Here is a 72,089-nt window from a genome sequence, read left to right as displayed (position 1 = left end):
CCGTTTTTACATTTGGGTCAAAAAAAAAAATTCACCTCCTGGGCACAAAAATCCCTGACCCCGGCATCAGGAATTTTCTTCCCCAGACACTAAAAATATCTTCATTTACAAAAAGTATAAAAAACACCATTTTTAAGGATGCAATTAAACCTCGAATCTAATTCTGGTGTCTGTTTTTACATTTGGGTCAAAAAACAATTTACCTGCTGGGCATAAAAATCCCTGGCATCACGAATTTTCTTCCCTGGACACAAAAAAATCTTGATTTTTAAAATCTATAAAAAACACCATTTCTAAGGATGAAATTCAACCCCGAATCTCATACTGGCCTCGGTTTTTACATTTGTGTCAAAAAACCTTTTTCACCTCCTGGGCACAAAAATCCCTGACCCCGGCATCAGGAATTTTCTTGCCCGGACACCAAAAAATTCTTGATTTTTAAAAACTATAAAAAGCACCATTTTTAAGGACGAAATTCAACCCCGAAACAAATTCTAGTGTCCATTTTTACATTTGGGTCAAAAAAAAAATTTCACCCCCTGGGCACAAAAATCCCTGACCCCGGCATCAGAAATTTACTTGCCCGGACACCAAAAAATGCTTGATTTTTAAAAACTATAAAAAACACCATTTGTGAGCGTGAAATTCAACCCCGAATGTAATTCTGGCATCCGTTTTTATATTTGGGTCAACAACAAAAAATTCACCTCCTGGGCACAAAAATCCCTGACCCCGGTATCAGGAATTTTCTTCCCCGGACACTAAAAAATTCTTGGTTTTTAAAAAGTATGAAAAAAAACATTTTTAAGGATGAAATTCAACCCCGAATCTCATACTGGCCTCGGTTTTTACATTTGGGTCAAAAAAAAAATTTCACCCCCTGGGCACAAAAATCCCTGACCCCAGCATCAGAAATTTACTTGCCCGGACACCAAAAAATGCTTGATTTTTAAAAACTATAAAAAACACCATTTGTAAGCGTGAAATTCAATCCCGAATGTAATTCTGGCATCCGTTTTTACATTTGGGTCAAAAAAAAAAAATTCACCTCCTGGGCACAAAAATCCCTGGCCCCGGCATCAGGAATTTTCTTGCCCGGACACCAAAAAATTCTTGATTTTTAAAAACTATAAAAAGCACCATTTTTAAGGACGAAATTCAACCCCGAATCTAATTCTAGTGTCCATTTTTACATTTGGGTCAAAAAAAATTTTCACCCCCTGGGCACAAAAATCCCTGAACCCGGCAACAGGAAGTTTCTTCCCCGGACACAAAAAAAATCTTGATTTTTAAAATCTATGAAAAACACCATTTATAAGGATGAAATTCAACCCCGAATCTAATTCTGGTGTCCGTTTTTACATTTGGGTCAAAAAAAAAAAATCACCTCCTGGGCACAAAAATCCCTGAACCCGGCAACAGGAATTTTCTTCCCCAGACACCAGAAAATGCTTGATTTTTAAAAAGTATAAAAAACATCATTTTTAAGGATGAAATTCAACCCCGAATCTAATTCTGGCGTCCGTTTTTACATTTGGGTCAAAAAAAAATTACCTCCTGGGCACAAAAATCCCTGACCCCGGCATCACGAATTTTCTTCCCTGGACACAAAAAAATCTTGATTTTTAAAATCTATGAAAAACACCATTTTCAAGGATGAAATTCAACCCTGAATCTAATTCTGGCGTCAGTTTTTACATTTGGGTCAAAAAAAAAATTTTCACCCGCTGGGCACAAAAATCCCTGAACCCGGCAACAGGAATTTTGTTCCCCAGACACCAAAAATGCTTGATTTTTAAAAACTATAAAAAAACCATTTTTAAGTGTGAAATTCAACCCCGAATGTAATTCTGGCGTCCGTTTTTACATTTGGGTCAAAAAAAAAATTCACTTCCTGGGCAGAAATATCCCTGACCCCGGCATCAGGAATTTCCTTCCCCGGACACCAAAAATATCTTCATTTACAAAAAGTATAAAAAACACCATTTTTAAGGATGCAATTAAACCTCGAATCTAATTCTGGTGTCTGTTTTTACATTTGGGTAAAAAAAAATATTACCTGCTGGGCACAAAAATCCCTGACCCTAGCATCACGAATTTTCTTCCCCGGACACCAAAAAATGCTTGATTTTTAAAATCTATAAAAAACACCATTTCTAAGGATGAAATTCAACCCAGAATCTCATACTGGCCTGGGTTTTTACATTTGTGTCAAAAAATCTTTTTCACCTCCTGGGCACAAAAATCCCTGACCCCGGCATCAGGAATTTTCTTGCCCGGACACCAAAAAAAATTCTTGATTTATTAAAACTATAAAAAGCACCATTTTTAAGGACGAAATTCAACCCTGAAACTAATTCTGGTGTCCGTTTTTACATTTGGGTCAAAAAAAAAAAAAATTCACCTCCTGGGCACAAAAATCCCTGACTCCGGCATCAGGAATTTTCTTCCCCGGACACAAAAAAATCTTGATTTTTAAAATCTATGAAAAACACCATTTTCAAGGATGAAATTCAACCCTGAATCTAATTCTGGTGTCAGTTTTTACATTTGGGTCAAAAAAAAAAATTTCACCCGCTGGGCACAAAAATCCCTGACCCCGGCATCAGGAATTTTCTTGCCCGGACACCAAAAAATTCTTGATTTTTAAAAACTATAAAAAGCACCATTTTTAAGGACGAAATTCAACCCCGAAACTAATTCTAGTGTCCATTTTTTCATTTGGGTCAAAAAAAAAATTTCACCCCCTGGGCACAAAAATCCCTGACCCCGGCATCACGAATTTTCTTCCCCGGACACTAAAAAATTCTTGGTTTTTAAAAACTATGAAAAAAACAATTTTTAAGGATGAAATTCAACCCCGAATCTCATACTGGCCTCGGTTTTTACATTTGTGTCAAAAAAAATTTACCTCCTGGGCACAAAAATCCCTGACCCCGGCATCACGAATTTTCTTCCCCGGTCACCAAAAAATGCTTGATTTTTAAAAACTATAAAAAACACCATTTGTAAGTGTGAAATTCAACCCCGAATGTAATTCTGGTGTCCGTTTTTACATTTGGGTCAAAAAAAAAAATTCACCTCCTGGGCACAAAAATCCCTGACCCCGGCATCAGGAATTTTCTTCCCCAGACACTAAAAATATCTTCATTTACAAAAAGTATAAAAAACACCATTTTTAAGGATGCAATTAAACCTCGAATCTAATTCTGGTGTCTGTTTTTACATTTGGGTCAAAAAACAATTTACCTGCTGGGCATAAAAATCCCTGGCATCACGAATTTTCTTCCCTGGACACAAAAAAATCTTGATTTTTAAAATCTATAAAAAACACCATTTCTAAGGATGAAATTCAACCCCGAATCTCATACTGGCCTCGGTTTTTACATTTGTGTCAAAAAACCTTTTTCACCTCCTGGGCACAAAAATCCCTGACCCCGGCATCAGGAATTTTCTTGTCCGGACACCAAAAAATTCTTGATTTTTAAAAACTATAAAAAGCACCATTTTTAAGGACGAAATTCAACCCCGAAACAAATTCTAGTGTCCATTTTTACATTTGGGTCAAAAAAAAAATTTCACCCCCTGGGCACAAAAATCCCTGACCCCGGCATCAGAAATTTACTTGCCCGGACACCAAAAAATGCTTGATTTTTAAAAACTATAAAAAACACCATTTGTGAGCGTGAAATTCAACCCCGAATGTAATTCTGGCATCCGTTTTTATATTTGGGTCAACAACAAAAAATTCACCTCCTGGGCACAAAAATCCCTGACCCCGGTATCAGGAATTTTCTTCCCCGGACACTAAAAAATTCTTGGTTTTTAAAAAGTATGAAAAAAAACATTTTTAAGGATGAAATTCAACCCCGAATCTCATACTGGCCTCGGTTTTTACATTTGGGTCAAAAAAAAAATTTCACCCCCTGGGCACAAAAATCCCTGACCCCAGCATCAGAAATTTACTTGTCCGGACACCAAAAAATGCTTGATTTTTAAAAACTATAAAAAACACCATTTGTAAGCGTGAAATTCAATCCCGAATGTAATTCTGGCATCCGTTTTTACATTTGGGTCAAAAAAAAAAATTCACCTCCTGGGCACAAAAATCCCTGGCCCCGGCATCAGGAATTTTCTTGCCCGGACACCAAAAAATTCTTGATTTTTAAAAACTATAAAAAGCACCATTTTTAAGGACGAAATTCAACCCCGAATCTAATTCTAGTGTCCATTTTTACATTTGGGTCAAAAAAAATTTTCACCCCCTGGGCACAAAAATCCCTGAACCCGGCAACAGGAAGTTTCTTCCCCGGACACAAAAAAAATCTTGATTTTTAAAATCTATGAAAAACACCATTTATAAGGATGAAATTCAACCCCGAATCTAATTCTGGTGTCCGTTTTTACATTTGGGTCAAAAAAAAAAATCACCTCCTGGGCACAAAAATCCCTGAACCCGGCAACAGGAATTTTCTTCCCCAGACACCAGAAAATGCTTGATTTTTAAAAAGTATAAAAAACATCATTTTTAAGGATGAAATTCAACCCCGAATCTAATTCTGGCATCCGTTTTTACATTTGGGTCAAAAAAAAAAATTCACCTCCTGGGCACAAAAATCCCTGAACCCGGCAACAGGAATTTTCTTCCCCAGACACCAAAAAATGATTGATTTTTAAAAAGTATAAAAAACATCATTTTTAAGGATGAAATTCAACCCCGAATCTAATTCTGGCATCCGTTTTTACATTTGGGTCAAAAAAAAAATCACCTCCTGGGCACAAAAATCCCTGACATCAGGAATTTCCTTCCCCGGACACCAAAAATATCTTCATTTACAAAAACTATTAAAAACACCATTTTTAAGGATGAAATTAAAACTCGAATGTAATTCTTGTGTCTGTTTTTACATTTGGGTCAAAAAAATTTTTACCTGCTGGGCATAAAAATCCCTGGCATCACAAATTTTCTTCCCCGGACACAAAAAAATCTTGATTTTTAAAATCTATAAAAAACACCGTTTCTAAGGATGAAATTCAACCCCGAATCTCATACTGGCCTCAGTTTTTACATTTGTGTCAAAAAAAAAATTTCACCTCCTGGGCATAAAAATCCCTGACCCCAGCATCACGAATTTTCTTCCCCGGACACCAAAAAATGCTTGATTTTTAAAAACTATAAAAAACACCATTTCTAAGGATGAAATTCAACCCCGAATCTAATTCTGGTGTCTGTTTTTACATTTGGGTGAAAAAAAAATTTACCTCCTGGGCACAAAAATCCCTGACCCCGGCATCACGAATTTTCTTCCCCGGACACCAAAAAAATCTTGATTTTTAAAATCTATAAAAAACACCATTTCTAAGGATGAAATTCAACCCAGAATCTCATACTGGCCTGGGTTTTTACATTTGTGTCAAAAAATCTTTTTCACCTCCTGGGCACAAAAATCCCTGACCCCGGCATCAGGAATTTTCTTGCCCGGACACCAAAAAATGCTTGATTTATTAAAACTATAAAAAGCACCATTTTTAAGGACGAAATTCAACCCTGAAACTAATTCTGGTGTCCGTTTTTACATTTGGGTCAAAAAAAAAAAAATTCACCTCCTGGGCACAAAAATCCCTGACTCCGGCATCAGGAATTTTCTTCCCCGGACACAAAAAAATCTTGATTTTTAAAATCTATGAAAAACACCATTTTCAAGGATGAAATTCAACCCTGAATCTAATTCTGGTGTCAGTTTTTACATTTGGGTCAAAAAAAAAATTTTCACCCGCTGGGCACAAAAATCCCTGACCCCGGCATCAGGAATTTTCTTCCCCGGACACCAAAAAATGCTTGATTTTTAAAATCTATAAAAAACACCATTTCTTAGGATGAAATTCAACCCAGAATCTCATACTGGCCTGGGTTTTTACATTTGTGTCAAAAAATCTTTTTCACCTCCTGGGCACAAAAATCCCTGACCCCGGCATCAGGAATTTTCTTGCCCGGACACCAAAAAATTCTTGATTTATTAAAACTATAAAAAGCACCATTTTTAAGGACGAAATTCAACCCTGAAACTAATTCTGGTGTCCGTTTTTACATTTGGGTCAAAAAAAAAAAATTCACCTCCTGGGCACAAAAATCCCTGACTCCGGCATCAGGAATTTCATTCCCCGGACACAAAAAAATCTTGATTTTTAAAATCTATGAAAAACACCATTTTCAAGGATGAAATTCAACCCTGAATCTAATTCTGGTGTCAGTTTTTACATTTGGGTCAAAAAAAAAATTTTCACCCGCTGGGCACAAAAATCCCTGACCCCGGCATCAGGAATTTTCTTGCCCGGACACCAAAAAATTCTTGATTTTTAAAAACTATAAAAAGCACCATTTTTAAGGACGAAATTCAACCCCGAAACTAATTCTAGTGTCCATTTTTTCATTTGGGTCAAAAAAAAAAATTTCACCCCCTGGGCACAAAAATCCCTGACCCCGGCATCACGAATTTTCTTCCCCGGACACTAAAAAATTCTTGGTTTTTAAAAACTATGAAAAAAACTATTTTTAAGGATGAAATTCAACCCCGAATCTCATACTGGCCTCGGTTTTTACATTTGTGTCAAAAAAAATTTACCTCCTGGGCACAAAAATCCCTGACCCCGGCATCACGAATTTTCTTCCCCGGTCACCAAAAAATGCTTGATTTTTAAAAACTATAAAAAACACCATTTGTAAGCGTGAAATTCAACCCCGAATGTAATTCTGGTGTCCGTTTTTACATTTGGGTCAAAAAAAAAAAATTCACCTCCTGGGCACAAAAATCCCTGACCCCGGCATCAGGAATTTCCTTCCCCAGACACTAAAAATATCTTCATTTACAAAAAGTATAAAAAACACCATTTTTAAGGATGCAATTAAACCTCGAATCTAATTCTGGTGTCTGTTTTTACATTTGGGTCAAAAAACAATTTACCTGCTGGGCATAAAAATCCCCGGCATCACGAATTTTCTTCCCCGGACACAAAAAAATCTTGATTTTTAAAATCTATGAAAAACACCATTTGCAAGGATGAAATTCAACCCCGAATCTCATACTGGCCTCGTTTTTTACATTTGTGTAAAAAAAAAAATTTACCTCCTGGGCAAAAAAATCCCTGACCCCGGCATCACGAATTTTCTTCCCCGGACACCAAAAAATCTTGATTTTTAAAATCTATGAAAAAAAACATTTTTAAGGATGAAATTAAAACTCGAATCTAATTCTGGTGTCTGTTTTTACATTTGGGTCAAAAAAAATTTACCTCCTGGGCACAAAAATCCCTGACCCCGGCATCACGAATTTTCTTCCCCGGACACAAAAAAATCTTGATTTTTAAAATCTATAAAATACACCATTTCTAAGGATGAAATTCAACCCCGAATCTCATACTGGCCTCGGTTTTTACATTTGTGTCAAAAAACCTTTTTCACCTCCTGGGCACAAAAATCCCTGACCCCGGCATCAGGAATTTTCTTGCCCGGACAACAAAAAATTCTTGATTTTTAAAAACTATAAAAAGCACCATTTTTAAGGACGAAATTCAACCCCGAAACTAATTCTAGTGTCCATTTTTACATTTGGGTCAAAAAAAAAATTTCACCCCCTGGGCACAAAAATCCCTGACCCCGGCATCAGAAATTTACTTGCCCGGACACCAAAAAATGCTTGATTTTTAAAAACTATAAAAAACACCATTTGTGAGCGTGAAATTCAACCCCGAATGTAATTCTGGCATCCGTTTTTATATTTGGGTCAACAACAAAAAATTCACCTCCTGGGCACAAAAATCCCTGACCCCGGTATCAGGAATTTTCTTCCCCGGACACTAAAAAATTCTTGGTTTTTAAAAAGTATGAAAAAAAACATTTTTAAGGATGAAATTCAACCCCGAATCTCATACTGGCCTCGGTTTTTACATTTGGGTCAAAAAAAAAATTTCACCCCCTGGGCACAAAAATCCCTGACCCCAGCATCAGAAATTTACTTGCCCGGACACCAAAAAATGCTTGATTTTTAAAAACTATAAAAAACACCATTTGTAAGCGTGAAATTCAATCCCGAATGTAATTCTGGCATCCGTTTTTACATTTGGGTCAAAAAAAAAAATTCACCTCCTGGGCACAAAAATCCCTGGCCCCGGCATCAGGAATTTTCTTGCCCGGACACCAAAAAATTCTTGATTTTTAAAAACTATAAAAAGCACCATTTTTAAGGACGAAATTCAACCCCGAATCTAATTCTAGTGTCCATTTTTACATTTGGGTCAAAAAAAATTTTCACCCCCTGGGCACAAAAATCCCTGAACCCGGCAACAGGAAGTTTCTTCCCCGGACACAAAAAAAATCTTGATTTTTAAAATCTATGAAAAACACCATTTATAAGGATGAAATTCAACCCCGAATCTAATTCTGGTGTCCGTTTTTACATTTGGGTCAAAAAAAAAAATCACCTCCTGGGCACAAAAATCCCTGAACCCGGCAACAGGAATTTTCTTCCCCAGACACCAGAAAATGCTTGATTTTTAAAAAGTATAAAAAACATCATTTTTAAGGATGAAATTCAACCCCGAATCTAATTCTGGCATCCGTTTTTACATTTGGGTCAAAAAAAAAAATTCACCTCCTGGGCACAAAAATCCCTGAACCCGGCAACAGGAATTTTCTTCCCCAGACACCAAAAAATGATTGATTTTTAAAAAGTATAAAAAACATCATTTTTAAGGATGAAATTCAACCCCGAATCTAATTCTGGCATCCGTTTTTACATTTGGGTCAAAAAAAAATTCACCTCCTGGGCACAAAAATCCCTGACATCAGGAATTTCCTTCCCCGGACACCAAAAATATCTTCATTTACAAAAACTATTAAAAACACCATTTTTAAGGATGAAATTAAAACTCGAATGTAATTCTTGTGTCTGTTTTTACATTTGGGTCAAAAAAATTTTTACCTGCTGGGCATAAACATCCCTGGCATCACGAATTTTCTTCCCCAGACACCAAAAAATGCTTGATTTTTAAAAACTATAAAAAACACCATTTCTAAGGATGAAATTCAACCCCGAATCTAATTCTGGTGTCTGTTTTTACATTTGGGTGAAAAAAAAATTTACCTCCTGGGCACAAAAATCCCTGACCCCGGCATCACGAATTTTCTTCCCCGGACACCAAAAAAATCTTGATTTTTAAAATCTATAAAAAACACCATTTCTAAGGATGAAATTCAACCCAGAATCTCATACTGGCCTGGGTTTTTACATTTGTGTCAAAAAATCTTTTTCACCTCCTGGGCACAAAAATCCCTGACCCCGGCATCAGGAATTTTCTTGCCCGGACACCAAAAAATGCTTGATTTATTAAAACTATAAAAAGCACCATTTTTAAGGACGAAATTCAACCCTGAAACTAATTCTGGTGTCCGTTTTTACATTTGGGTCAAAAAAAAAAAATTCACCTCCTGGGCACAAAAATCCCTGACTCCGGCATCAGGAATTTTCTTCCCCGGACACAAAAAAATCTTGATTTTTAAAATCTATGAAAAACACCATTTTCAAGGATGAAATTCAACCCTGAATCTAATTCTGGTGTCAGTTTTTACATTTGGGTCAAAAAAAAAATTTTCACCCGCTGGGCACAAAAATCCCTGACCCCGGCATCAGGAATTTTCTTCCCCGGACACCAAAAAATGCTTGATTTTTAAAATCTATAAAAAACACCATTTCTAAGGATGAAATTCAACCCAGAATCTCATACTGGCCTGGGTTTTTACATTTGTGTCAAAAAATCTTTTTCACCTCCTGGGCACAAAAATCCCTGACCCCGGCATCAGGAATTTTCTTGCCCGGACACCAAAAAATTCTTGATTTATTAAAACTATAAAAAGCACCATTTTTAAGGACGAAATTCAACCCTGAAACTAATTCTGGTGTCCGTTTTTACATTTGGGTCAAAAAAAAAAAATTCACCTCCTGGGCACAAAAATCCCTGACTCCGGCATCAGGAATTTTCTTCCCCGGACACAAAAAAATCTTGATTTTTAAAATCTATGAAAAACACCATTTTCAAGGATGAAATTCAACCCTGAATCTAATTCTGGTGTCAGTTTTTACATTTGGGTCAAAAAAAAATTTTTCACCCGCTGGGCACAAAAATCCCTGACCCCGGCATCAGGAATTTTCTTGCCCGGACACCAAAAAATTCTTGATTTTTAAAAACTATAAAAAGCACCATTTTTAAGGACGAAATTCAACCCCGAAACTAATTCTAGTGTCCATTTTTTCATTTGGTTCAAAAAAAAAAATTTCACCCCCTGGGCACAAAAATCCCTGACCCCGGCATCACGAATTTTCTTCCCCGGACACTAAAAAATTCTTGGTTTTTAAAAACTATGAAAAAAACAATTTTTAAGGATGAAATTCAACCCCGAATCTCATACTGGCCTCGGTTTTTACATTTGTGTCAAAAAAAATTTACCTCCTGGGCACAAAAATCCCTGACCCCGGCATCACGAATTTTCTTCCCCGGTCACCAAAAAATGCTTGATTTTTAAAAACTATAAAAAACACCATTTATAAGCGTGAAATTCAACCCCGAATGTAATTCTGGTGTCCGTTTTTACATTTGGGTCAAAAAAAAAAATTCACCTCCTGGGCACAAAAATCCCTGACCCCGGCATCAGGAATTTCCTTCCCCAGACACTAAAAATATCTTCATTTACAAAAAGTATAAAAAACACCATTTTTAAGGATGCAATTAAACCTCGAATCTAATTCTGGTGTCTGTTTTTACATTTGGGTCAAAAAACAATTTACCTGCTGGGCATAAAAATCCCTGGCATCACGAATTTTCTTCCCCGGACACAAAAAAATCTTGATTTTTAAAATCTATGAAAAACACCATTTGCAAGGATGAAATTCAACCCCGAATCTCATACTGGCCTCGGTTTTTACATTTGTGTAAAAAAAAAAATTTACCTCCTGGGCAAAAAAATCCCTGACCCCGGCATCACGAATTTTCTTCCCCGGACACCAAAAAATCTTGATTTTTAAAATCTATGAAAAAAAACATTTTTAAGGATGAAATTAAAACTCGAATCTAATTCTGGTGTCTGTTTTTACATTTGGGTCAAAAAAAATTTACCTCCTGGGCACAAAAATCCCTGACCCCGGCATCACGAATTTTCTTCCCTGGACACAAAAAAATCTTGATTTTTAAAATCTATAAAAAACACCATTTCTAAGGATGAAATTCAACCCCGAATCTCATACTGGCCTCGGTTTTTACATTTGTGTCAAAAAACCTTTTTCACCTCCTGGGCACAAAAATCCCTGACCCCGGCATCAGGAATTTTCTTGCCCGGACACCAAAAAATTCTTGATTTTTAAAAACTATAAAAAGCACCATTTTTAAGGACGAAATTCAACCCCGAAACAAATTCTAGTGTCCATTTTTACATTTGGGTCAAAAAAAAAATTTCACCCCCTGGGCACAAAAATCCCTGACCCCGGCATCAGAAATTTACTTGCCCGGACACCAAAAAATGCTTGATTTTTAAAAACTATAAAAAACACCATTTGTGAGCGTGAAATTCAACCCCGAATGTAATTCTGGCATCCGTTTTTATATTTGGGTCAACAACAAAAAATTCACCTCCTGGGCACAAAAATCCCTGACCCCGGTATCAGGAATTTTCTTCCCCGGACACTAAAAAATTCTTGGTTTTTAAAAAGTATGAAAAAAAAACATTTTTAAGGATGAAATTCAACCCCGAATCTCATACTGGCCTCGGTTTTTACATTTGGGTCAAAAAAAAAATTTCACCCCCTGGGCACAAAAATCCCTGACCCCAGCATCAGAAATTTACTTGCCCGGACACCAAAAAATGCTTGATTTTTAAAAACTATAAAAAACACCATTTGTAAGCGTGAAATTCAATCCCGAATGTAATTCTGGCATCCGTTTTTATATTTGGGTCAACAACAAAAAATTCACCTCCTGGGCACAAAAATCCCTGACCCCGGTATCAGGAATTTTCTTCCCCGGACACTAAAAAATTCTTGGTTTTTAAAAAGTATGAAAAAAAACATTTTTAAGGATGAAATTCAACCCCGAATCTCATACTGGCCTCGGTTTTTACATTTGGGTCAAAAAAAAAATTTCACCCCCTGGGCACAAAAATCCCTGACCCCAGCATCAGAAATTTACTTGCCCGGACACCAAAAAATGCTTGATTTTTAAAAACTATAAAAAACACCATTTGTAAGCGTGAAATTCAATCCCGAATGTAATTCTGGCATCCGTTTTTACATTTGGGTCAAAAAAAAAAATTCACCTCCTGGGCACAAAAATCCCTGGCCCCGGCATCAGGAATTTTCTTGCCCGGACACCAAAAAATTCTTGATTTTTAAAAACTATAAAAAGCACCATTTTTAAGGACGAAATTCAACCCCGAATCTAATTCTAGTGTCCATTTTTACATTTGGGTCAAAAAAAATTTTCACCCCCTGGGCACAAAAATCCCTGAACCCGGCAACAGGAAGTTTCTTCCCCGGACACAAAAAAAATCTTGATTTTTAAAATCTATGAAAAACACCATTTATAAGGATGAAATTCAACCCCGAATCTAATTCTGGTGTCCGTTTTTACATTTGGGTCAAAAAAAAAAATCACCTCCTGGGCACAAAAATCCCTGAACCCGGCAACAGGAATTTTCTTCCCCAGACACCAGAAAATGCTTGATTTTTAAAAAGTATAAAAAACATCATTTTTAAGGATGAAATTCAACCCCGAATCTAATTCTGGCATCCGTTTTTACATTTGGGTCAAAAAAAAAAATTCACCTCCTGGGCACAAAAATCCCTGAACCCGGCAACAGGAATTTTCTTCCCCAGACACCAAAAAATGATTGATTTTTAAAAAGTATAAAAAACATCATTTTTAAGGATGAAATTCAACCCCGAATCTAATTCTGGCATCCGTTTTTACATTTGGGTCAAAAAAAAATTCACCTCCTGGGCACAAAAATCCCTGACATCAGGAATTTCCTTCCCCGGACACCAAAAATATCTTCATTTACAAAAACTATTAAAAACACCATTTTTAAGGATGAAATTAAAACTCGAATGTAATTCTTGTGTCTGTTTTTACATTTGGGTCAAAAAAATTTTTACCTGCTGGGCATAAAAATCCCTGGCATCACGAATTTTCTTCCCCAGACACCAAAAAATGCTTGATTTTTAAAAACTATAAAAAACACCATTTCTAAGGATGAAATTCAACCCCGAATCTAATTCTGGTGTCTGTTTTTACATTTGGGTGAAAAAAAAATTTACCTCCTGGGCACAAAAATCCCTGACCCCGGCATCACGAATTTTCTTCCCCGGACACCAAAAAAATCTTGATTTTTAAAATCTATAAAAAACACCATTTCTAAGGATGAAATTCAACCCAGAATCTCATACTGGCCTGGGTTTTTACATTTGTGTCAAAAAATCTTTTTCACCTCCTGGGCACAAAAATCCCTGACCCCGGCATCAGGAATTTTCTTGCCCGGACACCAAAAAATGCTTGATTTATTAAAACTATAAAAAGCACCATTTTTAAGGACGAAATTCAACCCTGAAACTAATTCTGGTGTCCGTTTTTACATTTGGGTCAAAAAAAAAAAATTCACCTCCTGGGCACAAAAATCCCTGACTCCGGCATCAGGAATTTTCTTCCCCGGACACAAAAAAATCTTGATTTTTAAAATCTATGAAAAACACCATTTTAAAGGATGAAATTCAACCCTGAATCTAATTCTGGTGTCAGTTTTTACATTTGGGTCAAAAAAAAAATTTTCACCCGCTGGGCACAAAAATCCCTGACCCCTGCATCAGGAATTTTCTTCCCCGGACACCAAAAAATGCTTGATTTTTAAAATCTATAAAAAACACCATTTCTTAGGATGAAATTCAACCCAGAATCTCATACTGGCCTGGGTTTTTACATTTGTGTCAAAAAATCTTTTTCACCTCCTGGGCACAAAAATCCCTGACCCCGGCATCAGGAATTTTCTTGCCCGGACACCAAAAAATTCTTGATTTATTAAAACTATAAAAAGCACCATTTTTAAGGACGAAATTCAACCCTGAAACTAATTCTGGTGTCCGTTTTTACATTTGGGTCAAAAAAAAAAAATTCACCTCCTGGGCACAAAAATCCCTGACTCCGGCATCAGGAATTTCATTCCCCGGACACAAAAAAATCTTGATTTTTAAAATCTATGAAAAACACCATTTTCAAGGATGAAATTCAACCCTGAATCTAATTCTGGTGTCAGTTTTTACATTTGGGTCAAAAAAAAAATTTTCACCCGCTGGGCACAAAAATCCCTGACCCCGGCATCAGGAATTTTCTTGCCCGGACACCAAAAAATTCTTGATTTTTAAAAACTATAAAAAGCACCATTTTTAAGGACGAAATTCAACCCCGAAACTAATTCTAGTGTCCATTTTTTCATTTGGGTCAAAAAAAAAAATTTCACCCCCTGGGCACAAAAATCCCTGACCCCGGCATCACGAATTTTCTTCCCCGGACACTAAAAAATTCTTGGTTTTTAAAAACTATGAAAAAAACAATTTTTAAGGATGAAATTCAACCCCGAATCTCATACTGGCCTCGGTTTTTACATTTGTGTCAAAAAAAATTTACCTCCTGGGCACAAAAATCCCTGACCCCGGCATCACGAATTTTCTTCCCCGGTCACCAAAAAATGCTTGATTTTTAAAAACTATAAAAAACACCATTTGTAAGCGTGAAATTCAACCCCGAATGTAATTCTGGTGTCCGTTTTTACATTTGGGTCAAAAAAAAAAAATTCACCTCCTGGGCACAAAAATCCCTGACCCCGGCATCAGGAATTTCCTTCCCCAGACACTAAAAATATCTTCATTTACAAAAAGTATAAAAAACACCATTTTTAAGGATGCAATTAAACCTCGAATCTAATTCTGGTGTCTGTTTTTACATTTGGGTCAAAAAACAATTTACCTGCTGGGCATAAAAATCCCTGGCATCACGAATTTTCTTCCCCGGACACAAAAAAATCTTGATTTTTAAAATCTATGAAAAACACCATTTGCAAGGATGAAATTCAACCCCGAATCTCATACTGGCCTCGGTTTTTACATTTGTGTAAAAAAAAAAATTTACCTCCTGGGCAAAAAAATCCCTGACCCCGGCATCACGAATTTTCTTCCCCGGACACCAAAAAATCTTGATTTTTAAAATCTATGAAAAAAAACATTTTTAAGGATGAAATTAAAACTCGAATCTAATTCTGGTGTCTGTTTTTACATTTGGGTCAAAAAAAATTTACCTCCTGGGCACAAAAATCCCTGACCCCGGCATCACGAATTTTCTTCCCCGGACACAAAAAAATCTTGATTTTTAAAATCTATAAAATACACCATTTCTAAGGATGAAATTCAACCCCGAATCTCATACTGGCCTCGGTTTTTACATTTGTGTCAAAAAACCTTTTTCACCTCCTGGGCACAAAAATCCCTGACCCCGGCATCAGGAATTTTCTTGCCCGGACAACAAAAAATTCTTGATTTTTAAAAACTATAAAAAGCACCATTTTTAAGGACGAAATTCAACCCCGAAACTAATTCTAGTGTCCATTTTTACATTTGGGTCAAAAAAAAAATTTCACCCCCTGGGCACAAAAATCCCTGACCCCGGCATCAGAAATTTACTTGCCCGGACACCAAAAAATGCTTGATTTTTAAAAACTATAAAAAACACCATTTGTGAGCGTGAAATTCAACCCCGAATGTAATTCTGGCATCCGTTTTTATATTTGGGTCAACAACAAAAAATTCACCTCCTGGGCACAAAAATCCCTGACCCCGGTATCAGGAATTTTCTTCCCCGGACACTAAAATATTCTTGGTTTTTAAAAAGTATGAAAAAAAACATTTTTAAGGATGAAATTCAACCCCGAATCTCATACTGGCCTCGGTTTTTACATTTGGGTCAAAAAAAAAATTTCACCCCCTGGGCACAAAAATCCCTGACCCCAGCATCAGAAATTTACTTGCCCGGACACCAAAAAATGCTTGATTTTTAAAAACTATAAAAAACACCATTTGTAAGCGTGAAATTCAATCCCGAATGTAATTCTGGCATCCGTTTTTACATTTGGGTCAAAAAAAAAAATTCACCTCCTGGGCACAAAAATCCCTGGCCCCGGCATCAGGAATTTTCTTGCCCGGACACCAAAAAATTCTTGATTTTTAAAAACTATAAAAAGCACCATTTTTAAGGACGAAATTCAACCCCGAATCTAATTCTAGTGTCCATTTTTACATTTGGGTCAAAAAAAATTTTCACCCCCTGGGCACAAAAATCCCTGAACCCGGCAACAGGAAGTTTCTTCCCCGGACACAAAAAAAATCTTGATTTTTAAAATCTATGAAAAACACCATTTATAAGGATGAAATTCAACCCCGAATCTAATTCTGGTGTCCGTTTTTACATTTGGGTCAAAAAAAAAAATCACCTCCTGGGCACAAAAATCCCTGAACCCGGCAACAGGAATTTTCTTCCCCAGACACCAGAAAATGCTTGATTTTTAAAAAGTATAAAAAACATCATTTTTAAGGATGAAATTCAACCCCGAATCTAATTCTGGCATCCGTTTTTACATTTGGGTCAAAAAAAAAAATTCACCTCCTGGGCACAAAAATCCCTGAACCCGGCAACAGGAATTTTCTTCCCCAGACACCAAAAAATGATTGATTTTTAAAAAGTATAAAAAACATCATTTTTAAGGATGAAATTCAACCCCGAATCTAATTCTGGCATCCGTTTTTACATTTGGGTCAAAAAAAAATTCACCTCCTGGGCACAAAAATCCCTGACATCAGGAATTTCCTTCCCCGGACACCAAAAATATCTTCATTTACAAAAACTATTAAAAACACCATTTTTAAGGATGAAATTAAAACTCGAATGTAATTCTTGTGTCTGTTTTTACATTTGGGTCAAAAAAATTTTTACCTGCTGGGCATAAAAATCCCTGGCATCACGAATTTTCTTCCCCAGACACCAAAAAATGCTTGATTTTTAAAAACTATAAAAAACACCATTTCTAAGGATGAAATTCAACCCCGAATCTAATTCTGGTGTCTGTTTTTACATTTGGGTGAAAAAAAAATTTACCTCCTGGGCACAAAAATCCCTGACCCCGGCATCACGAATTTTCTTCCCCGGACACCAAAAAAATCTTGATTTTTAAAATCTATAAAAAACACCATTTCTAAGGATGAAATTCAACCCAGAATCTCATACTGGCCTGGGTTTTTACATTTGTGTCAAAAAATCTTTTTCACCTCCTGGGCACAAAAATCCCTGACCCCGGCATCAGGAATTTTCTTGCCCGGACACCAAAAAATGCTTGATTTATTAAAACTATAAAAAGCACCATTTTTAAGGACGAAATTCAACCCTGAAACTAATTCTGGTGTCCGTTTTTACATTTGGGTCAAAAAAAAAAAATTCACCTCCTGGGCACAAAAATCCCTGACTCCGGCATCAGGAATTTTCTTCCCCGGACACAAAAAAATCTTGATTTTTAAAATCTATGAAAAACACCATTTTCAAGGATGAAATTCAACCCTGAATCTAATTCTGGTGTCAGTTTTTACATTTGGGTCAAAAAAAAAATTTTCACCCGCTGGGCACAAAAATCCCTGACCCCGGCATCAGGAATTTTCTTCCCCGGACACCAAAAAATGCTTGATTTTTAAAATCTATAAAAAACACCATTTCTAAGGATGAAATTCAACCCAGAATCTCATACTGGCCTGGGTTTTTACATTTGTGTCAAAAAATCTTTTTCACCTCCTGGGCACAAAAATCCCTGACCCCGGCATCAGGAATTTTCTTGCCCGGACACCAAAAAATTCTTGATTTATTAAAACTATAAAAAGCACCATTTTTAAGGACGAAATTCAACCCTGAAACTAATTCTGGTGTCCGTTTTTACATTTGGGTCAAAAAAAAAAAATTCACCTCCTGGGCACAAAAATCCCTGACTCCGGCATCAGGAATTTTCTTCCCCGGACACAAAAAAATCTTGATTTTTAAAATCTATGAAAAACACCATTTTCAAGGATGAAATTCAACCCTGAATCTAATTCTGGTGTCAGTTTTTACATTTGGGTCAAAAAAAAAATTTTCACCCGCTGGGCACAAAAATCCCTGACCCCGGCATCACGAATTTTCTTCCCCGGTCACCAAAAAATGCTTGATTTTTAAAAACTATAAAAAGCACCATTTTTAAGGACGAAATTCAACCCCGAAACTAATTCTAGTGTCCATTTTTTCATTTGGTTCAAAAAAAAAAATTTCACCCCCTGGGCACAAAAATCCCTGACCCCGGCATCACGAATTTTCTTCCCCCATAGTTTTTAAAAACTATGAAAAAAACAATTTTTAAGGATGAAATTCAACCCCGAATCTCATACTGGCCTCGGTTTTTACATTTGTGTCAAAAAAAATTTACCTCCTGGGCACAAAAATCCCTGACCCCGGCATCACGAATTTTCTTCCCCGGTCACCAAAAAATGCTTGATTTTTAAAAACTATAAAAAACACCATTTATAAGCGTGAAATTCAACCCCGAATGTAATTCTGGTGTCCGTTTTTACATTTGGGTCAAAAAAAAAAAATTCACCTCCTGGGCACAAAAATCCCTGACCCCGGCATCAGGAATTTCCTTCCCCAGACACTAAAAATATCTTCATTTACAAAAAGTATAAAAAACACCATTTTTAAGGATGCAATTAAACCTCGAATCTAATTCTGGTGTCTGTTTTTACATTTGGGTCAAAATACAATTTACCTGCTGGGCATAAAAATCCCTGGCATCACGAATTTTCTTCCCCGGACACAAAAAAATCTTGATTTTTAAAATCTATGAAAAACACCATTTGCAAGGATGAAATTCAACCCCGAATCTCATACTGGCCTCGGTTTTTACATTTGTGTAAAAAAAAAAATTTACCTCCTGGGCAAAAAAATCCCTGACCCCGGCATCACGAATTTTCTTCCCCGGACACCAAAAAATCTTGATTTTTAAAATCTATGAAAAAAAACATTTTTAAGGATGAAATTAAAACTCGAATCTAATTCTGGTGTCTGTTTTTACATTTGGGTCAAAAAAAATTTACCTCCTGGGCACAAAAATCCCTGACCCCGGCATCACGAATTTTCTTCCCCGGACACAAAAAAATCTTGATTTTTAAAATCTATAAAAAACACCATTTCTAAGGATGAAATTCAACCCCGAATCTCATACTGGCCTCGGTTTTTACATTTGTGTCAAAAAACCTTTTTCACCTCCTGGGCACAAAAATCCCTGACCCCGGCATCAGGAATTTTCTTGCCCGGACACCAAAAAATTCTTGATTTTTAAAAACTATAAAAAGCACCATTTTTAAGGACGAAATTCAACCCCGAAACTAATTCTAGTGTCCATTTTTACATTTGGGTCAAAAAAAAAATTTCACCCCCTGGGCACAAAAATCCCTGACCCCGGCATCAGAAATTTACTTGCCCGGACACCAAAAAATGCTTGATTTTTAAAAACTATAAAAAACACCATTTGTGAGCGTGAAATTCAACCCCGAATGTAATTCTGGCATCCGTTTTTATATTTGGGTCAACAACAAAAAATTCACCTCCTGGGCACAAAAATCCCTGACCCCGGTATCAGGAATTTTCTTCCCCGGACACTAAAAAATTCTTGGTTTTTAAAAAGTATGAAAAAAAACATTTTTAAGGATGAAATTCAACCCCGAATCTCATACTGGCCTCGGTTTTTACATTTGGGTCAAAAAAAAAATTTCACCCCCTGGGCACAAAAATCCCTGACCCCAGCATCAGAAATTTACTTGCCCGGACACCAAAAAATGCTTGATTTTTAAAAACTATAAAAAACACCATTTGTAAGCGTGAAATTCAATCCCGAATGTAATTCTGGCATCCGTTTTTACATTTGGGTCAAAAAAAAAAATTCACCTCCTGGGCACAAAAATCCCTGGCCCCGGCATCAGGAATTTTCTTGCCCGGACACCAAAAAATTCTTGATTTTTAAAAACTATAAAAAGCACCATTTTTAAGGACGAAATTCAACCCCGAATCTAATTCTAGTGTCCATTTTTACATTTGGGTCAAAAAAAATTTTCACCCCCTGGGCACAAAAATCCCTGAACCCGGCAACAGGAAGTTTCTTCCCCGGACACAAAAAAAATCTTGATTTTTAAAATCTATGAAAAACACCATTTATAAGGATGAAATTCAACCCCGAATCTAATTCTGGTGTCCATTTTTACATTTGGGTCAAAAAAAAAATCACCTCCTGGGCACAAAAATCCCTGAACCCGGCAACAGGAATTTTCTTCCCCAGACACCAGAAAATGCTTGATTTTTAAAAAGTATAAAAAACATCATTTTTAAGGATGAAATTCAACCCCGAATCTAATTCTGGCGTCCGTTTTTACATTTGGGTCAAAAAAAAAAATTCACCTCCTGGGCACAAAAATCCCTGAACCCGGCAACAGGAATTTTCTTCCCCAGACACCAAAAAATGATTGATTTTTAAAAAGTATAAAAAACATCATTTTTAAGGATGAAATTCAACCCCGAATCTAATTCTGGCATCCGTTTTTACATTTGGGTCAAAAAAAAATTCACCTCCTGGGCACAAAAATCCCTGACATCAGGAATTTCCTTCCCCGGACACCAAAAATATCTTCATTTACAAAAACTATTAAAAACACTATTTTTAAGGATGAAATTAAAACTCGAATGTAATTCTTGTGTCTGTTTTTACATTTGGGTCAAAAAATTTTTTACCTGCTGGGCATAAAAATCCCTGGCATCACAAATTTTCTTCCCCGGACACAAAAAAATCTTGATTTTTAAAATCTATAAAAAACACCGTTTCTAAGGATGAAATTCAACCCCGAATCTCATACTGGCCTCAGTTTTTACATTTGTGTCAAAAAAAAAATTTCACCTCCTGGGCACAAAAATCCCTGACCCCAGCATCACGAATTTTCTTCCCCGGACACCAAAAAATGCTTGATTTTTAAAAACTATAAAAAACACCATTTCTAAGGATGAAATTCAACCCCGAATCTAATTCTGGTGTCTGTTTTTACATTTGGGTGAAAAAAAAATTTACCTCCTGGGCACAAAAATCCCTGACCCCGGCATCACGAATTTTCTTCCCCGGACACCAAAAAAATCTTGATTTTTAAAATCTATAAAATACACCATTTCTAAGGATGAAATTCAACCCCGAATCTCATACTGGCCTCGGTTTTTACATTTGTGTCAAAAAACCTTTTTCACCTCCTGGGCACAAAAATCCCTGACCCCGGCATCAGGAATTTTCTTGCCCGGACACCAAAAAATTCTTGATTTTTAAAAACTATAAAAAGCACCATTTTTAAGGACGAAATTCAACCCCGAAACTAATTCTAGTGTCCATTTTTACATTTGGGTCAAAAAAAAAATTTCACCCCCTGGGCACAAAAATCCCTGACCCCGGCATCAGAAATTTACTTGCCCGGACACCAAAAAATGCTTGATTTTTAAAAACTATAAAAAACACCATTTGTGAGCGTGAAATTCAACCCCGAATGTAATTCTGGCATCTGTTTTTATATTTGGGTCAACAACAAAAAATTCACCTCCTGGGCACAAAAATCCCTGACCCCGGTATCAGGAATTTTCTTCCCCGGACACTAAAAAATTCTTGGTTTTTAAAAAGTATGAAAAAAAACATTTTTAAGGATGAAATTCAACCCCGAATCTCATACTGGCCTCGGTTTTTACATTTGGGTCAAAAAAAAAATTTCACCCCCTGGGCACAAAAATCCCTGACCCCAGCATCAGAAATTTACTTGCCCGGACACCAAAAAATGCTTGATTTTTAAAAACTATAAAAAACACCATTTGTAAGCGTGAAATTCAATCCTGAATGTAATTCTGGCATCCGTTTTTACATTTGGGTCAAAAAAAAAAATTCACCTCCTGGGCACAAAAATCCCTGGCCCCGGCATCAGGAATTTTCTTGCCCGGACACCAAAAAATTCTTGATTTTTAAAAACTATAAAAAGCACCATTTTTAAGGACGAAATTCAACCCCGAATCTAATTCTAGTGTCCATTTTTACATTTGGGTCAAAAAAAATTTTCACCCCCTGGGCACAAAAATCCCTGAACCCGGCAACAGGAAGTTTCTTCCCCGGACACAAAAAAAATCTTGATTTTTAAAATCTATGAAAAACACCATTTATAAGGATGAAATTCAACCCCGAATCTAATTCTGGTGTCCGTTTTTACATTTGGGTCAAAAAAAAAATCACCTCCTGGGCACAAAAATCCCTGAACCCGGCAACAGGAATTTTCTTCCCCAGACACCAGAAAATGCTTGATTTTTAAAAAGTATAAAAAACATCATTTTTAAGGATGAAATTCAACCCCGAATCTAATTCTGGCGTCCGTTTTTACATTTGGGTCAAAAAAAAAAATTCACCTCCTGGGCACAAAAGTCCCTGACCCCGGCATCACGAATTTTCTTCCCTGGACACAAAAAAATCTTGATTTTTAAAATCTATGAAAAACACCATTTTCAAGGATGAAATTCAACCCTGAATCTAATTCTGGCGTCAGTTTTTACATTTGGGTCAAAAAAAAAATTTTCACCCGCTGGGCACAAAAATCCCTGAACCCGGCAACAGGAATTTTGTTCCCCAGACACCAAAAATGCTTGATTTTTAAAAACTATAAAAAAACCATTTTAAAGTGTGAAATTCAACCCCGAATGTAATTCTGGCGTCCGTTTTTACATTTGGGTCAAAAAAAAAATTCACTTCCTGGGCAGAAATATCCCTGACCCCGGCATCAGGACTTTCCTTACCCGGACACCAAAAATATCTTCATTTACAAAAAGTATAAAAAACACCATTTTTAAGGATGCAATTAAACCTCGAATCTAATTCTGGTGTCTGTTTTTACATTTGGGTAAAAAAAAAATTACCTGCTGGGCACAAAAATCCCTGGCATCACGAATTTTCTTCCCCGGACACCAAAAAATCTTGATTTTTAAAATCTATAAAAAACACCATTTCTAAGGATGAAATTCAACCCCGAATCTCATACTGGCCTCGGTTTTTACATTTGTGTCAAAAAAAAATTTCACCTCCTGGGCACAAAAATCCCTGACCCTAGCATCACGAATTTTCTTCCCCGGACACCAAAAAATGCTTGATTTTTAAAATCTATAAAAAACACCATTTCTAAGGATGAAATTCAACCCAGAATCTCATACTGGCCTGGGTTTTTACATTTGTGTCAAAAAATCTTTTTCACCTCCTGGGCACAAAAATCCCTGACATCAGGAATTTCCTTCCCCGGACACCAAAAATATCTTCATTTACAAAAACTATTAAAAACACCATTTTTAAGGATGAAATTAAAACTCGAATGTAATTCTTGTGTCTGTTTTTACATTTGGGTCAAAAAAATTTTTACCTGCTGGGCATAAAAATCCCTGGCATCACAAATTTTCTTCCCCGGACACAAAAAAATCTTGATTTTTAAAATCTATAAAAAACACCGTTTCTAAGGATGAAATTCAACCCCGAATCTCATACTGGCCTCAGTTTTTACATTTGTGTCAAAAAAAAAATTTCACCTCCTGGGCACAAAAATCCCTGACCCCAGCATCACGAATTTTCTTCCCCGGACACCAAAAAATGCTTGATTTTTAAAAACTATAAAAAACACCATTTCTAAGGATGAAATTCAACCCCGAATCTAATTCTGGTGTCTGTTTTTACATTTGGGTGAAAAACTATGAAAAAAACAATTTCACCCCCTGGGCACAAAAATCCCTGACCCCGGCATCACGAATTTTCTTCCCCGGACACTAAAAAATTCTTGGTTTTTAAAAACTATGAAAAAAACAATTTTTAAGGATGAAATTCAACCCCGAATCTCATACTGGCCTCGGTTTTTACATTTGTGTCAAAAAAAAATTACCTCCTGGGCACAAAAATCCCTGACCCCGGCATCACGAATTTTCTTCCCCGGTCACCAAAAAATGCTTGATTTTTAAAAACTATAAAAAACACCATTTGTAAGCGTGAAATTCAACCCCGAATGTAATTCTGGTGTCCGTTTTTACATTTGGGTCAAAAAAAAAAAATTCACCTCCTGGGCACAAAAATCCCTGACCAGGAATTTCCTTCCCCAGACACTAAAAATATCTTCATTTACAAAAAGTATAAAAAACACCATTTTTAAGGATGCAATTAAACCTCGAATCTAATTCTGGTGTCTGTTTTTACATTTGGTCAAAAAACAATTTACCTGCTGGGCATAAAAATCCCTGGCATCACGAATTTTCTTCCCCGGACACAAAAAAATCTTGATTTTTAAAATCTATGAAAAACACCATTTGCAAGGATGAAATTCAACCCCGAATCTCATACTGGCCTCGGTTTTTACATTTGTGTAAAAAAAAAAATTTACCTCCTGGGCAAAAAAATCCCTGACCCCGGCATCAGGAATTTTCTTGCCCGGACACCAAAAAATTCTTGATTTTTAAAAACTATAAAAAGCACCATTTTTAAGGACGAAATTCAACCCCGAAACTAATTCTAGTGTCCATTTTTACATTTGGGTCAAAAAAAAAATTTCACCCCCTGGGCACAAAAATCCCTGACCCCGGCATCAGAAATTTACTTGCCCGGACACCAAAAAATGCTTGATTTTTAAAAACTATAAAAAACACCATTTGTGAGCGTGAAATTCAACCCCGAATGTAATTCTGGCATCCGTTTTTACATTTGGGTCAACAAAAAAAAATTCACCTCCTGGGCACAAAAATCCCTGACCCCGGTATCAGGAATTTTCTTCCCCGGACACTAAAAAATTCTTGGTTTTTAAAAAGTATGAAAAAAAACATTTTTAAGGATGAAATTCAACCCCGAATCTCATACTGGCCTCGGTTTTTACATTTGGGTCAAAAAAAAAATTTCACCCCCTGGGCACAAAAATCCCTGACCCCAGCATCAGAAATTTACTTGCCCGGACACCAAAAAATGCTTGATTTTTAAAAACTATAAAAAACACCATTTGTAAGCGTGAAATTCAATCCCGAATGTAATTCTGGCATCCGTTTTTACATTTGGGTCAAAAAAAAAAAATTCACCTCCTGGGCACAAAAATCCCTGGCCCCGGCATCAGGAATTTTCTTGCCCGGACACCAAAAAATTCTTGATTTTTAAAAACTATAAAAAGCACCATTTTTAAGGACGAAATTCAACCCCGAATCTAATTCTAGTGTCCATTTTTACATTTGGGTCAAAAAAAATTTTCACCCCCTGGGCACAAAAATCCCTGAACCCGGCAACAGGAAGTTTCTTCCCCGGACACAAAAAAAATCTTGATTTTTAAAATCTATGAAAAACACCATTTATAAGGATGAAATTCAACCCCGAATCTAATTCTGGTGTCCGTTTTTACATTTGGGTCAAAAAAAAAAATCACCTCCTGGGCACAAAAATCCCTGAACCCGGCAACAGGAATTTTCTTCCCCAGACACCAGAAAATGCTTGATTTTTAAAAAGTATAAAAAACATCATTTTTAAGGATGAAATTCAACCCCGAATCTAATTCTGGCGTCCGTTTTTACATTTGGGTCAAAAAAAAAATTCACCTCCTGGGCACAAAAATCCCTGAACCCGGCAACAGGAATTTTCTTCCCCAGACACCAAAAAATGATTGATTTTTAAAAAGTATAAAAAACATCATTTTTAAGGATGAAATTCAACCCCGAATCTAATTCTGGCATCCGTTTTTACATTTGGGTCAAAAAAAAAATTCACCTCCTGGGCACAAAAATCCCTGACATCAGGAATTTCCTTCCCCGGACACCAAAAATATCTTCATTTACAAAAACTATTAAAAACACCATTTTTAAGGATGAAATTAAAACTCGAATGTAATTCTTGTGTCTGTTTTTACATTTGGGTCAAAAAATTTTTTACCTGCTGGGCATAAAAATCCCTGGCATCACAAATTTTCTTCCCCGGACACAAAAAAATCTTGATTTTTAAAATCTATAAAAAACACCGTTTCAAAGGATGAAATTCAACCCCGAATCTCATACTGGCCTCAGTTTTTACATTTGTGTCAAAAAAAAAATTTCACCTCCTGGGCACAAAAATCCCTGACCCCAGCATCACGAATTTTCTTCCCCGGACACCAAAAAATGCTTGATTTTTAAAAACTATAAAAAACACCATTTCTAAGGATGAAATTCAACCCCGAATCTCATACTGGCCTGGGTTTTTACATTTGTGTCAAAAAATCTTTTTCACCTCCTGGGCACAAAAATCCCTGACCCCGGTATCAGGAATTTTCTTCCCCGGACACTAAAAAATTCTTGGTTTTTAAAAAGTATGAAAAAAAACATTTTTAAGGATGAAATTCAACCCCGAATCTCATACTGGCCTCGGTTTTTACATTTGGGTCAAAAAAAAAATTTCACCCCCTGGGCACAAAAATCCCTGACCCCAGCATCAGAAATTTACTTGCCCGGACACCAAAAAATGCTTGATTTTTAAAAACTATAAAAAACACCATTTGTAAGCGTGAAATTCAATCCCGAATGTAATTCTGGCATCCGTTTTTACATTTGGGTCAAAAAAAAAAATTCACCTCCTGGGCACAAAAATCCCTGGCCCCGGCATCAGGAATTTTCTTGCCCGGACACCAAAAAATTCTTGATTTTTAAAAACTATAAAAAGCACCATTTTTAAGGACGAAATTCAACCCCGAATCTAATTCTAGTGTCCATTTTTACATTTGGGTCAAAAAAAATTTTCACCCCCTGGGCACAAAAATCCCTGAACCCGGCAACAGGAAGTTTCTTCCCCGGACACAAAAAAAATCTTGATTTTTAAAATCTATGAAAAACACCATTTATAAGGATGAAATTCAACCCCGAATCTAATTCTGGTGTCCGTTTTTACATTTGGGTCAAAAAAAAAAATCACCTCCTGGGCACAAAAATCCCTGAACCCGGCAACAGGAATTTTCTTCCCCAGACACCAGAAAATGCTTGATTTTTAAAAAGTATAAAAAACATCATTTTTAAGGATGAAATTCAACCCCGAATCTAATTCTGGCGTCCGTTTTTACATTTGGGTCAAAAAAAATATTCACCTCCTGGGCACAAAAATCCCTGAACCCGGCAACAGGAATTTTCTTCCCCAGACACCAAAAAATGATTGATTTTTAAAAAGTATAAAAAACATCATTTTTAAGGATGAAATTCAACCCCGAATCTAATTCTGGCATCCGTTTTTACATTTGGGTCAAAAAAAAAATTCACCTCCTGGGCACAAAAATCCCTGACCCCGGCATCAGAAATTTACTTGCCCGGACACCAAAAAATGCTTGATTTTTAAAAACTATAAAAAACACCATTTGTGAGCGTGAAATTCAACCCCGAATGTAATTCTGGCATCCGTTTTTACATTTGGGTCAACAAAAAAAAATTCACCTCCTGGGCACAAAAATCCCTGACCCCGGTATCAGGAATTTTCTTCCCCGGACACTAAAAAATTCTTGGTTTTTAAAAAGTATGAAAAAAACAATTTTTAAGGATGAAATTCAACCCCGAATCTCATACTGGCCTCGGTTTTTACATTTGTGTCAAAAAAAAATTACCTCCTGGGCACAAAAATCCCTGACCCCGGCATCACGAATTTTCTTCCCCGGACACCAAAAAATCTTGATTTTTAAAATCTATGAAAAAAACCATTTTTAAGGATGAAATTAAAACTCGAATCTAATTCTGGTGTCTGTTTTTACATTTGGGTCAAAAAAAAATTACCTCCTGGGCACAAAAGTCCCTGACCCCGGCATCACGAATTTTCTTCCCTGGACACAAAAAAATCTTGATTTTTAAAATCTATGAAAAACACCATTTTCAAGGATGAAATTCAACCCTGAATCTAATTCTGGCGTCAGTTTTTACATTTGGGTCAAAAAAAAAATTTTTACCCGCTGGGCACAAAAATCCCTGAACCCGGCAACAGGAATTTTGTTCCCCAGACACCAAAAATGCTTGATTTTTAAAAACTATAAAAAAACCATTTTAAAGTGTGAAATTCAACCCCGAATGTAATTCTGGCGTCCGTTTTTACATTTGGGTCAAAAAAAAAATTCACTTCCTGGGCAGAAATATCCCTGACCCCGGCATCAGGAATTTCCTTCCCCGGACACCAAAAATATCTTCATTTACAAAAAGTATAAAAAACACCATTTTTAAGGATGCAATTAAACCTCGAATCTAATTCTGGTGTCTGTTTTTACATTTGGGTAAAAAAAAAATTACCTGCTGGGCACAAAAATCCCTGGCATCACGAATTTTCTTCCCCGGACACCAAAAAATCTTGATTTTTAAAATCTATAAAAAACACCATTTCTAAGGATGAAATTCAACCCCGAATCTCATACTGGCCTCGGTTTTTACATTTGTGTCAAAAAAAAATTTCACCTCCTGGGCACAAAAATCCCTGACCCTAGCATCACGAATTTTCTTCCCCGGACACCAAAAAATGCTTGATTTTTAAAATCTATAAAAAACACCATTTCTAAGGATGAAATTCAACCCAGAATCTCATACTGGCCTGGGTTTTTACATTTGTGTCAAAAAATCTTTTTCACCTCCTGGGCACAAAAATCCCTGACATCAGGAATTTCCTTCCCCGGACACCAAAAATATCTTCATTTACAAAAACTATTAAAAACACCATTTTTAAGGATGAAATTAAAACTCGAATGTAATTCTTGTGTCTGTTTTTACATTTGGGTCAAAAAATTTTTTACCTGCTGGGCATAAAAATCCCTGGCATCACAAATTTTCTTCCCCGGACACAAAAAAATCTTGATTTTTAAAATCTATAAAAAACACCGTTTCTAAGGATGAAATTCAACCCCGAATCTCATACTGGCCTCAGTTTTTACATTTGTGTCAAAAAAAAAATTTCACCTCCTGGGCACAAAAATCCCTGACCCCAGCATCACGAATTTTCTTCCCCGGACACCAAAAAATGCTTGATTTTTAAAAACTATAAAAAACACCATTTCTAAGGATGAAATTCAACCCCGAATCTAATTCTGGTGTCTGTTTTTACATTTGGGTGAAAAACTATGAAAAAAACAATTTCACCCCCTGGGCACAAAAATCCCTGACCCCGGCATCACGAATTTTCTTCCCCGGACACTAAAAAATTCTTGGTTTTTAAAAACTATGAAAAAAACAATTTTTAAGGATGAAATTCAACCCCGAATCTCATACTGGCCTCGGTTTTTACATTTGTGTCAAAAAAAAATTACCTCCTGGGCACAAAAATCCCTGACCCCGGCATCACGAATTTTCTTCCCCGGTCACCAAAAAATGCTTGATTTTTAAAAACTATAAAAAACACCATTTGTAAGCGTGAAATTCAACCCCGAATGTAATTCTGGTGTCCGTTTTTACATTTGGGTCAAAAAAAAAAAATTCACCTCCTGGGCACAAAAATCCCTGACCAGGAATTTCCTTCCCCAGACACTAAAAATATCTTCATTTACAAAAAGTATAAAAAACACCATTTTTAAGGATGCAATTAAACCTCGAATCTAATTCTGGTGTCTGTTTTTACATTTGGGTCAAAAAACAATTTACCTGCTGGGCATAAAAATCCCTGGCATCACGAATTTTCTTCCCCGGACACAAAAAAATCTTGATTTTTAAAATCTATGAAAAACACCATTTGCAAGGATGAAATTCAACCCCGAATCTCATACTGGCCTCGGTTTTTACATTTGTGTAAAAAAAAAAATTTACCTCCTGGGCAAAAAAATCCCTGACCCCGGCATCACGAATTTTCTTCCCCGGACACCAAAAAATCTTGATTTTTAAAATCTATGAAAAAAAACATTTTTAAGGATGAAATTAAAACTCGAATCTAATTCTGGTGTCTGTTTTTACATTTGGGTCAAAAAAAATTTACCTCCTGGGCACAAAAACCCCTGACCCCGGCATCACGAATTTTCTTCCCTGGACACAAAAAAATCTTGATTTTTAAAATCTATAAAAAACACCGTTTCAAAGGATGAAATTCAACCCCGAATCTCATACTGGCCTCAGTTTTTACATTTGTGTCAAAAAAAAAATTTCACCTCCTGGGCACAAAAATCCCTGACCCCAGCATCACGAATTTTCTTCCCCGGACACCAAAAAATGCTTGATTTTTAAAAACTATAAAAAACACCATTTCTAAGGATGAAATTCAACCCCGAATCTAATTCTGGTGTCTGTTTTTACATTTGGGTGAAAAAAAAATTTACCTCCTGGGCACAAAAATCCCTGACCCCGGCATCACGAATTTTCTTCCCCGGACACCAAAAAAATCTTGATTTTTAAAATCTATAAAAAACACCATTTCTAAGGATGAAATTCAACCCCGAATCTCATACTGGCCTGGGTTTTTACATTTGTGTCAAAAAATCTTTTTCACCTCCTGGGCACAAAAATCCCTGACCCCGGTATCAGGAATTTTCTTCCCCGGACACTAAAAAATTCTTGGTTTTTAAAAAGTATGAAAAAAAACATTTTTAAGGATGAAATTCAACCCCGAATCTCATACTGGCCTCGGTTTTTACATTTGGGTCAAAAAAAAAATTTCACCCCCTGGGCACAAAAATCCCTGACCCCAGCATCAGAAATTTACTTGCCCGGACACCAAAAAATGCTTGATTTTTAAAAACTATAAAAAACACCATTTGTAAGCGTGAAATTCAATCCCGAATGTAATTCTGGCATCCGTTTTTACATTTGGGTCAAAAAAAAAAATTCACCTCCTGGGCACAAAAATCCCTGGCCCCGGCATCAGGAATTTTCTTGCCCGGACACCAAAAAATTCTTGATTTTTAAAAACTATAAAAAGCACCATTTTTAAGGACGAAATTCAACCCCGAATCTAATTCTAGTGTCCATTTTTACATTTGGGTCAAAAAAAATTTTCACCCCCTGGGCACAAAAATCCCTGAACCCGGCAACAGGAAGTTTCTTCCCCGGACACAAAAAAAATCTTGATTTTTAAAATCTATGAAAAACACCATTTATAAGGATGAAATTCAACCCCGAATCTAATTCTGGTGTCCGTTTTTACATTTGGGTCAAAAAAAAAAATCACCTCCTGGGCACAAAAATCCCTGAACCCGGCAACAGGAATTTTCTTCCCCAGACACCAGAAAATGCTTGATTTTTAAAAAGTATAAAAAACATCATTTTTAAGGATGAAATTCAACCCCGAATCTAATTCTGGCGTCCGTTTTTACATTTGGGTCAAAAAAAATATTCACCTCCTGGGCACAAAAATCCCTGAACCCGGCAACAGGAATTTTCTTCCCCAGACACCAAAAAATGATTGATTTTTAAAAAGTATAAAAAACATCATTTTTAAGGATGAAATTCAACCCCGAATCTAATTCTGGCATCCGTTTTTACATTTGGGTCAAAAAAAAAATTCACCTCCTGGGCACAAAAATCCCTGACCCCGGCATCAGAAATTTACTTGCCCGGACACCAAAAAATGCTTGATTTTTAAAAACTATAAAAAACACCATTTGTGAGCGTGAAATTCAACCCCGAATGTAATTCTGGCATCCGTTTTTACATTTGGGTCAACAAAAAAAAATTCACCTCCTGGGCACAAAAATCCCTGACCCCGGTATCAGGAATTTTCTTCCCCGGACACTAAAAAATTCTTGGTTTTTAAAAAGTATGAAAAAAACAATTTTTAAGGATGAAATTCAACCCCGAATCTCATACTGGCCTCGGTTTTTACATTTGTGTCAAAAAAAAATTACCTCCTGGGCACAAAAATCCCTGACCCCGGCATCACGAATTTTCTTCCCCGGACACCAAAAAATCTTGATTTTTAAAATCTATGAAAAAAACCATTTTTAAGGATGAAATTAAAACTCGAATCTAATTCTGGTGTCTGTTTTTACATTTGGGTCAAAAAAAAATTACCTCCTGGGCACAAAAGTCCCTGACCCCGGCATCACGAATTTTCTTCCCTGGACACAAAAAAATCTTGATTTTTAAAATCTATGAAAAACACCATTTTCAAGGATGAAATTCAACCCTGAATCTAATTCTGGCGTCAGTTTTTACATTTGGGTCAAAAAAAAAATTTTTACCCGCTGGGCACAAAAATCCCTGAACCCGGCAACAGGAATTTTGTTCCCCAGACACCAAAAATGCTTGATTTTTAAAAACTATAAAAAAACCATTTTAAAGTGTGAAATTCAACCCCGAATGTAATTCTGGCGTCCGTTTTTACATTTGGGTCAAAAAAAAAATTCACTTCCTGGGCAGAAATATCCCTGACCCCGGCATCAGGAATTTCCTTCCCCGGACACCAAAAATATCTTCATTTACAAAAAGTATAAAAAACACCATTTTTAAGGATGCAATTAAACCTCGAATCTAATTCTGGTGTCTGTTTTTACATTTGGGTAAAAAAAAAATTACCTGCTGGGCACAAAAATCCCTGGCATCACGAATTTTCTTCCCCGGACACCAAAAAATCTTGATTTTTAAAATCTATAAAAAACACCATTTCTAAGGATGAAATTCAACCCCGAATCTCATACTGGCCTCGGTTTTTACATTTGTGTCAAAAAAAAATTTCACCTCCTGGGCACAAAAATCCCTGACCCTAGCATCACGAATTTTCTTCCCCGGACACCAAAAAATGCTTGATTTTTAAAATCTATAAAAAACACCATTTCTAAGGATGAAATTCAACCCAGAATCTCATACTGGCCTGGGTTTTTACATTTGTGTCAAAAAATCTTTTTCACCTCCTGGGCACAAAAATCCCTGACATCAGGAATTTCCTTCCCCGGACACCAAAAATATCTTCATTTACAAAAACTATTAAAAACACCATTTTTAAGGATGAAATTAAAACTCGAATGTAATTCTTGTGTCTGTTTTTACATTTGGGTCAAAAAATTTTTTACCTGCTGGGCATAAAAATCCCTGGCATCACAAATTTTCTTCCCCGGACACAAAAAAATCTTGATTTTTAAAATCTATAAAAAACACCGTTTCTAAGGATGAAATTCAACCCCGAATCTCATACTGGCCTCAGTTTTTACATTTGTGTCAAAAAAAAAATTTCACCTCCTGGGCACAAAAATCCCTGACCCCAGCATCACGAATTTTCTTCCCCGGACACCAAAAAATGCTTGATTTTTAAAAACTATAAAAAACACCATTTCTAAGGATGAAATTCAACCCCGAATCTAATTCTGGTGTCTGTTTTTACATTTGGGTGAAAAACTATGAAAAAAACAATTTCACCCCCTGGGCACAAAAATCCCTGACCCCGGCATCACGAATTTTCTTCCCCGGACACTAAAAAATTCTTGGTTTTTAAAAACTATGAAAAAAACAATTTTTAAGGATGAAATTCAACCCCGAATCTCATACTGGCCTCGGTTTTTACATTTGTGTCAAAAAAAAATTACCTCCTGGGCACAAAAATCCCTGACCCCGGCATCACGAATTTTCTTCCCCGGTCACCAAAAAATGCTTGATTTTTAAAAACTATAAAAAACACCATTTGTAAGCGTGAAATTCAACCCCGAATGTAATTCTGGTGTCCGTTTTTACATTTGGGTCAAAAAAAAAAAATTCACCTCCTGGGCACAAAAATCCCTGACCAGGAATTTCCTTCCCCAGACACTAAAAATATCTTCATTTACAAAAAGTATAAAAAACACCATTTTTAAGGATGCAATTAAACCTCGAATCTAATTCTGGTGTCTGTTTTTACATTTGGGTCAAAAAACAATTTACCTGCTGGGCATAAAAATCCCTGGCATCACGAATTTTCTTCCCCGGACACAAAAAAATCTTGATTTTTAAAATCTATGAAAAACACCATTTGCAAGGATGAAATTCAACCCCGAATCTCATACTGGCCTCGGTTTTTACATTTGTGTAAAAAAAAAAATTTACCTCCTGGGCAAAAAAATCCCTGACCCCGGCATCACGAATTTTCTTCCCCGGACACCAAAAAATCTTGATTTTTAAAATCTATGAAAAAAAACATTTTTAAGGATGAAATTAAAACTCGAATCTAATTCTGGTGTCTGTTTTTACATTTGGGTCAAAAAAAATTTACCTCCTGGGCACAAAAACCCCTGACCCCGGCATCACGAATTTTCTTCCCTGGACACAAAAAAATCTTGATTTTTAAAATCTATAAAAAACACCATTTCTAAGGATGAAATTCAACCCCGAATCTCATACTGGCCTCGGTTTTTACATTTGTGTCAAAAAACCTTTTTCACCTCCTGGGCACAAAAATCCCTGACCCCGGCATCAGGAATTTTCTTGCCCGGACACCAAAAAATTCTTGATTTTTAAAAACTATAAAAAGCACCATTTTTAAGGACGAAATTCAACCCCGAAACTAATTCTAGTGTCCATTTTTACATTTGGGTCAAAAAAAAAATTTCACCCCCTGGGCACAAAAATCCCTGACCCCGGCATCAGAAATTTACTTGCCCGGACACCAAAAAATGCTTGATTTTTAAAAACTATAAAAAACACCATTTGTGAGCGTGAAATTCAACCCCGAATGTAATTCTGGCATCCGTTTTTACATTTGGGTCAACAAAAAAAAATTCACCTCCTGGGCACAAAAATCCCTGACCCCGGTATCAGGAATTTTCTTCCCCGGACACTAAAAAATTCTTGGTTTTTAAAAAGTATGAAAAAAAACATTTTTAAGGATGAAATTCAACCCCGAATCTCATACTGGCCTCGGTTTTTACATTTGGGTCAAAAAAAAAAATTCACCCCCTGGGCACAAAAATCCCTGACCCCAGCATCAGAAATTTACTTGCCCGGACACCAAAAAATGCTTGATTTTTAAAAACTATAAAAAACACCATTTGTAAGCGTGAAATTCAATCCCGAATGTAATTCTGGCATCCGTTTTTACATTTGGGTCAAAAAAAAAAAATTCACCTCCTGGGCACAAAAATCCCTGGCCCCGGCATCAGGAATTTTCTTGCCCGGACACCAAAAAATTCTTGATTTTTAAAAACTATAAAAAGCACCATTTTTAAGGACGAAATTCAACCCCGAATCTAATTCTAGTGTCCATTTTTACATTTGGGTCAAAAAAAATTTTCACCCCCTGGGCACAAAAATCCCTGAACCCGGCAACAGGAAGTTTCTTCCCCGGACACAAAAAAAATCTTGATTTTTAAAATCTATGAAAAACACCATTTATAAGGATGAAATTCAACCCCGAATCTAATTCTGGTGTCCGTTTTTACATTTGGGTCAAAAAAAAAAATCACCTCCTGGGCACAAAAATCCCTGAACCCGGCAACAGGAATTTTCTTCCCCAGACACCAGAAAATGCTTGATTTTTAAAAAGTATAAAAAACATCATTTTTAAGGATGAAATTCAACCCCGAATCTAATTCTGGCGTCCGTTTTTACATTTGGGTCAAAAAAAAAATTCACCTCCTGGGCACAAAAATCCCTGAACCCGGCAACAGGAATTTTCTTCCCCAGACACCAAAAAATGATTGATTTTTAAAAAGTATAAAAAACATCATTTTTAAGGATGAAATTCAACCCCGAATCTAATTCTGGCATCCGTTTTTACATTTGGGTCAAAAAAAAAATTCACCTCCTGGGCACAAAAATCCCTGACATCAGGAATTTCCTTCCCCGGACACCAAAAATATCTTCATTTACAAAAACTATTAAAAACACCATTTTTAAGGATGAAATTAAAACTCGAATGTAATTCTTGTGTCTGTTTTTACATTTGGGTCAAAAAATTTTTTACCTGCTGGGCATAAAAATCCCTGGCATCACAAATTTTCTTCCCCGGACACAAAAAAATCTTGATTTTTAAAATCTATAAAAAACACCGTTTCAAAGGATGAAATTCAACCCCGAATCTCATACTGGCCTCAGTTTTTACATTTGTGTCAAAAAAAAAAATTCACCTCCTGGGCACAAAAATCCCTGACCCCAGCATCACGAATTTTCTTCCCCGGACACCAAAAAATGCTTGATTTTTAAAAACTATAAAAAACACCATTTCTAAGGATGAAATTCAACCCCGAATCTAATTCTGGTGTCTGTTTTTACATTTGGGTGAAAAAAAAATTTACCTCCTGGGCACAAAAATCCCTGACCCCGGCATCACGAATTTTCTTCCCCGGACACCAAAAAAATCTTGATTTTTAAAATCTATAAAAAACACCATTTCTAAGGATGAAATTCAACCCCGAATCTCATACTGGCCTGGGTTTTTACATTTGTGTCAAAAAATCTTTTTCACCTCCTGGGCACAAAAATCCCTGACCCCGGTATCAGGAATTTTCTTCCCCGGACACTAAAAAATTCTTGGTTTTTAAAAAGTATGAAAAAAAACATTTTTAAGGATGAAATTCAACCCCGAATCTCATACTGGCCTCGGTTTTTACATTTGGGTCAAAAAAAAAATTTCACCCCCTGGGCACAAAAATCCCTGACCCCAGCATCAGAAATTTACTTGCCCGGACACCAAAAAATGCTTGATTTTTAAAAACTATAAAAAACACCATTTGTAAGCGTGAAATTCAATCCCGAATGTAATTCTGGCATCCGTTTTTACATTTGGGTCAAAAAAAAAAAATTCACCTCCTGGGCACAAAAATCCCTGGCCCCGGCATCAGGAATTTTCTTGCCCGGACACCAAAAAATTCTTGATTTTTAAAAACTATAAAAAGCACCATTTTTAAGGACGAAATTCAACCCCGAATCTAATTCTAGTGTCCATTTTTACATTTGGGTCAAAAAAAAATTTCACCCCCTGGGCACAAAAATCCCTGAACCCGGCAACAGGAAGTTTCTTCCCCGGACACAAAAAAAATCTTGATTTTTAAAATCTATGAAAAACACCATTTATAAGGATGAAATTCAACCCCGAATCTAATTCTGGTGTCCGTTTTTACATTTGGGTCAAAAAAAAAAATCACCTCCTGGGCACAAAAATCCCTGAACCCGGCAACAGGAATTTTCTTCCCCAGACACCAGAAAATGCTTGATTTTTAAAAAGTATAAAAAACATCATTTTTAAGGATGAAATTCAACCCCGAATCTAATTCTGGCGTCCGTTTTTACATTTGGGTCAAAAAAAAAAATTCACCTCCTGGGCACAAAAATCCCTGAACCCGGCAACAGGAATTTTCTTCCCCAGACACCAAAAAATGATTGATTTTTAAAAAGTATAAAAAACATCATTTTTAAGGATGAAATTCAACCCCGAATCTAATTCTGGCATCCGTTTTTACATTTGGGTCAAAAAAAAAAATTCACCTCCTGGGCACAAAAATCCCTGACATCAGGAATTTCCTTCCCCGGACACCAAAAATATCTTCATTTACAAAAAGTATAAAAAACACCATTTTTTTTTTAATTAATTTTATTATTTAAAAACATTGGACACAGTACCAGCGAGCTGACAAACCTTTTTGTCTACAATGTTTAAATATATATATATACATGTATATATGTACATCAAAAATACACTTAAATACACTTAGATTACAAATCGATAAAATACCACAATATTTAAAACAGTGAGCTAGTCTGTAAAACCTAATAGAGACCTTTCTTTTTATCCATCCAAAGATACAATTTGTTCCAAATTCTATAATAGTCTGATTGATCTTTATTCTTTAATTCCAAAGTTAATTTGTCCATTTCAGCGCAATCCCAAATTTTCCTAATAACCTCTTTTTGTCCTGGGATCTCATTCTTTTTCCATTTTTGCGCAAATGATAATCTAGCTGCTGTGATAATATGGATCGTTAAGTATAGCACATCTTTAGGATATTTCTCTTTCGTGATTCCCAACAAGAAAAGTTCTGGACTAAACTCCAGATCTTGATTCAATATTTCTTTCAGCCAAATCCAAATCATTCTCCAAAATTTTTGTGTTTTACTGCAAGACCACCACGTGTGGAAGTATGTTCCTATCTCTTCAGAACACTTCCAACATTTGGGAGATGCTGTTGTGTACATTTTTGCTAAGCGAGCTGGGGGAAGATGCCATCGGTAAAACATTTTAAATAAATTTTCTTTATACGATGAGGCCAGTGTTATCCTTTTATTTCTATCCCAAATTGTTTGCCAAGTATCTAGGTCGATGTTATGTCCTAAATTGTTAGCCCAGGTCAACATGGGGTCTTTCACTTGCTCTTCAAACAGCTTATATCCCAAAAGTAATTTATAAAAATTCCTTATTTGTTTAGAGTCCGGTCCCAATAATATTTTGTCCAATGCTGTTTCAGAGGTACATATCCCCCATTCATTTTTATCCTTCCTAAATCTCGATTGGATTTGTAAGTAGGCCCACCAATCGAGTTTTATACCTTGTAATTCTAGTTCATTCCTAAGTTTCAATTCCCCCTCCTCATTCAGAATATCCTTGTATGAGATTATGTTACCCAAATCAAACAGATTTGGGTAAACTATCGCTTCAAGGGTGGATAGCCAGACCGGAAAAAACCAAGAATTAAATTGAAATATTTACAGGACACGAAGGAAACTGGGGGTTTTGGATTGCCAGACTGGGAATTATATTACCATGCCGCGGCCCTGAGCTGGATTAGAGAATGGGTAATCTTGAGAAATAGAAGACTATTAACTTTAGAGGGTCACGATTCGCAATATGGCTGGCATGCTTTCCTATGGACGGAGAAACAAGGTCTTTTCTCGCATTTTCAAAGACATTGGATCAGGCAAGCGCTACTTAATACTTGGAAAAAAAAATTAGATCTCACAATTACACCAAAAAACACCATTTTTAAGGATGCAATTAAACCTCGAATCTAATTCTGGTGTCTGTTTTTACATTTGGGTCAAAAAACAATTTACCTGCTGGGCATAAAAATCCCTGGCATCACGAATTTTCTTCCCCGAACACAAAAAAATCTTGATTTTTAAATTCTATGAAAAACACCATTTTCAAGGATGAAATTCAACCCCAAATCTAATTCTAGAGTCCGTTTTTACATTTGGGTCAGAAAAAAATATTTCACCTCCTGGGCACAAAAATCCCTGACCCCGGCATCACGAATTTTCTTCCCTGGAGACAAAAAAATTTTGATTTTTAAAATCTATGAAAAACACCATTTTCAAGGATGAAATTCAACCCTGAATCTAATTCTGGCGTCAGTTTTTACATTTGGGTCAAAAAAAAATTTTTCACCCGCTGGGCACAAAAATCCCTGAACCCGGCAACAGGAATTTTGTTCCCCAGACACCAAAAATGCTTGATTTTTAAAAACTATAAAAAAACCATTTTTAAGTGTGAAATTCAACCCCGAATGTAATTCTGGCGTCCGTTTTTACATTTGGGTCAAAAAAAAAATTCACTTCCTGGGCAGAAATATCCCTGACCCCGGCATCAGGAATTTCCTTCCCCGGACACCAAAAATATCTTCATTTACAAAAAGTATAAAAAACACCATTTTTAAGGATGCAATTAAACCTCGAATCTAATTCTGGCATCCGTTTTTACATTTGGGTCAAAAAAAAAATTCACCTCCTGGGCACAAAAATCCCTGACATCAGGAATTTCCTTCCCCGGACACCAAAAATATCTTCATTTACAAAAACTATTAAAAACACCATTTTTAAGGATGAAATTAAAACTCGAATGTAATTCTTGTGTCTGTTTTTACATTTGGGTCAAAAAATTTTTTACCTGCTGGGCATAAAAATCCCTGGCATCACAAATTTTCTTCCCCGGACACAAAAAAATCTTGATTTTTAAAATCTATAAAAAACACCGTTTCAAAGGATGAAATTCAACCCCGAATCTCATACTGGCCTCAGTTTTTACATTTGTGTCAAAAAAAAAAATTCACCTCCTGGGCACAAAAATCCCTGACCCCAGCATCACGAATTTTCTTCCCCGGACACCAAAAAATGCTTGATTTTTAAAAACTATAAAAACACCATTTCTAAGGATGAAATTCAACCCCGAATCTAATTCTGGTGTCTGTTTTTACATTTGGGTGAAAAAAAAATTTACCTCCTGGGCACAAAAATCCCTGACCCCGGCATCACGAATTTTCTTCCCCGGACACCAAAAAAATCTTGATTTTTAAAATCTATAAAAAACACCATTTCTAAGGATGAAATTCAACCTCGAATCTCATACTGGCCTGGGTTTTTACATTTGTGTCAAAAAATCTTTTTCACCTCCTGGGCACAAAAATCCCTGACCCCGGTATCAGGAATTTTCTTCCCCGGACACTAAAAAATTCTTGGTTTTTAAAAAGTATGAAAAAAAACATTTTTAAGGATGAAATTCAACCCCGAATCTCATACTGGCCTCGGTTTTTACATTTGGGTCAAAAAAAAAATTTCACCCCCTGGGCACAAAAATCCCTGACCCCAGCATCAGAAATTTACTTGCCCGGACACCAAAAAATGCTTGATTTTTAAAAACTATAAAAAACACCATTTGTAAGCGTGAAATTCAATCCCGAATGTAATTCTGGCATCCGTTTTTACATTTGGGTCAAAAAAAAAAAAATTCACCTCCTGGGCACAAAAATCCCTGGCCCCGGCATCAGGAATTTTCTTGCCCGGACACCAAAAAATTCTTGATTTTTAAAAACTATAAAAAGCACCATTTTTAAGGACGAAATTCAACCCCGAATCTAATTCTAGTGTCCATTTTTACATTTGGGTCAAAAAAAAATTTCACCCCCTGGGCACAAAAATCCCTGAACCCGGCAACAGGAAGTTTCTTCCCCGGACACAAAAAAAATCTTGATTTTTAAAATCTATGAAAAACACCATTTATAAGGATGAAATTCAACCCCGAATCTAATTCTGGTGTCCGTTTTTACATTTGGGTCAAAAAAAAAAATCACCTCCTGGGCACAAAAATCCCTGAACCCGGCAACAGGAATTTTCTTCCCCAGACACCAGAAAATGCTTGATTTTTAAAAAGTATAAAAAACATCATTTTTAAGGATGAAATTCAACCCCGAATCTAATTCTGGCGTCCGTTTTTACATTTGGGTCAAAAAAAAAAATTCACCTCCTGGGCACAAAAATCCCTGAACCCGGCAACAGGAATTTTCTTCCCCAGACACCAAAAAATGATTGATTTTTAAAAAGTATAAAAAACATCATTTTTAAGGATGAAATTCAACCCCGAATCTAATTCTGGCATCCGTTTTTACATTTGGGTCAAAAAAAAAAATTCACCTCCTGGGCACAAAAATCCCTGACATCAGGAATTTCCTTCCCCGGACACCAAAAATATCTTCATTTACAAAAAGTATAAAAAACACCATTTTTTTTTTAATTAATTTTATTATTTAAAAACATTGGACACAGTACCAGCGAGCTGACAAACCTTTTTGTCTACAATGTTTAAATATATATATATACATGTATATATGTACATCAAAAATACACTTAAATACACTTAGATTACAAATCGATAAAATACCACAATATTTAAAACAGTGAGCTAGTCTGTAAAACCTAATAGAGACCTTTCTTTTTATCCATCCAAAGATACAATTTGTTCCAAATTCTATAATAGTCTGATTGATCTTTATTCTTTAATTCCAAAGTTAATTTGTCCATTTCAGCGCAATCCCAAATTTTCCTAATAACCTCTTTTTGTCCTGGGATCTCATTCTTTTTCCATTTTTGCGCAAATGATAATCTAGCTGCTGTGATAATATGGATCGTTAAGTATAGCACATCTTTAGGATATTTCTCTTTCGTGATTCCCAACAAGAAAAGTTCTGGACTAAACTCCAGATCTTGATTCAATATTTCTTTCAGCCAAATCCAAATCATTCTCCAAAATTTTTGTGTTTTACTGCAAGACCACCACGTGTGGAAGTATGTTCCTATCTCTTCAGAACACTTCCAACATTTGGGAGATGCTGTTGTGTACATTTTTGCTAAGCGAGCTGGGGGAAGATGCCATCGGTAAAACATTTTAAATAAATTTTCTTTATACGATGAGGCCAGTGTTATCCTTTTATTTCTATCCCAAATTGTTTGCCAAGTATCTAGGTCGATGTTATGTCCTAAATTGTTAGCCCAGGTCAACATGGGGTCTTTCACTTGCTCTTCAAACAGCTTATATCCCAAAAGTAATTTATAAAAATTCCTTATTTGTTTAGAGTCCGGTCCCAATAATATTTTGTCCAATGCTGTTTCAGAGGTACATATCCCCCATTCATTTTTATCCTTCCTAAATCTCGATTGGATTTGTAAGTAGGCCCACCAATCGAGTTTTATACCTTGTAATTCTAGTTCATTCCTAAGTTTCAATTCCCCCTCCTCATTCAGAATATCCTTGTATGAGATTATGTTACCCAAATCAAACAGATTTGGGTAAACTATCGCTTCAAGGGTGGATAGCCAGACCGGAAAAAACCAAGAATTAAATTGAAATATTTACAGGACACGAAGGAAACTGGGGGTTTTGGATTGCCAGACTGGGAATTATATTACCATGCCGCGGCCCTGAGCTGGATTAGAGAATGGGTAATCTTGAGAAATAGAAGACTATTAACTTTAGAGGGTCACGATTCGCAATATGGCTGGCATGCTTTCCTATGGACGGAGAAACAAGGTCTTTTCTCGCATTTTCAAAGACATTGGATCAGGCAAGCGCTACTTAATACTTGGAAAAAAAATTAGATCTCACAATTACACCAAAAAACACCATTTTTAAGGATGCAATTAAACCTCGAATCTAATTCTGGTGTCTGTTTTTACATTTGGGTCAAAAAACAATTTACCTGCTGGGCATAAAAATCCCTGGCATCACGAATTTTCTTCCCCGAACACAAAAAAATCTTGATTTTTAAATTCTATGAAAAACACCATTTTCAAGGATGAAATTCAACCCCAAATCTAATTCTAGAGTCCGTTTTTACATTTGGGTCAGAAAAAAATATTTCACCTCCTGGGCACAAAAATCCCTGACCCCGGCATCACGAATTTTCTTCCCTGGAGACAAAAAAATCTTGATTTTTAAAATCTATGAAAAACACCATTTTCAAGGATGAAATTCAACCCTGAATCTAATTCTGGCGTCAGTTTTTACATTTGGGTCAAAAAAAAAATTTTCACCCGCTGGGCACAAAAATCCCTGAACCCGGCAACAGGAATTTTGTTCCCCAGACACCAAAAATGCTTGATTTTTAAAAACTATAAAAAAACCATTTTTAAGTGTGAAATTCAACCCCGAATGTAATTCTGGCGTCCGTTTTTACATTTGGGTCAAAAAAAAAATTCACTTCCTGGGCAGAAATATCCCTGACCCCGGCATCAGGAATTTCCTTCCCCGGACACCAAAAATATCTTCATTTACAAAAAGTATAAAAAACACCATTTTTAAGGATGCAATTAAACCTCGAATCTAATTCTGGTGTCTGTTTTTACATTTGGGTAAAAAAAAAAATTACCTGCTGGGCACAAAAATCCCTGGCATCACGAATTTTCTTCCCCGGACACCAAAAAATGCTTGATTTTTAAAATCTATAAAAAACACCATTTCTAAGGATGAAATTCAACCCAGAATCTCATACTGGCCTGGGTTTTTACATTTGTGTCAAAAAATCTTTTTCACCTCCTGGGCACAAAAATCCCTGACCCCGGCATCAGGAATTTTCTTGCCCGGACACCAAAAAATGCTTGATTTATTAAAACTATAAAAAGCACCATTTTTAAGGACGAAATTCAACCCTGAAACTAATTCTGGTGTCCGTTTTTACATTTGGGTCAAAAAAAAAAAAATTCACCTCCTGGGCACAAAAATCCCTGACTCCGGCATCAGGAATTTTCTTCCCCGGACACAAAAAAATGCTTGATTTTTAAAAAGTATAAAAAACATCATTTTTAAGGATGAAATTCAACCCTGAATCTAATTCTGGTGTCCGTTTTTACATTTGGGTCAAAAAAAAAAATTCACCTCCTGGGCACAAAAATCCCTGAACCCGGCAACAGGAATTTTCTTCCCCAGACACCAAAAAATGATTGATTTTTAAAAAGTATAAAAAACATCATTTTTAAGGATGAAATTCAACCCCGAATCTAATTCTGGCATCCGTTTTTACATTTGGGTCAAAAAAAAAAATTCACCTCCTGGGCACAAAAATCCCTGACATCAGGAATTTCCTTCCCCGGACACCAAAAATATCTTCATTTACAAAAAGTATAAAAAACACCATTTTTTTTTTAATTAATTTTATTATTTAAAAACATTGGACACAGTACCAGCGAGCTGACAAACCTTTTTGTCTACAATGTTTAAATATATATATATACATGTATATATGTACATCAAAAATACACTTAAATACACTTAGATTACAAATCGATAAAATACCACAATATTTAAAACAGTGAGCTAGTCTGTAAAACCTAATAGAGACCTTTCTTTTTATCCATCCAAAGATACAATTTGTTCCAAATTCTATAATAGTCTGATTGATCTTTATTCTTTAATTCCAAAGTTAATTTGTCCATTTCAGCGCAATCCCAAATTTTCCTAATAACCTCTTTTTGTCCTGGGATCTCATTCTTTTTCCATTTTTGCGCAAATGATAATCTAGCTGCTGTGATAATATGGATCGTTAAGTATAGCACATCTTTAGGATATTTCTCTTTCGTGATTCCCAACAAGAAAAGTTCTGGACTAAACTCCAGATCTTGATTCAATATTTCTTTCAGCCAAATCCAAATCATTCTCCAAAATTTTTGTGTTTTACTGCAAGACCACCACGTGTGGAAGTATGTTCCTATCTCTTCAGAACACTTCCAACATTTGGGAGATGCTGTTGTGTACATTTTTGCTAAGCGAGCTGGGGGAAGATGCCATCGGTAAAACATTTTAAATAAATTTTCTTTATACGATGAGGCCAGTGTTATCCTTTTATTTCTATCCCAAATTGTTTGCCAAGTATCTAGGTCGATGTTATGTCCTAAATTGTTAGCCCAGGTCAACATGGGGTCTTTCACTTGCTCTTCAAACAGCTTATATCCCAAAAGTAATTTATAAAAATTCCTTATTTGTTTAGAGTCCGGTCCCAATAATATTTTGTCCAATGCTGTTTCAGAGGTACATATCCCCCATTCATTTTTATCCTTCCTAAATCTCGATTGGATTTGTAAGTAGGCCCACCAATCGAGTTTTATACCTTGTAATTCTAGTTCATTCCTAAGTTTCAATTCCCCCTCCTCATTCAGAATATCCTTGTATGAGATTATGTTACCCAAATCAAACAGATTTGGGTAAACTATCGCTTCAAGGGTGGATAGCCAGACCGGAAAAAACCAAGAATTAAATTGAAATATTTACAGGACACGAAGGAAACTGGGGGTTTTGGATTGCCAGACTGGGAATTATATTACCATGCCGCGGCCCTGAGCTGGATTAGAGAATGGGTAATCTTGAGAAATAGAAGACTATTAACTTTAGAGGGTCACGATTCGCAATATGGCTGGCATGCTTTCCTATGGACGGAGAAACAAGGTCTTTTCTCGCATTTTCAAAGACATTGGATCAGGCAAGCGCTACTTAATACTTGGAAAAAAAATTAGATCTCACAATTACACCAAAAAACACCATTTTTAAGGATGCAATTAAACCTCGAATCTAATTCTGGTGTCTGTTTTTACATTTGGGTCAAAAAACAATTTACCTGCTGGGCATAAAAATCCCTGGCATCACGAATTTTCTTCCCCGAACACAAAAAAATCTTGATTTTTAAATTCTATGAAAAACACCATTTTCAAGGATGAAATTCAACCCCAAATCTAATTCTAGAGTCCGTTTTTACATTTGGGTCAGAAAAAAATATTTCACCTCCTGGGCACAAAAATCCCTGACCCCGGCATCACGAATTTTCTTCCCTGGAGACAAAAAAATCTTGATTTTTAAAATCTATGAAAAACACCATTTTCAAGGATGAAATTCAACCCTGAATCTAATTCTGGCGTCAGTTTTTACATTTGGGTCAAAAAAAAAATTTTCACCCGCTGGGCACAAAAATCCCTGAACCCGGCAACAGGAATTTTGTTCCCCAGACACCAAAAATGCTTGATTTTTAAAAACTATAAAAAAACCATTTTTAAGTGTGAAATTCAACCCCGAATGTAATTCTGGCGTCCGTTTTTACATTTGGGTCAAAAAAAAAATTCACTTCCTGGGCAGAAATATCCCTGACCCCGGCATCAGGAATTTCCTTCCCCGGACACCAAAAATATCTTCATTTACAAAAAGTATAAAAAACACCATTTTTAAGGATGCAATTAAACCTCGAATCTAATTCTGGTGTCTGTTTTTACATTTGGGTAAAAAAAAAAATTACCTGCTGGGCACAAAAATCCCTGGCATCACGAATTTTCTTCCCCGGACACCAAAAAATGCTTGATTTTTAAAATCTATAAAAAACACCATTTCTAAGGATGAAATTCAACCCAGAATCTCATACTGGCCTGGGTTTTTACATTTGTGTCAAAAAATCTTTTTCACCTCCTGGGCACAAAAATCCCTGACCCCGGCATCAGGAATTTTCTTGCCCGGACACCAAAAAATGCTTGATTTATTAAAACTATAAAAAGCACCATTTTTAAGGACGAAATTCAACCCTGAAACTAATTCTGGTGTCCGTTTTTACATTTGGGTCAAAAAAAAAAAAATTCACCTCCTGGGCACAAAAATCCCTGACTCCGGCATCAGGAATTTTCTTCCCCGGACACAAAAAAATCTTGATTTTTAAAATCTATGAAAAACACCATTTTCAAGGATGAAATTCAACCCTGAATCTAATTCTGGTGTCAGTTTTTACATTTGGGTCAAAAAAAAAAATTTCACCCGCTGGGCACAAAAATCCCTGACCCCGGCATCAGGAATTTCCTTCCCCGGACACCAAAAATATCTTCATTTACAAAAAGTATAAAAAACACCATTTTTTTTTATTAATTTTATTATTTAAAAACATTGGACACAGTACCAGCGAGCTGACAAACCTTTTTGTCTACAATGTTTAAATATATATATATACATGTATATATGTACATCAAAAATACACTTAAATACACTTAGATTACAAATCGATAAAATACCACAATATTTAAAACAGTGAGCTAGTCTGTAAAACCTAATAGAGACCTTTCTTTTTATCCATCCAAAGATACAATTTGTTCCAAATTCTATAATAGTCTGATTGATCTTTATTCTTTAATTCCAAAGTTAATTTGTCCATTTCAGCGCAATCCCAAATTTTCCTAATAACCTCTTTTTGTCCTGGGATCTCATTCTTTTTCCATTTTTGCGCAAATGATAATCTAGCTGCTGTGATAATATGGATCGTTAAGTATAGCACATCTTTAGGATATTTCTCTTTCGTGATTCCCAACAAGAAAAGTTCTGGACTAAACTCCAGATCTTGATTCAATATTTCTTTCAGCCAAATCCAAATCATTCTCCAAAATTTTTGTGTTTTACTGCAAGACCACCACGTGTGGAAGTATGTTCCTATCTCTTCAGAACACTTCCAACATTTGGGAGATGCTGTTGTGTACATTTTTGCTAAGCGAGCTGGGGGAAGATGCCATCGGTAAAACATTTTAAATAAATTTTCTTTATACGATGAGGCCAGTGTTATCCTTTTATTTCTATCCCAAATTGTTTGCCAAGTATCTAGGTCGATGTTATGTCCTAAATTGTTAGCCCAGGTCAACATGGGGTCTTTCACTTGCTCTTCAAACAGCTTATATCCCAAAAGTAATTTATAAAAATTCCTTATTTGTTTAGAGTCCGGTCCCAATAATATTTTGTCCAATGCTGTTTCAGAGGTACATATCCCCCATTCATTTTTATCCTTCCTAAATCTCGATTGGATTTGTAAGTAGGCCCACCAATCGAGTTTTATACCTTGTAATTCTAGTTCATTCCTAAGTTTCAATTCCCCCTCCTCATTCAGAATATCCTTGTATGAGATTATGTTACCCAAATCAAACAGATTTGGGTAAACTATCGCTTCAAGGGTGGATAGCCAGACCGGAAAAAACCAAGAATTAAATTGAAATATTTACAGGACACGAAGGAAACTGGGGGTTTTGGATTGCCAGACTGGGAATTATATTACCATGCCGCGGCCCTGAGCTGGATTAGAGAATGGGTAATCTTGAGAAATAGAAGACTATTAACTTTAGAGGGTCACGATTCGCAATATGGCTGGCATGCTTTCCTATGGACGGAGAAACAAGGTCTTTTCTCGCATTTTCAAAGACATTGGATCAGGCAAGCGCTACTTAATACTTGGAAAAAAAAATTAGATCTCACAATTACACCAAAAAACACCATTTTTAAGGATGCAATTAAACCTCGAATCTAATTCTGGTGTCTGTTTTTACATTTGGGTCAAAAAACAATTTACCTGCTGGGCATAAAAATCCCTGGCATCACGAATTTTCTTCCCGAACACAAAAAAATCTTGATTTTTAAATTCTATGAAAAACACCATTTTCAAGGATGAAATTCAACCCCAAATCTAATTCTAGAGTCCGTTTTTACATTTGGGTCAGAAAAAAATATTTCACCTCCTGGGCACAAAAATCCCTGACCCCGGCATCACGAATTTTCTTCCCTGGACACAAAAAAATCTTGATTTTTAAAATCTATGAAAAACACCATTTTCAAGGATGAAATTCAACCCTGAATCTAATTCTGGCGTCAGTTTTTACATTTGGGTCAAAAAAAATTTTTTCACCCGCTGGGCACAAAAATCCCTGAACCCGGCAACAGGAATTTTGTTCCCCAGACACCAAAAATGCTTGATTTTTAAAAACTATAAAAAAACCATTTTTAAGTGTGAAATTCAACCCCGAATGTAATTCTGGCGTCCGTTTTTACATTTGGGTCAAAAAAAAAATTCACTTCCTGGGCAGAAATATCCCTGACCCCGGCATCAGGAATTTCCTTCCCCGGACACCAAAAATATCTTCATTTACAAAAAGTATAAAAAACACCATTTTTAAGGATGCAATTAAACCTCGAATCTAATTCTGGTGTCTGTTTTTACATTTGGGTAAAAAAAAAAATTACCTGCTGGGCACAAAAATCCCTGGCATCACGAATTTTCTTCCCCGGACACCAAAAAATGCTTGATTTTTAAAATCTATAAAAAACACCATTTCTAAGGATGAAATTCAACCCAGAATCTCATACTGGCCTGGGTTTTTACATTTGTGTCAAAAAATCTTTTTCACCTCCTGGGCACAAAAATCCCTGACCCCGGCATCAGGAATTTTCTTGCCCGGACACCAAAAAATGCTTGATTTATTAAAACTATAAAAAGCACCATTTTTAAGGACGAAATTCAACCCTGAAACTAATTCTGGTGTCCGTTTTTACATTTGGGTCAAAAAAAAAAAAATTCACCTCCTGGGCACAAAAATCCCTGACTCCGGCATCAGGAATTTTCTTCCCCGGACACAAAAAAATCTTGATTTTTAAAATCTATGAAAAACACCATTTTCAAGGATGAAATTCAACCCTGAATCTAATTCTGGTGTCAGTTTTTACATTTGGGTCAAAAAAAAAAATTTCACCCGCTGGGCACAAAAATCCCTGACCCCGGCATCAGGAATTTCCTTCCCCGGACACCAAAAATATCTTCATTTACAAAAAGTATAAAAAACACCATTTTTTTTTTATTAATTTTATTATTTAAAAACATTGGACACAGTACCAGCGAGCTGACAAACCTTTTTGTCTACAATGTTTAAATATATATATATACATGTATATATGTACATCAAAAATACACTTAAATACACTTAGATTACAAATCGATAAAATACCACAATATTTAAAACAGTGAGCTAGTCTGTAAAACCTAATAGAGACCTTTCTTTTTATCCATCCAAAGATACAATTTGTTCCAAATTCTATAATAGTCTGATTGATCTTTATTCTTTAATTCCAAAGTTAATTTGTCCATTTCAGCGCAATCCCAAATTTTCCTAATAACCTCTTTTTGTCCTGGGATCTCATTCTTTTTCCATTTTTGCGCAAATGATAATCTAGCTGCTGTGATAATATGGATCGTTAAGTATAGCACATCTTTAGGATATTTCTCTTTCGTGATTCCCAACAAGAAAAGTTCTGGACTAAACTCCAGATCTTGATTCAATATTTCTTTCAGCCAAATCCAAATCATTCTCCAAAATTTTTGTGTTTTACTGCAAGACCACCACGTGTGGAAGTATGTTCCTATCTCTTCAGAACACTTCCAACATTTGGGAGATGCTGTTGTGTACATTTTTGCTAAGCGAGCTGGGGGAAGATGCCATCGGTAAAACATTTTAAATAAATTTTCTTTATACGATGAGGCCAGTGTTATCCTTTTATTTCTATCCCAAATTGTTTGCCAAGTATCTAGGTCGATGTTATGTCCTAAATTGTTAGCCCAGGTCAACATGGGGTCTTTCACTTGCTCTTCAAACAGCTTATATCCCAAAAGTAATTTATAAAAATTCCTTATTTGTTTAGAGTCCGGTCCCAATAATATTTTGTCCAATGCTGTTTCAGAGGTACATATCCCCCATTCATTTTTATCCTTCCTAAATCTCGATTGGATTTGTAAGTAGGCCCACCAATCGAGTTTTATACCTTGTAATTCTAGTTCATTCCTAAGTTTCAATTCCCCCTCCTCATTCAGAATATCCTTGTATGAGATTATGTTACCCAAATCAAACAGATTTGGGTAAACTATCGCTTCAAGGGTGGATAGCCAGACCGGAAAAAACCAAGAATTAAATTGAAATATTTACAGGACACGAAGGAAACTGGGGGTTTTGGATTGCCAGACTGGGAATTATATTACCATGCCGCGGCCCTGAGCTGGATTAGAGAATGGGTAATCTTGAGAAATAGAAGACTATTAACTTTAGAGGGTCACGATTCACAATATGGCTGGCATGCTTTCCTATGGACGGAGAAACAAGGTCTTTTCTCGCATTTTCAAAGACATTGGATCAGGCAAGCGCTACTTAATACTTGGAAAAAAAAATTAGATCTCACAATTACACCAAAAAACACCATTTTTAAGGATGCAATTAAACCTCGAATCTAATTCTGGTGTCTGTTTTTACATTTGGGTCAAAAAACAATTTACCTGCTGGGCATAAAAATCCCTGGCATCACGAATTTTCTTCCCCGAACACAAAAAAATCTTGATTTTTAAATTCTATGAAAAACACCATTTTCAAGGATGAAATTCAACCCCAAATCTAATTCTAGAGTCCGTTTTTACATTTGGGTCAGAAAAAAATATTTCACCTCCTGGGCACAAAAATCCCTGACCCCGGCATCACGAATTTTCTTCCCTGGACACAAAAAAATCTTGATTTTTAAAATCTATGAAAAACACCATTTTCAAGGATGAAATTCAACCCTGAATCTAATTCTGGCGTCAGTTTTTACATTTGGGTCAAAAAAAAATTTTTCACCCGCTGGGCACAAAAATCCCTGAACCCGGCAACAGGAATTTTGTTCCCCAGACACCAAAAATGCTTGATTTTTAAAAACTATAAAAAAACCATTTTTAAGTGTGAAATTCAACCCCGAATGTAATTCTGGCGTCCGTTTTTACATTTGGGTCAAAAAAAAAATTCACTTCCTGGGCAGAAATATCCCTGACCCCGGCATCAGGAATTTCCTTCCCCGGACACCAAAAATATCTTCATTTACAAAAAGTATAAAAAACACCATTTTTAAGGATGCAATTAAACCTCGAATCTAATTCTGGTGTCTGTTTTTACATTTGGGTAAAAAAAAAAATTACCTGCTGGGCACAAAAATCCCTGGCATCACGAATTTTCTTCCCCGGACACCAAAAAATTCTTGATTTTTAAAAACTATAAAAAGCACCATTTTTAAGGACGAAATTCAACCCCGAATCTAATTCTAGTGTCCATTTTTACATTTGGGTCAAAAAAAATTTTCACCCCCTGGGCACAAAAATCCCTGAACCCGGCAACAGGAAGTTTCTTCCCCGGACACAAAAAAAATCTTGATTTTTAAAATCTATGAAAAACACCATTTATAAGGATGAAATTCAACCCCGAATCTAATTCTGGTGTCCGTTTTTACATTTGGGTCAAAAAAAAAAATCACCTCCTGGGCACAAAAATCCCTGAACCCGGCAACAGGAATTTTCTTCCCCAGACACCAGAAAATGCTTGATTTTTAAAAAGTATAAAAAACATCATTTTTAAGGATGAAATTCAACCCCGAATCTAATTCTGGCATCCGTTTTTACATTTGGGTCAAAAAAAAAAATTCACCTCCTGGGCACAAAAATCCCTGAACCCGGCAACAGGAATTTTCTTCCCCAGACACCAAAAAATGATTGATTTTTAAAAAGTATAAAAAACATCATTTTTAAGGATGAAATTCAACCCCGAATCTAATTCTGGCATCCGTTTTTACATTTGGGTCAAAAAAAAATTCACCTCCTGGGCACAAAAATCCCTGACATCAGGAATTTCCTTCCCCGGACACCAAAAATATCTTCATTTACAAAAACTATTAAAAACACCATTTTTAAGGATGAAATTAAAACTCGAATGTAATTCTTGTGTCTGTTTTTACATTTGGGTCAAAAAAATTTTTACCTGCTGGGCATAAAAATCCCTGGCATCACGAATTTTCTTCCCCAGACACCAAAAAATGCTTGATTTTTAAAAACTATAAAAAACACCATTTCTAAGGATGAAATTCAACCCCGAATCTAATTCTGGTGTCTGTTTTTACATTTGGGTCAAAAAAAATTTACCTCCTGGGCAAAAAAATCCCTGACCCCGGCATCACGAATTTTCTTCCCCGGACACCAAAAAATCTTGATTTTTAAAATCTATGAAAAAAAACATTTTTAAGGATGAAATTAAAACTCGAATCTAATTCTGGTGTCTGTTTTTACATTTGGGTCAAAAAAAATTTACCTCCTGGGCACAAAAACCCCTGACCCCGGCATCACGAATTTTCTTCCCTGGACACAAAAAAATCTTGATTTTTAAAATCTATAAAAAACACCATTTCTAAGGATGAAATTCAACCCCGAATCTCATACTGGCCTCGGTTTTTACATTTGTGTCAAAAAACCTTTTTCACCTCCTGGGCACAAAAATCCCTGACCCCGGCATCAGGAATTTTCTTGCCCGGACACCAAAAAATTCTTGATTTTTAAAAACTATAAAAAGCACCATTTTTAAGGACGAAATTCAACCCCGAAACTAATTCTAGTGTCCATTTTTACATTTGGGTCAAAAAAAAAATTTCACCCCCTGGGCACAAAAATCCCTGACCCCGGCATCAGAAATTTACTTGCCCGGACACCAAAAAATGCTTGATTTTTAAAAACTATAAAAAACACCATTTGTGAGCGTGAAATTCAACCCCGAATGTAATTCTGGCATCCGTTTTTACATTTGGGTCAACAAAAAAAAATTCACCTCCTGGGCACAAAAATCCCTGATCAGGAATTTTCTTCCCCGGACACTAAAAAATTCTTGGTTTTTAAAAAGTATGAAAAAAACAATTTTTAAGGATGAAATTCAACCCCGAATCTCATACTGGCCTCGGTTTTTACATTTGTGTCAAAAAAAAATTACCTCCTGGGCACAAAAATCCCTGACCCCGGCATCACGAATTTTCTTCCCCGGACACCAAAAAATCTTGATTTTTAAAATCTATGAAAAAAACCATTTTTAAGGATGAAATTAAAACTCGAATCTAATTCTGGTGTCTGTTTTTACATTTGGGTCAAAAAAAAATTACCTCCTGGGCACAAAAGTCCCTGACCCCGGCATCACGAATTTTCTTCCCTGGACACAAAAAAATCTTGATTTTTAAAATCTATGAAAAACACCATTTTCAAGGATGAAATTCAACCCTGAATCTAATTCTGGCGTCAGTTTTTACATTTGGGTCAAAAAAAAAATTTTCACCCGCTGGGCACAAAAATCCCTGAACCCGGCAACAGGAATTTTGTTCCCCAGACACCAAAAATGCTTGATTTTTAAAAACTATAAAAAAACCATTTTAAAGTGTGAAATTCAACCCCGAATGTAATTCTGGCGTCCGTTTTTACATTTGGGTCAAAAAAAAAATTCACTTCCTGGGCAGAAATATCCCTGACCCCGGCATCAGGAATTTCCTTCCCCGGACACCAAAAATATCTTCATTTACAAAAAGTATAAAAAACACCATTTTTAAGGATGCAATTAAACCTCGAATCTAATTCTGGTGTCTGTTTTTACATTTGGGTAAAAAAAAAATTACCTGCTGGGCACAAAAATCCCTGGCATCACGAATTTTCTTCCCCGGACACCAAAAAATCTTGATTTTTAAAATCTATAAAAAACACCATTTCTAAGGATGAAATTCAACCCCGAATCTCATACTGGCCTCGGTTTTTACATTTGTGTCAAAAAAAAATTTCACCTCCTGGGCACAAAAATCCCTGACATCAGGAATTTCCTTCCCCGGACACCAAAAATATCTTCATTTACAAAAACTATTAAAAACACCATTTTTAAGGATGAAATTAAAACTCGAATGTAATTCTTGTGTCTGTTTTTACATTTGGGTCAAAAAAAAAATTTCACCACCTGGGCACAAAAATCCCTGACCCCAGCATCACGAATTTTCTTCCCCGGACACCAAAAAATGCTTGATTTTTAAAAACTATAAAAAACACCATTTCTAAGGATGAAATTCAACCCCGAATCTAATTCTGGTGTCTGTTTTTACATTTGGGTGAAAAAAAAATTTACCTCCTGGGCACAAAAATCCCTGACCCCGGCATCACGAATTTTCTTCCCCGGACACCAAAAAAATCTTGATTTTTAAAATCTATAAAAAACACCATTTCTAAGGATGAAATTCAACCCAGAATCTCATACTGGCCTGGGTTTTTACATTTGTGTCAAAAAATCTTTTTCACCTCCTGGGCACAAAAATCCCTGACCCCGGCATCAGGAATTTTCTTGCCCGGACACCAAAAAATGCTTGATTTATTAAAACTATAAAAAGCACCATTTTTAAGGACGAAATTCAACCCTGAAACTAATTCTGGTGTCCGTTTTTACATTTGGGTCAAAAAAAAAAAATTCACCTCCTGGGCACTAAAATCCCTGACTCCGGCATCAGGAATTTTCTTCCCCGGACACAAAAAAATCTTGATTTTTAAAATCTATGAAAAACACCATTTTCAAGGATGAAATTCAACCCTGAATCTAATTCTGGTGTCAGTTTTTACATTTGGGTCAAAAAAAAAATTTTCACCCGCTGGGCACAAAAATCCCTGACCCCGGCATCAGGAATTTTCTTGCCCGGACACCAAAAAATTCTTGATTTTTAAAAACTATAAAAAGCACCATTTTTAAGGACGAAATTCAACCCCGAAACTAATTCTAGTGTCCATTTTTACATTTGGGTCAAAAAAAAAAATTTCACCCCCTGGGCACAAAAATCCCTGACCCCGGCATCACGAATTTTCTTCCCCGGACACTAAAAAATTCTTGGTTTTTAAAAACTATGAAAAAAACAATTTTTAAGGATGAAATTCAACCCCGAATCTCATACTGGCCTCGGTTTTTACATTTGTGTCAAAAAAAATTTACCTCCTGGGCACAAAAATCCCTGACCCCGGCATCACGAATTTTCTTCCCCGGTCACCAAAAAATGCTTGATTTTTAAAAACTATAAAAAACACCATTTGTAAGCGTGAAATTCAACCCCGAATGTAATTCTGGTGTCCGTTTTTACATTTGGGTCAAAAAAAAAAAATTCACCTCCTGGGCACAAAAATCCCTGACCCCGGCATCAGGAATTTCCTTCCCCAGACACTAAAAATATCTTCATTTACAAAAAGTATAAAAAACACCATTTTTAAGGATGCAATTAAACCTCGAATCTAATTCTGGTGTCTGTTTTTACATTTGGGTCAAAAAACAATTTACCTGCTGGGCATAAAAATCCCTGGCATCACGAATTTTCTTCCCCGGACACAAAAAAATCTTGATTTTTAAAATCTATGAAAAACACCATTTGCAAGGATGAAATTCAACCCCGAATCTCATACTGGCCTCGGTTTTTACATTTGTGTAAAAAAAAAAATTTACCTCCTGGGCAAAAAAATCCCTGACCCCGGCATCACGAATTTTCTTCCCCGGACACCAAAAAATCTTGATTTTTAAAATCTATGAAAAAAAACATTTTTAAGGATGAAATTAAAACTCGAATCTAATTCTGGTGTCTGTTTTTACATTTGGGTCAAAAAAAATTTACCTCCTGGGCACAAAAACCCCTGACCCCGGCATCACGAATTTTCTTCCCTGGACACAAAAAAATCTTGATTTTTAAAATCTATAAAAAACACCATTTCTAAGGATGAAATTCACCCCCGAATCTCATACTGGCCTCGGTTTTTACATTTGTGTCAAAAAACCTTTTTCACCTCCTGGGCACAAAAATCCCTGACCCCGGCATCAGGAATTTTCTTGCCCGGACACCAAAAAATTCTTGATTTTTAAAAACTATAAAAAGCACCATTTTTAAGGACGAAATTCAACCCCGAATCTCATACTGGCCTCGGTTTTTACATTTGGGTCAAAAAAAAAATTTCACCCGCTGGGCACAAAAATCCCTGACCCCAGCATCAGAAATTTACTTGCCCGGACACCAAAAAATGCTTGATTTTTAAAAACTATAAAAAACACCATTTGTAAGCGTGAAATTCAATCCCGAATGTAATTCTGGCATCCGTTTTTACATTTGGGTCAAAAAAAAAAATTCACCTCCTGGGCACAAAAATCCCTGGCCCCGGCATCAGGAATTTTCTTGCCCGGACACCAAAAAATTCTTGATTTTTAAAAACTATAAAAAGCACCATTTTTAAGGACGAAATTCAACCCCGAATCTAATTCTAGTGTCCATTTTTACATTTGGGTCAAAAAAAATTTTCACCCCCTGGGCACAAAAATCCCTGAACCCGGCAACAGGAAGTTTCTTCCCCGGACACAAAAAAAATCTTGATTTTTAAAATCTATGAAAAACACCATTTATAAGGATGAAATTCAACCCCGAATCTAATTCTGGTGTCCGTTTTTACATTTGGGTCAAAAAAAAAAATCACCTCCTGGGCACAAAAATCCCTGAACCCGGCAACAGGAATTTTCTTCCCCAGACACCAGAAAATGCTTGATTTTTAAAAAGTATAAAAAACATCCTTTTTAAGGATGAAATTCAACCCCGAATCTAATTCTGGCGTCCGTTTTTACATTTGGGTCAAAAAAAAAATTCACCTCCTGGGCACAAAAATCCCTGAACCCGGCAACAGGAATTTTCTTCCCCAGACACCAAAAAATGATTGATTTTTAAAAAGTATAAAAAACATCATTTTTAAGGATGAAATTCAACCCCGAATCTAATTCTGGCATCCGTTTTTACATTTGGGTCAAAAAAAAAATTCACCTCCTGGGCACAAAAATCCCTGACATCAGGAATTTCCTTCCCCGGACACCAAAAATATCTTCATTTACAAAAACTATTAAAAACACCATTTTTAAGGATGAAATTAAAACTCGAATGTAATTCTTGTGTCTGTTTTTACATTTGGGTCAAAAAATTTTTTACCTGCTGGGCATAAAAATCCCTGGCATCACAAATTTTCTTCCCCGGACACAAAAAAATCTTGATTTTTAAAATCTATAAAAAACACCGTTTCTAAGGATGAAATTCAACCCCGAATCTCATACTGGCCTCAGTTTTTACATTTGTGTCAAAAAAAAAATTTCACCTCCTGGGCACAAAAATCCCTGACCCCAGCATCACGAATTTTCTTCCCCGGACACCAAAAAATGCTTGATTTTTAAAAACTATAAAAAACACCATTTCTAAGGATGAAATTCAACCCCGAATCTAATTCTGGTGTCTGTTTTTACATTTGGGTGAAAAAAATTTTTACCTCCTGGGCACAAAAATCCCTGACCCCGGCATCACGAATTTTCTTCCCCGGACACCAAAAAAATCTTGATTTTTAAAATCTATAAAAAACACCATTTCTAAGGATGAAATTCAACCCCGAATCTCATACTGGCCTGGGTTTTTACATTTGTGTCAAAAAATCTTTTTCACCTCCTGGGCACAAAAATCCCTGACCCCGGTATCAGGAATTTTCTTCCCCGGACACTAAAAAATTCTTGGTTTTTAAAAAGTATGAAAAAAAAACATTTTTAAGGATGAAATTCAACCCCGAATCTCATACTGGCCTCGGTTTTTACATTTGGGTCAAAAAAAAAATTTCACCCCCTGGGCACAAAAATCCCTGACCCCAGCATCAGAAATTTACTTGCCCGGACACCAAAAAATGCTTGATTTTTAAAAACTATAAAAAACACCATTTGTAAGCGTGAAATTCAATCCCGAATGTAATTCTGGCATCCGTTTTTACATTTGGGTCAAAAAAAAAAAATTCACCTCCTGGGCACAAAAATCCCTGGCCCCGGCATCAGGAATTTTCTTGCCCGGACACCAAAAAATTCTTGATTTTTAAAAACTATAAAAAGCACCATTTTTAAGGACGAAATTCAACCCCGAATCTAATTCTAGTGTCCATTTTTACATTTGGGTCAAAAAAAAATTTCACCCCCTGGGCACAAAAATCCCTGAACCCGGCAACAGGAAGTTTCTTCCCCGGACACAAAAAAAATCTTGATTTTTAAAATCTATGAAAAACACCATTTATAAGGATGAAATTCAACCCCGAATCTAATTCTGGTGTCCGTTTTTACATTTGGGTCAAAAAAAAAAATCACCTCCTGGGCACAAAAATCCCTGAACCCGGCAACAGGAATTTTCTTCCCCAGACACCAGAAAATGCTTGATTTTTAAAAAGTATAAAAAACATCATTTTTAAGGATGAAATTCAACCCCGAATCTAATTCTGGCGTCCGTTTTTACATTTGGGTCAAAAAAAAAAATTCACCTCCTGGGCACAAAAATCCCTGAACCCGGCAACAGGAATTTTCTTCCCCAGACACCAAAAAATGATTGATTTTTAAAAAGTATAAAAAACATCATTTTTAAGGATGAAATTAAACCTCGAATCTAATTCTGGTGTCTGTTTTTACATTTGGGTCAAAAAACAATTTACCTGCTGGGCATAAAAATCCCTGGCATCACGAATTTTCTTCCCCGGACACAAAAAAATCTTGATTTTTAAAATCTATGAAAAACACCATTTGCAAGGATGAAATTCAACCCCGAATCTCATACTGGCCTCGGTTTTTACATTTGTGTAAAAAAAAAAATTTACCTCCTGGGCAAAAAAATCCCTGACCCCGGCATCACGAATTTTCTTCCCCGGACACCAAAAAATCTTGATTTTTAAAATCTATGAAAAAAAACATTTTTAAGGATGAAATTAAAACTCGAATCTAATTCTGGTGTCTGTTTTTACATTTGGGTCAAAAAAAATTTACCTCCTGGGCACAAAAACCCCTGACCCCGGCATCACGAATTTTCTTCCCTGGACACAAAAAAATCTTGATTTTTAAAATCTATAAAAAACACCATTTCTAAGGATGAAATTCACCCCCGAATCTCATACTGGCCTCGGTTTTTACATTTGTGTCAAAAAACCTTTTTCACCTCCTGGGCACAAAAATCCCTGACCCCGGCATCAGGAATTTTCTTGCCCGGACACCAAAAAATTCTTGATTTTTAAAAACTATAAAAAGCACCATTTTTAAGGACGAAATTCAACCCCGAATCTCATACTGGCCTCGGTTTTTACATTTGGGTCAAAAAAAAAATTTCACCCGCTGGGCACAAAAATCCCTGACCCCAGCATCAGAAATTTACTTGCCCGGACACCAAAAAATGCTTGATTTTTAAAAACTATAAAAAACACCATTTGTAAGCGTGAAATTCAATCCCGAATGTAATTCTGGCATCCGTTTTTACATTTGGGTCAAAAAAAAAAAATTCACCTCCTGGGCACAAAAATCCCTGGCCCCGGCATCAGGAATTTTCTTGCCCGGACACCAAAAAATTCTTGATTTTTAAAAACTATAAAAAGCACCATTTTTAAGGACGAAATTCAACCCCGAATCTAATTCTAGTGTCCATTTTTACATTTGGGTCAAAAAAAATTTTCACCCCCTGGGCACAAAAATCCCTGAACCCGGCAACAGGAAGTTTCTTCCCCGGACACAAAAAAAATCTTGATTTTTAAAATCTATGAAAAACACCATTTATAAGGATGAAATTCAACCCCGAATCTAATTCTGGTGTCCGTTTTTACATTTGGGTCAAAAAAAAAAATCACCTCCTGGGCACAAAAATCCCTGAACCCGGCAACAGGAATTTTCTTCCCCAGACACCAGAAAATGCTTGATTTTTAAAAAGTATAAAAAACATCATTTTTAAGGATGAAATTCAACCCCGAATCTAATTCTGGCGTCCGTTTTTACATTTGGGTCAAAAAAAAAATTCACCTCCTGGGCACAAAAATCCCTGAACCCGGCAACAGGAATTTTCTTCCCCAGACACCAAAAAATGATTGATTTTTAAAAAGTATAAAAAACATCATTTTTAAGGATGAAATTCAACCCCGAATCTAATTCTGGCATCCGTTTTTACATTTGGGTCAAAAAAAAAATTCACCTCCTGGGCACAAAAATCCCTGACATCAGGAATTTCCTTCCCCGGACACCAAAAATATCTTCATTTACAAAAACTATTAAAAACACCATTTTTAAGGATGAAATTAAAACTCGAATGTAATTCTTGTGTCTGTTTTTACATTTGGGTCAAAAAATTTTTTACCTGCTGGGCATAAAAATCCCTGGCATCACAAATTTTCTTCCCCGGACACAAAAAAATCTTGATTTTTAAAATCTATAAAAAACACCGTTTCTAAGGATGAAATTCAACCCCGAATCTCATACTGGCCTCAGTTTTTACATTTGTGTCAAAAAAAAAATTTCACCTCCTGGGCACAAAAATCCCTGACCCCAGCATCACGAATTTTCTTCCCCGGACACCAAAAAATGCTTGATTTTTAAAAACTATAAAAAACACCATTTCTAAGGATGAAATTCAACCCCGAATCTAATTCTGGTGTCTGTTTTTACATTTGGGTGAAAAAAAATTTTACCTCCTGGGCACAAAAATCCCTGACCCCGGCATCACGAATTTTCTTCCCCGGACACCAAAAAAATCTTGATTTTTAAAATCTATAAAAAACACCATTTCTAAGGATGAAATTCAACCCCGAATCTCATACTGGCCTGGGTTTTTACATTTGTGTCAAAAAATCTTTTTCACCTCCTGGGCACAAAAATCCCTGACCCCGGTATCAGGAATTTTCTTCCCCGGACACTAAAAAATTCTTGGTTTTTAAAAAGTATGAAAAAAAAACATTTTTAAGGATGAAATTCAACCCCGAATCTCATACTGGCCTCGGTTTTTACATTTGGGTCAAAAAAAAAATTTCACCCCCTGGGCACAAAAATCCCTGACCCCAGCATCAGAAATTTACTTGCCCGGACACCAAAAAATGCTTGATTTTTAAAAACTATAAAAAACACCATTTGTAAGCGTGAAATTCAATCCCGAATGTAATTCTGGCATCTTTTTCACCTCCTGGGCACAAAAATCCCTGACTCCGGCATCAGGAAGTTTCTTCCCCGGACACAAAAAAAATCTTGATTTTTAAAATCTATGAAAAACACCATTTATAAGGATGAAATTCAACCCCGAATCTAATTCTGGTGTCTGTTTTTACATTTGGGTAAAAAAAAAAATTACCTGCTGGGCACAAAAATCCCTGGCATCACGAATTTTCTTCCCCGGACACCAAAAAATTCTTGATTTTTAAAAACTATAAAAAGCACCATTTTTAAGGACGAAATTCAACCCCGAATCTAATTCTAGTGTCCATTTTTACATTTGGGTCAAAAAAAATTTTCACCCCCTGGGCACAAAAATCCCTGAACCCGGCAACAGGAAGTTTCTTCCCCGGACACAAAAAAAATCTTGATTTTTAAAATCTATGAAAAACACCATTTATAAGGATGAAATTCAACCCCGAATCTAATTCTGGTGTCCGTTTTTACATTTGGGTCAAAAAAAAAAATCACCTCCTGGGCACAAAAATCCCTGAACCCGGCAACAGGAATTTTCTTCCCCAGACACCAGAAAATGCTTGATTTTTAAAAAGTATAAAAAACATCATTTTTAAGGATGAAATTCAACCCCGAATCTAATTCTGGCATCCGTTTTTACATTTGGGTCAAAAAAAAAAATTCACCTCCTGGGCACAAAAATCCCTGAACCCGGCAACAGGAATTTTCTTCCCCAGACACCAAAAAATGATTGATTTTTAAAAAGTATAAAAAACATCATTTTTAAGGATGAAATTCAACCCCGAATCTAATTCTGGCATCCGTTTTTACATTTGGGTCAAAAAAAAATTCACCTCCTGGGCACAAAAATCCCTGACATCAGGAATTTCCTTCCCCGGACACCAAAAATATCTTCATTTACAAAAACTATTAAAAACACCATTTTTAAGGATGAAATTAAAACTCGAATGTAATTCTTGTGTCTTTTTTTACATTTGGGTCAAAAAAATTTTTACCTGCTGGGCATAAAAATCCCTGGCATCACGAATTTTCTTCCCCAGACACCAAAAAATGCTTGATTTTTAAAAACTATAAAAAACACCATTTCTAAGGATGAAATTCAACCCCGAATCTAATTCTGGTGTCTGTTTTTACATTTGGGTCAAAAAAAATTTACCTCCTGGGCAAAAAAATCCCTGACCCCGGCATCACGAATTTTCTTCCCCGGACACCAAAAAATCTTGATTTTTAAAATCTATGAAAAAAAACATTTTTAAGGATGAAATTAAAACTCGAATCTAATTCTGGTGTCTGTTTTTACATTTGGGTCAAAAAAAATTTACCTCCTGGGCACAAAAACCCCTGACCCCGGCATCACGAATTTTCTTCCCTGGACACAAAAAAATCTTGATTTTTAAAATCTATAAAAAACACCATTTCTAAGGATGAAATTCAACCCCGAATCTCATACTGGCCTCGGTTTTTACATTTGTGTCAAAAAACCTTTTTCACCTCCTGGGCACAAAAATCCCTGACCCCGGCATCAGGAATTTTCTTGCCCGGACACCAAAAAAACACCATTTCTAAGGACGAAATTCAACCCCGAATCTAATTCTAGTGTCCATTTTTACATTTGGGTCAAAAAAAATTTTCACCCCCTGGGCACAAAAATCCCTGAACCCGGCAACAGGAAGTTTCTTCCCCGGACACAAAAAAAATCTTGATTTTTAAAATCTATGAAAAACACCATTTATAAGGATGAAATTCAACCCCGAATCTAATTCTGGTGTCCGTTTTTACATTTGGGTCAAAAAAAAAAAATTCACCTCCTGGGCACAAAAATCCCTGGCCCCGGCATCAGGAATTTTCTTGCCCGGACACCAAAAAATTCTTGATTTTTAAAAACTATAAAAAGCACCATTTTTAAGGACGAAATTCAACCCCGAATCTAATTCTAGTGTCCATTTTTACATTTGGGTCAAAAAAAAATTTCACCCCCTGGGCACAAAAATCCCTGAACCCGGCAACAGGAAGTTTCTTCCCCGGACACAAAAAAAATCTTGATTTTTAAAATCTATGAAAAACACCATTTATAAGGATGAAATTCAACCCCGAATCTAATTCTGGCGTCCGTTTTTACATTTGGGTCAAAAAAAAAAATTCACCTCCTGGGCACAAAAATCCCTGAACCCGGCAACAGGAATTTTCTTCCCCAGACACCAAAAAATGATTGATTTTTAAAAAGTATAAAAAACATCATTTTTAAGGATGAAATTCAACCCCGAATCTAATTCTGGCATCCGTTTTTACATTTGGGTCAAAAAAAAAATTCACCTCCTGGGCACAAAAATCCCTGACATCAGGAATTTCCTTCCCCGGACACCAAAAATATCTTCATTTACAAAAAGTATAAAAAACACCATTTTTTTTTTTATTAATTTTATTATTTAAAAACATTGGACACAGTACCAGCGAGCTGACAAACCTTTTTGTCTACAATGTTTAAATATATATATATACATGTATATATGTACATCAAAAATACACTTAAATACACTTAGATTACAAATCGATAAAATACCACAATATTTAAAACAGTGAGCTAGTCTGTAAAACCTAATAGAGACCTTTCTTTTTATCCATCCAAAGATACAATTTGTTCCAAATTCTATAATAGTCTGATTGATCTTTATTCTTTAATTCCAAAGTTAATTTGTCCATTTCAGCGCAATCCCAAATTTTCCTAATAACCTCTTTTTGTCCTGGGATCTCATTCTTTTTCCATTTTTGCGCAAATGATAATCTAGCTGCTGTGATAATATGGATCGTTAAGTATAGCACATCTTTAGGATATTTCTCTTTCGTGATTCCCAACAAGAAAAGTTCTGGACTAAACTCCAGATCTTGATTCAATATTTCTTTCAGCCAAATCCAAATCATTCTCCAAAATTTTTGTGTTTTACTGCAAGACCACCACGTGTGGAAGTATGTTCCTATCTCTTCAGAACACTTCCAACATTTGGGAGATGCTGTTGTGTACATTTTTGCTAAGCGAGCTGGGGGAAGATGCCATCGGTAAAACATTTTAAATAAATTTTCTTTATACGATGAGGCCAGTGTTATCCTTTTATTTCTATCCCAAATTGTTTGCCAAGTATCTAGGTCGATGTTATGTCCTAAATTGTTAGCCCAGGTCAACATGGGGTCTTTCACTTGCTCTTCAAACAGCTTATATCCCAAAAGTAATTTATAAAAATTCCTTATTTGTTTAGAGTCCGGTCCCAATAATATTTTGTCCAATGCTGTTTCAGAGGTACATATCCCCCATTCATTTTTATCCTTCCTAAATCTCGATTGGATTTGTAAGTAGGCCCACCAATCGAGTTTTATACCTTGTAATTCTAGTTCATTCCTAAGTTTCAATTCCCCCTCCTCATTCAGAATATCCTTGTATGAGATTATGTTACCCAAATCAAACAGATTTGGGTAAACTATCGCTTCAAGGGTGGATAGCCAGACCGGAAAAAACCAAGAATTAAATTGAAATATTTACAGGACACGAAGGAAACTGGGGGTTTTGGATTGCCAGACTGGGAATTATATTACCATGCCGCGGCCCTGAGCTGGATTAGAGAATGGGTAATCTTGAGAAATAGAAGACTATTAACTTTAGAGGGTCACGATTTGCAATATGGCTGGCATGCTTTCCTATGGACGGAGAAACAAGGTCTTTTCTCGCATTTTCAAAGACATCGGATCAGGCAAGCGCTACTTAATACTTGGAAAAAAAAAATTAGATCTCACAATTACACCAAAAAACACCATTTTTAAGGATGCAATTAAACCTCGAATCTAATTCTGGTGTCTGTTTTTACATTTGGGTCAAAAAACAATTTACCTGCTGGGCATAAAAATCCCTGGCATCACGAATTTTCTTCCCCGAACACAAAAAAATCTTGATTTTTAAATTCTATGAAAAACACCATTTTCAAGGATGAAATTCAACCCCAAATCTAATTCTAGAGTCCGTTTTTACATTTGGGTCAGAAAAAAATATTTCACCTCCTGGGCACAAAAATCCCTGACCCCAGCATCACGAATTTTCTTCCCTGGACACAAAAAAATGTTGATTTTTAAAATCTATAAAAAACACCATTTCTAAGGATGAAATTTAACCCCGAATCTCATACTGGCCTCGGTTTTTACATTTGTGTCAAAAAATCTTTTTCACCTCCTGGGCACAAAAATCCCTGACTCCGGCATCAGGAATTTTCTTGCCCGGACACCAAAAAATTCTTGATTTTTAAAAACTATAAAAAGCACCATTTTTAAGGACGAAATTCAACCCCGAAACTAATTCTAGTGTCCATTTTTACATTTGGGTCAAAAAAAAATTTCACCCGCTGGGCACAAAAATCCCTGAACCCGGCAACAGGAATTTTCTTCCCCGGACACCAAAAATGCTTGATTTTTAAAAACTATAAAAAAAACCATTTTTAAGCGTGAAATTCAACCCCGAATGTAATTCTGGCGTCCGTTTTTACATTTGGGTCAAAAAAAAAATTCACTTCCTGGGCACAAAAATCCCTGACCCCGGCATCACGAATTTTCTTCCCCGGACACCAAAAAATGCTTGATTTTTAAAATCTATAAAAAACACCATTTCTAAGGATGAAATTCAACCCCGAATCTCATACTGGCCTCGGTTTTTACATTTGTGTCAAAAAAAAATTTCACCTCCTGGGCACAAAAATCCCTGACCCTAGCATCACGAATTTTCTTCCCCGGACACCAAAAAATGCTTGATTTTTAAAATCTATAAAAAACACCATTTCTAAGGATGAAATTCAACCCCGAATCTCATACTGGCCTGGGTTTTTACATTTGTGTCAAAAAATCTTTTTCACCTCCTGGGCACAAAAATCCCTGACCCCGGCATCAGGAATTTCCTTCCCCGGACACTAAAAATATCTTCATTTACAAAAAGTATAAAAAACACCATTTTTAAGGATGCAATTAAACCTCGAATCTAATTCTGGTGTCTGTTTTTACATTTGGGTCAAAAAACAATTTACCTCCTGGGCACAAAAATCCCTGGCATCACGAATTTTCTTCCCCGGACACAAAAAAATCTTGATTTTTAAAATCTATAAAAAACACCATTTCTAAGGATGAAATTCAACCCCGAATCTCATACTGGCCTCGGTTTTTACATTTGTGTCAAAAAATCTTTTTCACCGCCTGGGCACAAAAATCCCTGACCCCGGCATCAGGAATTTTCTTGCCCGGACACCAAAAAATTCTTGATTTTTAAAAACTATAAAAAGCACCCTTTTTAAGGACGAAATTCAACCCCGAAACTAATTCTAGTGTCCATTTTTACATTTGGGTCAAAAAAAAAATTTCACCCCCTGGGCACAAAAATCCCTGACCCCGGCATCAGGAATTTTCTTGCCCGGACACCAAAAAATTCTTGATTTTTAAAAACTATAAAAAGCACCATTTTTAAGGACGAAATTCAACCCCGAAACTAATTCTAGTGTCCATTTTTACATTTGGGTCAAAAAAAAAATTTCACCCCCTGGGCACAAAAATCCCTGACCCCGGCATCACGAATTTTCTTCCCCGGACACTAAAAAATTCTTGGTTTTTAAAAAGTATGAAAAAAACAATTTTTAAGGATGAAATTCAACCCCGAATCTCATACTGGCCTCGGTTTTTACATTTGTGTCAAAAAAAATTTACCTCCTGGGCACAAAAATCCCTGACCCCGGCATCACGAATTTTCTTCCCCGGACACCAAAAAATCTTGATTTTTAAAATCTATGAAAAAAACCATTTTTAAGGATGAAATTAAAACTCGAATCTAATTCTGGTGTCTGTTTTTACATTTGGGTCAAAAAAAAATTACCTCCTGGGCACAAAAATCCCTGACCCCGGCATCACGAATTTTCTTCCCTGGACACAAAAAAATCTTGATTTTTAAAATCTATGAAAAACACCATTTTCAAGGATGAAATTCAACCCTGAATCTAATTCTGGCGTCAGTTTTTACATTTGGGTCAAAAAAAAATTTTTCACCCGCTGGGCACAAAAATCCCTGAACCCGGCAACAGGAATTTTGTTCCCCAGACACCAAAAATGCTTGATTTTTAAAAACTATAAAAAAACCATTTTTAAGTGTGAAATTCAACCCCGAATGTAATTCTGGCGTCCGTTTTTACATTTGGGTCAAAAAAAAAATTCACTTCCTGGGCAGAAATATCCCTGACCCCGGCATCAGGAATTTCCTTCCCCGGACACCAAAAATATCTTCATTTACAAAAAGTATAAAAAACACCATTTTTAAGGATGCAATTAAACCTCGAATCTAATTCTGGTGTCTGTTTTTACATTTGGGTAAAAAAAAAAATTACCTGCTGGGCACAAAAATCCCTGGCATCACGAATTTTCTTCCCCGGACACAAAAAAAATCTTGATTTTTAAAATCTATAAAAAACACCATTTCTAAGGATGAAATTCAACCCCGAATCTCATACTGGCCTCGGTTTTTACATTTGTGTCAAAAAAAAAATTCACCTCCTGGGCACAAAAATCCCTGACCCTAGCATCACGAATTTTCTTCCCCGGACACCAAAAAATGCTTGATTTTTTAAATCTATAAAAAACACCATTTCTAAGGATGAAATTCAACCCAGAATCTCATACTGGCCTGGGTTTTTACATTTGTGTCAAAAAATCTTTTTCACCTCCTGGGCACAAAAATCCCTGACCCCGGCATCAGGAATTTTCTTGCCCGGACACCAAAAAATGCTTGATTTATTAAAACTATAAAAAGCACCATTTTTAAGGACGAAATTCAACCCTGAAACTAATTCTGGTGTCCGTTTTTACATTTGGGTCAAAAAAAAAAATTCACCTCCTGGGCACAAAAATCCCTGACTCCGGCATCAGGAATTTTCTTCCCCGGACACAAAAAAATCTTGATTTTTAAAATCTATGAAAAACACCATTTTCAAGGATGAAATTCAACCCTGAATCTAATTCTGGTGTCAGTTTTTACATTTGGGTCAAAAAAAAAATTTTCACCCGCTGGGCACAAAAATCCCTGACCCCGGCATCAGGAATTTTCTTGCCCGGACACCAAAAAATTCTTGATTTTTAAAAACTATAAAAAGCACCATTTTTAAGGACGAAATTCAACCCCGAAACTAATTCTAGTGTCCATTTTTACATTTGGGTCAAAAAAAAAAATTTCACCCCCTGGGCACAAAAATCCCTGACCCCGGCATCACGAATTTTCTTCCCCGGACACTAAAAAATTCTTGGTTTTTAAAAACTATGAAAAAAACAATTTTTAAGGATGAAATTCAACCCCGAATCTCATACTGGCCTCGGTTTTTACATTTGGGTCAAAAAAAATTTACCTCCTGGGCACAAAAATCCCTGACCCCGGCATCACGAATTTTCTTCCCCGGTCACCAAAAAATGCTTGATTTTTAAATACTATAAAAAACACCATTTGTAAGCGTGAAATTCAACCCCGAATGTAATTCTGGTGTCCGTTTTTACATTTGGGTCAAAAAAAAAAAAATTCACCTCCTGGGCACAAAAATCCCTGACCCCGGCATCAGGAATTTCCTTCCCCAGACACTAAAAATATCTTCATTTACAAAAAGTATAAAAAACACCATTTTTAAGGATGCAATTAAACGTCGAATCTAATTCTGGTGTCTGTTTTTACATTTGGGTCAAAAAACAATTTACCTGCTGGGCATAAAAATCCCTGGCATCACGAATTTTCTTCCCCGGACACAAAAAAATCTTGATTTTTAAAATCTATGAAAAACACCATTTGCAAGGATGAAATTCAACCCCGAATCTCATACTGGCCTCGGTTTTTACATTTTTGTAAAAAAAAAAATTTACCTCCTGGGCAAAAAAATCCCTGACCCCGGCATCACGAATTTTCTTCCCCGGACACCAAAAAATCTTGATTTTTATAATCTATGAAAAAAAACATTTTTAAGGATGAAATTAAAACTCGAATCTAATTCTGGTGTCTGTTTTTACATTTGGGTCAAAAAAAATTTACCTCCTGGGCACAAAAACCCCTGACCCCGGCATCACGAATTTTCTTCCCTGGACACAAAAAAATCTTGATTTTTAAAATCTATAAAAAACACCATTTCTAAGGATGAAATTCAACCCCGAATCTCATACTGGCCTCGGTTTTTACATTTGTGTCAAAAAACCTTTTTCACCTCCTGGGCACAAAAATCCCTGACCCCGGCATCACGAATTTTCTTCCCCGGACACCAAAATATTCTTGATTTTTAAAAACTATAAAAAGCACCATTTGTGAGCGTGAAATTCAACCCCGAAACTAATTCTAGTGTCCATTTTTACATTTGGGTCAAAAAAAAAATTTCACCCCCTGGGCACAAAAATCCCTGACCCCGGCATCAGAAATTTACTTGCCCGGACACCAAAAAATGCTTGATTTTTAAAAACTATAAAAAACACCATTTGTGAGCGTGAAATTCAACCCCGAATGTAATTCTGGCATCCGTTTTTACATTTGGGTCAACAAAAAAAAATTCACCTCCTGGGCACAAAAATCCCTGACCCCGGTATCAGGAATTTTCTTCCCCGGACACTAAAAAATTCTTGGTTTTTAAAAAGTATGAAAAACACCATTTTCAAGGATGAAATTCAACCCCGAATCTCATACTGGCCTCGGTTTTTACATTTGTGTCAAAAAAAATTTACCTCCTGGGCACAAAAATCCCTGACCCCGGCATCACGAATTTTCTTCCCAGGACACCAAAAAATCTTGATTTTTAAAATCTATGAAAAAAACCATTTTTAAGGATGAAATTAAAACTCGAATCTAATTCTGGTGTCTGTTTTTACATTTGGGTCAAAAAAAAATTACCTCCTGGGCACAAAAATCCCTGACCCCGGCATCACGAATTTTCTTCCCTGGACACAAAAAAATCTTGATTTTTAAAATCTATGAAACACACCATTTTCAAGGATGAAATTCAACCCTGAATCTAATTCTGGCGTCAGTTTTTACATTTGGGTCAAAAAAAAAATTTTCACCCGCTGGGCACAAAAATCCCTGAACCCGGCAACAGGAATTTTGTTCCCCAGACACCAAAAATGCTTGATTTTTAAAAACTATAAAAAAACCATTTTTAAGTGTGAAATTCAACCCCGAATGTAATTCTGGTGTCCGTTTTTACATTTGGGTCAAAAAAAAAATTCACTTCCTGGGCAGAAATATCCCTGACCCCGGCATCAGGAATTTCCTTCCCCGGACACCAAAAATATCTTCATTTACAAAAAGTATAAAAAACACCAATTTTAAGGATGCAATTAAACCTCGAATCTAATTCTGGTGTCTGTTTTTACATTTGGGTAAAAAAAAATATTACCTGCTGGGCACAAAAATCCCTGGCATCACGAATTTTCTTCCCCGGACACCAAAAAATCTTGATTTTTAAAATCTATAAAAAACACCATTTCTAAGGATGAAATTCAACCCCGAATCTCATACTGGCCTCGGTTTTTACATTTGTGTCAAAAAAAAATTTCACCTCCTGGGCACAAAAATCCCTGACCCCGGCATCACGAATTTTCTTCCCCGGACACCAAAAAATCTTGATTTTTATAATCTATGAAAAAAAACATTTTTAAGGATGAAATTAAAACTCGAATCTAATTCTGGTGTCTGTTTTTACATTTGGGTCAAAAAAAATTTACCTCCTGGGCACAAAAACCCCTGACCCCGGCATCACGAATTTTCTTCCCTGGACACAAAAAAATCTTGATTTTTAAAATCTATAAAAAACACCATTTCTAAGGATGAAATTCAACCCCGAATCTCATACTGGCCTCGGTTTTTACATTTGTGTCAAAAAACCTTTTTCACCTCCTGGGCACAAAAATCCCTGACCCCGGCATCACGAATTTTCTTCCCCGGACACCAAAATATTCTTGATTTTTAAAAACTATAAAAAGCACCATTTGTGAGCGTGAAATTCAACCCCGAAACTAATTCTAGTGTCCATTTTTACATTTGGGTCAAAAAAAAAATTTCACCCCCTGGGCACAAAAATCCCTGACCC

Source organism: Vipera berus (assembly GCF_964194415.1).
Source record: "Vipera berus genome assembly, chromosome: 2".
NCBI lineage: Eukaryota > Metazoa > Chordata > Lepidosauria > Squamata > Viperidae > Vipera > Vipera berus.
The sequence above is the reverse complement of the archived record's forward strand: the minus strand, read 5'-3'. Positions refer to the sequence as shown.